Here is a 72089-nt window from a genome sequence, read left to right as displayed (position 1 = left end):
GCCAAACTGTTATCCAAAGTGGTTGTACCAGTTACCAGCAATAGACAAGACCACCAGCTCCTCCACGTCTCACCAACACCTGGCAGTTCTTTTAATCTTATCCATTCTGGTGAGTATGTAGTGGTATCATATTGTGTTTTAATTTACATTTTTATGACAGTTAATGATGTTGAGTGTTTTTTCATATGCTTACTGGTCATTCAGATGTTCTTTTGGTGATGTTTCTGCCTCGTCATTTTTTTCACCATTTTTCCATTAGGTTGTCTATTTTTTCTTATTGGTTGAGGATGATATAGCATATAGACTCCTGTTGATATATGTATTGAAACTAGGAAAAGACCTTCTCCAAATCTGTGTCCTACTTTCTCACTCATTTTGTGTTGCATTTTTGTTTTTTTTTTAATTGAAAGCATTTGCATAGATGACACCCAGTTCTTCAGTGTATAATTAAATGAGCCTTTGTAAACATAAATATTCATATAACCACCACTAACCTCAATATTTCTTTTTTTCTTTTCTTTAACTTTTATTTAATGAATATATATTTCCAAAGTACAGCTTATGGATTACAATGGCTCCCCCCCCCCATAACTTCCCTCCCACTTGCACCCCTCCCATCTCCCGCTCCCTCTCCCCTTCCACTCACATCAAGATTCTTTTTTTTTTTTTCTTTTTTTTTTGACAGGCAGAGTGGACAGTGAGAGAGAGAGAGACAGAGAGAAAGGTCTTCCTTTTGCCGTTGGTTCACCCTCCAATGGCCACTGCGGCCGGCGCACCGCGCTGATCTGATGGCAGGAGCCAGATACTTATCCTGGTCTCCCATGGGGTGCAGGGCCCAAGTACTTGGGCCATCCTCCACTGCACTCCTGGGCCACAGCAGAGAGCTGGCCTGGAAGAGGGGCAACCGGGACAGAATCCGGTGCCCCAGCCAGGACTAGAACCCGGTGTGCCGGTGCCGCAAGGCAGAGGATTAGCCTAGTGAGCCGCAGCGCCGGCCCAAGATTCATTTTCAATTCTCTTTATATACAGAAGATCAGTTTAGCATATATTAAGTAAAGCTTTCAACAGTTTGCACCCACATAGAAATACAAAGTGTAAAATACTGTTTGAGTACTAGTTATAGCATTAAATCTCAATGTACAGCACATTTAGGACAGAGATCCTACACGAGGAGTAAGTACACAGTGACTCCTGTTGTTGACTTAACAATTTGACACTCTTGTTTATGGTGTCAGTAATCACTCCAGGCTCTTGTCATGAGTTGCCAAGGCTATGGAGGCCTTTTGAGTTCACCGACTCTGACCATATTTAGACAAGGTCATAGTCAAAGTGGAAGTTCTCTCCTCCTTTCAGAGAAAGGTACCTCCTTCTTTGCTACCTGTTCTTTCCACTGGGATCTCATTCGCAGAGATCTTTCATTTAGGGTTTGTTTTGTTTGTTTGTTTGTTTGTTTTTTGCCACAGCATCTTGGCTTTCCATGCCTGAAATACTCTCATGGGCTCTTCAGCCAGATCCGAATGCCTTAAGGGCTGATTCTGTAAACTCAATATTTCTATCTCTTTAGAGAGCATACCTTTGTTCACTTCTTGTCAATCCTCAACCCCATAGACAATCACTATATTGATTTATAATTCATAGATTAGTTTTACCTGCCAGTTAATAATATCAATTAAAGTTAATGATATCAATTAAAGTATACAGTATAAATTCTATTAAATCTTTCTGGAACTAAATCTAAGTATGTTCTATTGATCTGTTTTTCAGGTCTCTAATCCTGTCTTTTGTTGTGTCCAATTTGCTATCTTACCTATCTAATGAGCTCTTAATTCCAAATATTGGATATTTCAGTTCTAGAATGTTTGATTCTCTTTTGAATAGATTCAAATTTTTCTGCTGAAATCTCTATTTATAACACATTTTTTCAGCATTTCCTCTATTGTCTTTAACACATAGCATAGTTATACCCAAATCCTTATTTGCTAACTGAGGTATCTGAATAATCTGTATAGTGATTTTTTAAAAAGTTATTTGTTATTTTTATTAGAAGGGTAAAGCATCAAAGAGAGATAAGGAGAGAGAGAGAGAGAGAGAGAGAGAGAAAGAGAGAGAGAATGATTATCACTCACTCATCTGCTGGTTTACTCCCCAAATGGCCATACAGCCAGTGCTGAGCCAGGCTGAAGCCAGGAGTCAGGAATTTCATACAGGTCTCCTTCATGGGTGAGAGGGGCCTAAGCATTTGAGCCTCATCTGTTGTTTTCCCTGGCACGTTAGCAGGAGTCTGGATCTGAGGCAGAGCAGCCCAGACTCTAACCAGCACTCCAATATGGGATGCCAGCATTCTAAGCAGCTACTTACCCTGCCCTGCCACAATGCTGGCCCTCTGTGTGTCACTGTTTATTGTACATTTTCCATCTGGATTGCTGATCACATTTTCCTCCCTTTGCATAACTGATCATATTAATTGTGGGCTGAACGTTATTTATAATGTTCATAGAGGACCAAATGATCTCCCTCACCAGAGAGATTTCTCCCTTTTCTCTGTTAGGCAGGCAGAAGAGGTGGCTGATCAACTCAACTCGGATAAGGCTTGAATTAAGTCAAGGATTTATCCTAACTTTGGTTTACTCCTGTTTTTAAGGTTTGACCCGCTTGAGTTTCAGTCTGATCCCCTGGTTGACCTCTGTCTTCTCAGCCCTGAAAGGTGGTGGGCGATACTTCTACGCTCGGGAAGTAGTGGGCTTCGGTCTCTAGCCACCCTCCCTTCCTCTACTCCACTCTCGCTTACACGCATAGCTTCAGATGTCAGGCAGCTGGTAAGAGAAGAAGGCCAGCGATGTTGGTGGAAAACCCTCTCCTAGTCCTTTAAGGATTATTGGAACCTGGGAGATTTCCTTCTGTCTTCTAGAAGCCCTCAGCCTAGCTTTCCAGATTCCTCTGCACAGTCCCAGAATTCAGAAGATACCCTGTGAGGAAAACTTGCCGAGATTTCCAATCTGTCTTGCCATCTCTTTTTAACTGACAAAAGCTTTGTGCTTTCTCTCATACAAATCTTTCTGCCTAGTCCAAGTCCAAACCACATGATGATCCCCAAACCAAATATTCCTGGAGAAGAAAAGAGTTGCTGATTATTAAATCATTTTAGAGGTCCCCACCCCCAAGAGTTTCACTTCATCTCATCCTTTTATATCCCTGTTTCTACAACTTGTTAGAAAGCGTGATTTCCAAAATGTATCTGTATTTTCTGAACTGTTGCAGTGGAGGTCTTGTGCTATTCTGATCTATTACATCCCATGCAGGCGCAGAAGTTCAGATCCATGGCTTAAATGGAGTCAGGAAGAGACACTATTTCAGGCAAACAAGAGAGAAAGAAGCTTCATAAGTATGTGAGCAGCGGTGTGTAGCAGAGAACCTTGGAGAAGACAGCCCTTCCAACACAACACGGTGGAACACTGAGTGAGTGCAAAAGTAGAGACACAAGTTTAAGGACTTGATTTAAGAAAGCTGACCACCCAAACCACACTGCACGTAACCTAAGGTGAGGACCAGAAGTCCTTCCAAAGCATTTCACAGCCATAATCAAACACTCAATTGGATATATATGATTTTTCCTAGAAAATCACTTCAGTGCATGAACACAGCATAAAGACTTTCATTTGGTAGGCAAATTTTGGGTTCACATGGTAGAAGTCTATACCACTGCCTACCACCAGTCCTCAGAGTTGGTTGTAAATAATTGTGTTCATATCATAGAGTAAAACTTACAGAATTATCTTTTCAGAATCCTTTGTTTCTATTGTTTGCAAATGTTCTCAGTGTCCAGATGTTCCAGCTGCCTACCTCCTGGAAATCCAGCTCTGGCTCACTATGGAGGCCACAACTTGTAATGGATCAGGAGATGACTCACCTGTCTTCTACCTGGCAGGCATCCCCTCTCTGCCGGAGCACCTCTTCCTTCCTATCTTCTTTGTCTTCCTCCTCCTCTACCTGCTCATCCTGCTGGGTAATGCCCTGATCCTGGGGGCTGTGGTGGCAGAGCCTAGCCTCCACAAGCCCATGTACTTCTTCCTCATCAACCTCTCAGCCCTGGACATCCTTTTCACCACAACCACCGTCCCCAAGATGCTGTCTCTATTCCTGTTTGGGGACCACTTCCTCAGCTTTCCTTCCTGCCTGCTGCAGATGTACCTCTTTCAAAGCTTCACATGCTCAGAAGCCTTCATCCTGGTGGTCATGGCCTATGACCGCTATGTGGCTATCTGCCGCCCACTGCACTACCCTGTCCACATGACCCCACAGACCAATGCCACACTGGCAGCCAGCGCCTGGCTCACTGCCTTCCTCCTACCCGTCCCAGCAGTAGTAAAGACCTCCCAGATGGCATACAACAGCATTGCCTACATCCACCACTGCTTCTGTGACCACCTGTCTCTGGTCCAGTCCTCCTGCTCCGACACCACCTCCCAGACCCTCATGGGCTTCTGCATCGCCATGGTGGTGTCCTCCCTGCCCCTCCTGCTGGTGCTTCTCTCCTACGCCCACATCTTGGCCTCGGTGCTTCGCATCAAGTCTCGAGAAGGCCGCTCAAAAGCCTTTTCCACCTGCAGTTCCCACCTCCTGGTGGTGGGCACCTACTACTCATCCATCGCCGTAGCCTACGTGGCCTACAGGGCTGACCTGCCCCTCGACTTCCACATCATGGGCAATGTAGCGTATGCCATCCTCACACCAATCCTCAACCCCCTCATCTACACACTGAGGAACAAGGATGTCAAGGCAGCCATCACCAAAGTTGTATGTCCTAAGACTTAGGCTGTGACTTTCAAATACAGCCAGCTGTGCTCCCAGGACACCAAAAAAACAAAAAATAACACAAAGCAGGAACTTAATTTATTAATACTGTTGAATGAATAAACTAATGACTGTGGAATGGTAGAAGAAAACTGAGTTGGGCAGACAGCTTGAACAGCGGTTCTCATACTTCAGTCCAGAGTGCTCCCACTGGTACAATGGAGCAATAGTAATCTTTACTTTGTAGGAATTTCAAGTTATTGAATAAAAATTTCACTACTTATTAATCTGAGATACAGTTAATGGGATAAAAATCCACATGACAAAGAAACTCTTTTAGGCAAAGTCAGAAAGAATAATAATAACATATCACAGGGAAAGCGCAACCATTCATAATGTAGAAGCACTTAAAAACTCAAAAGAAAAATTCTGATATTTCAGTGTAAAAAGGAGCAGTTTATCAAAAAATTCAATCACTTTTCAACAATGAAAAGTTATTCAGTGTACTATATAAAAGGAATATTAACAAAACTATGCTGAGATGGCATTTTCACCTAATCGGATTAGCAAAAATTCAATAATTTGATGACACACACATGGAAAAACCAAATTCTCATAACTTGCCAGCAAGGATGCAAATCAGTCCATGACTACAACAATACTTGCCAAAAATTTGTATGCATTTACCCTTTGACCCAGCAATCTCACTTCTAGAAATCTGTCCCAATGATACACAAGAATCATGCGTTAGGCTCCTCATTTACCAATAGGGGATTGTTAACATGTGTGATACAGCTATGAAAAAGGAAATGAGTTAAACTCTCTATATGCTTATATGACATCATTTGTAGGATATACCATAAAATGACAAAAGCAAGCTGCAGGACATTTTTGTTAGAAGGGAGGTTTTGGGAAAAAAATCTAGAAAAAAAGCCCAAAACTAATAATAATGATTACCCTGTAAGGAGAGGGAGGGAACGGGGTGGAGAGGACAGAAATGGAAGCAACACCAACTTAAATGTACAGCCTGACTTTTGACGTTAAAATGAACACAATTTAGGCCAGCGCTGCGGCTCACTAGGCTAATCCTCTGCCTTGTGGCGCCAGCACACCGGGTTCTAGTCCCGGTCGGGGCGCCGGATTCTGTCCCGGTTGCCCCTCTTCCAGGCCAGCTCTCTGCTGTGGCCAGGGAGTACAGTGGAGGATGGCCCAAGTACTTGGGCCCTGCACCCCAGGGCAGGATAAGTACCTGGCTCCTGCCATCGGATCAGCGCGGTGCGCCGGCCACAGCGCACCGGCCACGGCGGCCATTGGAGGGTGAACCAACCTCAAAGGAAGACCTTTCTCTCTGTCTCTCTCTCTCACTGTCCACTCTGCCTGTCAAAAAAAAAAAAAAATGAACACAATTTGGGGTGAGTGTTGTGGAAGGTTAAGTCACCTCTTGGGATACCTACGTCCCATACAACAGAGTGCCTGGAATCAAGTCTGACCTCCGTCTCTGATCTAGCTTCCAGCTGATGTGCCTGGGAGGCAACAGACGATGGCCCAAGTACTTGGGTTCCTGCCACCCAGGTGGGAGACACAGATAGAGTTCCTGGCTCCTGGTTTTGGCCTGCCCAATCCTGGTCGTTGTAAGCATTTGGAGAGTAAACCAGCAGCTAGATGGTTCAGTCTCTCTGCCACTCTGTTTCCCAAATAAAGAAAAAAATAATAAAATCTTTAAGAAAAAAAATAGGGACAGTGTTGTGGTGTAGCAGGTTAAGCTGCCACCTTCGATGACAGCATCCCATATGTGTTGGGAAATGGTGCAGTCTTATCTATGACGCGATCTACACCCTGACACCATCCTAGGCTCTAGCCCTGCTGCCATTGCTGGAAGCCAGGTGGCCACATGGTCCAATCACCGGTGTCAAGCTCCACCCCCATCCTAATGGGATTCGCTGCTCCTGCTTCCCTGCCCGCCCTCCGGCAAAGTTTTAAAAGGGCCTGTTCCTGATCACGTGGCTCTCTTGGCTCTTCTCTCCTCACTAGCTCCTCTCCTCTCTGTCTCTCTCTCTCTTATATTCTCCTCTCTCTTTTCCTTTGTCCCTTCCCTCCAGCCTGTTGGGTTTTCCCCCAATAAACCCTTTCCCTTACTCTGTTGTTTGGTGTGTTTTGTGATGGCCTAACAATATGGGTGTCAGTTTGAGTTCCAACTGCTCCACTTCTGATCCAGCTCTGTTATTGGCCTTAAAAAAGAAGCAGAGGATGGCCCAAGTGGTTGGGTCCCTGTACCCATGTAGGAGACCCAGAGGAGACTTCTGGCTCCTGGTTTGGGCCTGGCCTAGTCTTGGTCATTGAAGACACTTACAGAGTGAACCAGCAGATGGAAGATATTTTTCTTAGTCTCTCTCTCTCTCTGTCTCTGTAACTCTGCCCTTCAGATGAATAGATAAACCTTTTCAAATACAAAACAGTGCTTTGACAGTGCAAGGATCACAAAATGATAAATTGCATTGAAGAGATTAATATATACTTTTACTTCCTTAATATAGAATAAATTATATATATTTCTATAGACAAAAACATTTAAAGATTTTTATTTGAGAGGGAAAGAGACAGAGAGAAAGAGAGCATGCGCTTCCATCCTCTGGTTCACTCCCTATATGCCCACGTGACCAAGGCTGGACTGGGGCTGAAGCTGGGGGTTAGGAATGCAATTTGGTCTCCCATGTGAGTGGCAGGAACCCATGTACTTGATCCACAACTGCTGCCTCTTAGGGTGGGCATTGGCAGGAAGCTGGAGCTGGAATTTGAATCCAGGTACTCTGATAAGGGATGGGGGCATCTTAACCCCAGGCTAAACACCACCCCTCCCCAAAGTCATCGTGAACATTTTATTATGACAAGGTTTTATACTGACGGTTTCAGAGATAGTACAGCCCTTTCCCATATATTCCTCACCTGACTTCCACTGGCGCCAACACCTTGCATGACTATGGTGCATTTATCAAAAGAAACTTTGGTAAAATACTACTGATTAAACTACAGACTTCATTCAAATTTATCCTGCTTTTCTCCCGTGCCTTTTTTCTATTTCAGGATCCATACAGGATATCACACTGCATTTAATTGTTATGTCTTCTTAGATGCCTGACAATTTTTGTTTTTTTTTCCCCCCGTCTTTCATGACCTTGTCACTTTTGAATAGAAAACTTAAACTCATAATAAGTGAAAGAAGGCATTCTGAAAACACTACTATGCTGTCTAATTCCAACAAAAGACATTTTGAAAGACAAAACTATGGAAAGAGTAAACATACCAGTGGCTGTCAGGAGTTAGGAGGAACAGGGGCAGTAGAACTATTCTGTATGCTGCTGCTGTGGCGGATGTGTGCCATTATATATTTGCCAAAACCTAAAGAATGTGCAAGGCCAAGAGCAGACCTTAATGTAACTATGAATGCTGGATTATAAGGATGTGTCGTCAGCACAGGTTTGGCTGCAACAAATGTACCACTGTGGTGTGGGATGTCTGTCATGGGGATGGCAACGACTGTGGAGGCAGGAATACATGGGAACTCTCAGCCCCTCCCATTCAGTTTTCTTGTGAATCTAAAGCTTCCATAAAAACAAAAAATCTATTCATTAAAAAAAAAGAGTAACAGCCAGTATTTTGTAGAATATTCCTGGATTTGGAATTTTCTCCTGCATAGATTAAGGTTATGGATTTGGAGAAGAGCACTGCAGAGGTGAAGGGTCCTCTCATTGCATCATATCAGTGGGAAAATGATACCAATGCAACTTAATAAGTAGGACTCATATCACTGAGCATATTGTTAGTGTGTGTTTTGCTTCGTTAGAAACTGATCCACTATTTTCCAAAATGGCCAAAGCATATTTCATTCCCACTAGCAGTGAGAGTCCCCACCGCCCTGCATTCTCACCAGTGTTTAGCATTCATCCACTTGTTCATTTTAGCCATTCAAATACCTATGTAGAAGTATTTCTTTGTGATTTAATGTAATTACAGTTCCCTACTAATGATGTTGAATATCTTTCATGTGCTTCTTTTCCATCTGCATGTCTTCTTTGATGAGATCTGTTAAGATCTTCTGACCACTTTTCTATTGGGCTGTTTGCGAGTTCTTGCTATATATTCCAGGTATAAGTCCTATATCAGATATGCTACACACATATGTGTCTTTCCCAGTCAGTGGCAGTTCTTCACATTCTTTTACAGTGTCTTTTGTAGAGCAGAGGTTTTTAATTTTTATAAAGTCTGACTTACCAATTTTCCCTTATAGACTGTTGTTTGATGCCATCAATACTCATCACCAGGCCAGCACTGCGGCTCACTAGGCTAATCCTCTGCCTTGCGGTGCCGGCACACCGGGTTCTAGTCCCGGTTGGGGCACCGGATTCTGTCCCGGTTGCCCCTCTTCCAGGCCAGCTCTCTGCTGTGGCCCGGGAAGGCAGTGGAGGATGGCCCAAGTGCTTGGGCCCTGCACCCCATGGGAGACCAGGATAAGTACCTGGCTCCTGCCATCGGATCAGCGTGGTGTGCCAGCTGCAGCGCGCTGGCCACGGTGGCCAATGGAGGGTGAACCAACCTCAAAGGAAGACCTTTCTCTCTGTCTCTCTCTCTCACTGTCCACTCTGCCTGTCAAAAAAAAAAAAAATACTCATCACCAAACAAAAGATTACATAGAATCTATAAAGAAAATAGGAAGTTTACACAGGTTTTCTTCCAGAAGTTTAGTAGTTTTATTTTTCATTTCAGTCTATGAATAATTTTAAGTTAACTTTTTTTTAAAGATTTTATTTATTTATCTGAAAGGTCGAGTTACAGACAGAGAGAGTGAGAGAGAAAGGTCTTCCATTTGCTGGCTCACTTCCCAGTTGGCCACAATGACAAGAGCTGGGCTGTTCAAAAGCCAGAAGCCAGGAGCATCTTCCAGGTCTCCCACATGAGTGCAGGAGCCAAGCACTTGGGCCATCTTCTACTGCTTTCCCAGGCCACAGCAGAGAGCTGGATTGGAAGAGGAGCAGCCAAGACTAGAACCAGAACCCACATGGGTTGCTGGCACTGCAGGGGGAAGCTTAGCCCACACCAGCCTCTGAAATTATTTTTTGATAAAGTGTGTGATGTTTAGGCTGAGAGTCTTTTGTGTGTGTACATATGGACATTCAACTGTTTCACCACTATTTGTTACAAATCCTGTTCTTTATTAAATTGCCTTTACAGGACATTTCATAAAGTTTATGGAAAAAGCAATTAAAAAGTTTATTTTTATGCAATTAAAAAATCCATGCATAGCTTTTTTCACAGTACTCATTTTCTATGAACTTTCTGAAGTCCTATTTGTATGTGTCTATTTATGGGCTCTCCATTCTGTGTCACTAGCATTTTTGGCATGTATCCTTTCACCAATACCACAATGTCTTGACTACTATAGCATTATAATTAATGTTGAAATTGGGTAATATGGATCTTCCAGTTTTGTTATTCTTTTAAAGTATCACCTGTTTGTTCTAGTTCCTTTGCCATTTGATATAAAATTTGGAACTAACTTTCTGAGATTTTGACTGGGATTATGTTGAATAAATACATCAAATTTGGAATGACTGATATTTTAAAAATATTGAGTTTTTATATCCATGAACATGGTACATATCTCCATTTACTTAGTTCTTATTTGATTTTTTAAATATTTATTTGTTTATTTATTTGAAAATCAGAGTTACTCAGAGAGAGAAGAAGAGGCACAGAAAGAGAAGTCTTCCATCTACTGGTTCACTCCACAGCCGGAGCTGTGCCAATCCAAAACCAGGAGCCAAGAGTTTCTTCGGGTTTCCCACATGGGTACAGGTGCCCAAAGGACTTGGGCCATCTTCTACTGCTTTCTCAGGCCATAGCAGAGAGCTGGATTGGAAGTGGAGCAGCCGGGACTCAAACCAGCACCCATACGGGATGCCGGCACTGCAGGTGGTGGCTTTACTTGCTACATCACAGTGCTGGCCCCTCTTATTTGATTTTGTTCATCAGTGTTTTGTATCTTTAAGGTTTCAGGGTCGTGTATTTATTTTGTCATATTTATATCTAAGTACACCTTTTTTTACTGTCATTTATGATGGCAAGTTAAACTTTTTAAAGATTTACTTATTTGTAAGGCAGACAGATAAAGAGAGCTCTCATCTGCTGGTTCACTTCCCAAATACCTCATAATAGCCAGGGCTGGGAACTGGGAGGCCAAAGCTGGGAGTTGGGAACTCAATTCAGGTCTCCCACATAAGTAGCAAAAATCCAACTACTCTAGCCATCTGATAGTTTTTTAAAAATTTTATTTATTTTATTTGAGATGGAGAGACAGTGAGAGAGAGAGCACTCATCCACTAGCTCAATCCTCAAATGCCTGTAACAGCTTTGACTGGCCCAGGCCAAAACCAGGAGCTGGGAACCCAGTCCAGGACTCCTAAGTGGATAGCAGGCCCTGACTACTTGAGCCAACACCTGCTGCCTCCCAGGGTACACATTAGCAGAAAGCTGGGATTGAGAGTGTATTCACAATTCAAATCCACACACTCCGATATGTGATGTGCATGTCTTAAACTGCTGTGCAAAATGCCCACCTTAGATGGTGAGTTCTTAATTGATTGATATTTTAACACTGAATAGGGGCTGGCGCCGTGGCTCACTTGGTTAATCCTCCATCTGCGGCGCCAGCATCCCATATGGGCACCAGTTCTAGTCCCGGCCACTCCTCTTCCAGTCCAGCTCTCTGCTGTGGCCCGGAAGGGCAGTGGAGGATAGCCCAAGTGATTGGGCCCCTGCACCTTCATGGGAGACCAGGAAGAAGCACCTGGCTCCTGGCTTTGGATTGGCACAGCACCAGCTGTGGCGGCCATTTGGGGAGTGAACTAACGGAAGGAAGACCTTTTTGTCTCTCTCTCTCTCACTGTCTACAACTCTAACTGTCAAAAAAAAAAAACAAAAACAAAAACAAAAAAAACCACTGAATAAAGTGCATTCTTGGGATGAATCCTATTTTGTTGTGATGTATTATGCTTTTTTATGTTAGAGGCTTAAATCTGTGATTATTTTGTTTAGGATCTTTGAATTGATGTTTATAAGAAATTCTATTCTGTAATTTTCTTATAATTTCTCCATCTGGCTTGGTATTGTCAATGCTGTCCTCATAAAATTAGTTAGGAATATTTTTCTCCTCATCTGTATTCTATAAAGCATTGGGTAGAATTGGTACTATTCCTTCAATATTTGTTTGAATTTTCCTGTGAAATGATCAGGCTACTGCATTTTCTTTCAGGCAAGTTTTTAAATTACAGAATCAGATTATTTAATATTTACATGAGTTTTCAGCTATCTATTTCTTCTTGAGTAAGTTTTAGTAGTTTCTGCCTATCAAGAAATTTGTCTATTTCATTCAAATGATAGAATATATGGGCATGTTGTTGGTTGTAGTATCTGTTTAATGTCTATGATGTCCTTTTTTCACTTTTAATATTAATCATTTCTGTCCCCTGTTTTTAACTTGGTCCATCTGGCATAGATTTTTCAATTTTATTGAATTTTCCAAGAAGATTTCAAAGAATTGGCATTTAATTTCATAGACAGTTATTTCTGTTTTAAATTTTATTGATTCTCCACAAAGAGATCCAGAAACTCCACAACAACAAAACAAACAATCCACTTAAGAGATGGGCTAAGGACCTCAATCGACATTTTTCAAAAGAGGAAATCCAAATGGCCAACAGGCACATGAAAAAATGTTCAGGATCACTAGCTATCAGGGAAATGCAAATCAAAACCACAATGAGGTTTCACCTCACCCCGGTTAGAATGCCTCACACACAGAAATCTACCAACAACAAATGCTGGCGAGGATGTGGGGGAAAAGGGATACTAACCCACTGTTGGTGGGAATGCAAACTGGTAAAGCCACTATGGAAGTCAGTCTGGAGATTCCTCAGAAACCTGAATATAACCCTACCATACAACCCAGCCATCCCACTCCTTGGAATTTACCCAAAGGAAATTAAATTTGCAAATAAAAGAGCTGTCTGCACCTCAATGTTTATTGCAGCTCAGTTCACAATAGCTAAGACATGGAATAAACCTAAATGCCCATCAACAGTAGATTGGATAAAGAAATTATGGGACATGTACTCCATAGAATACTATACAGCAGTAAAAAAAGTGAAATCTGGTCATTTGCAACAAAATGGAGGAATCTAGAAAACATCATGCTGAGTGAAATAAGCCAGTCCCAAAGGGACAAATATCATATGTTCTCCCTGATCGGTGACAACTAGCTGAGCACCTAAAAGGAAACCTGTTGAAGTGAAATGGACACTATGAGAAACAATGACTTGATCAGCCCTTGTCCTGTCAAGGAACAACTTAATACTTTATCCCTTTTAGTATTTCTTTTTGTTCTACTTAATACCATTGGTTTAACTCTTTAATTAACACACAATTATTCTTAGGTGTTTAAATTTAACCGAAAAGTGGGAATAAGAGAAGGAGGAGATGTACAGTTTGGCACATGCTCAATTGGACTTACCCCTAATGGTAGAGTTAGAAATGTGCCAGGGGATTCCAATTCAATCCCATCAAGGTGGCATGTACCAATGCCATCTCACTAGTCAAAGTGATCAGTTTCAGTTTATAATTGAGCATAATGATAGGATTAAGAGTCAAAGGAATCACATAAACAAGACTAGCGTCTTCTAATACTAACTGATGGAATTCAAAAGGAGAGAATAATCCAATATGGGAAGCAGGATACACAGCAGACTCATAGAATGGCAGATGTCCTAAATAGCGCTCTGGCATCAGAATCATTCCTTAAGGAATTCAGATCTGGCTAAAAAGCCCATGAGAGTATTTCAGGCATGGAAAGCCAAGACATAGTGGCAAAATAAAATAAAATAAATAAATAAAAATGACCTAAATGAAAGATCTCTGTGAGAACAGGCCATCAAAGAAGGAGGTACCTTTCTCTGAAGGGAGGAGAGAACTTTCACTTTGAATATGGCCTTGTCTAAATAAGATCAAAGTAGGCGAGCTCAGGGGCCTTACATAGCCTTGGCAGCTCATGACAAGCACCTCGGATGATTACTGATGTCATAAATAAGAGTGTCAATTGTTAAATCAACAACAGGAGTCATTGTGCACTTATTCCCCATGTAGGATCTCTGTCCTTAATGTGTTGAACTATGTGAATTTACAGTATAACTAGTACTCAAACAGTACTTTATACTTTGTGTTTCTGTGTGGGTGCAAAGTGTTGAAATCTTTACTTAGTATATGCTAAATTGATCTTCTGTATATAAAGATAATTGAAAATGAATCTTGATGTGAATGGGATGGGAGAGGGTGTGGGAGATGGGATGGTTGCGGGTGGGAAGGAGGTTATGGGGGGAAAAGCCAATATAATCCAGAAGTTGTACTTTGGAAATTTATATTTATTAAATAAAAGTTAAAAAAAATTTATTGATTCTGGATCTAATATTTCTATTTTTTTCTTTTGCATACTTGGCATTTAATTTGATTTTCTTCTCTTAGTTTCTTAATGTGGACAGCTAGATTGTTGATATGAGACATTTCAGTTCCAAGTATTGGTGTAACCAAACCTACTACACTGTCAGTTGTATAACAGTATAGCACATACACTAATGAATGGTGCATAACACTTCATAATGATAAATTACTGTTACTGGTTTGTGTATTTATTATACTATGCTTATTACTATTTTAGACTGTACTACTAATTAAGAAATACTGTAGAACAGTACAGCTTGCTATGCCAACAGCAGCTATGCTTACCATGCTTCTTAGTTGCATCACGTTCTCTTGTGTTTGGTTTAATCTCATGTTGATTTACCCATCATGGCTCTAGAAGCAATAAGCTATAATATATGTGTGAGCTCGTTTGTGTATGTGTATATATATTCACACCCTCATATCTCATATAGCCTAGGTGTGCCATAGGGTATACCATCTAGGCTTGCATAATGCCTCTCTGTGATGTCTGCACAATGAAATTCCTTAATGACTGATTTTCTGGATGTATGTAGAGCTGCGCTTTCAATTCTTATGGGAAATACTTAGCAGTGGAATTTATGGGTCATATGTAAGTGTTTAACTTAAAAGAAATTCTGGAGCTCCCTTCCAACATGTTTCATCCCCACCAGCAATGCGTTACTCTTGCCGTTGGCTCCATACTCTCCCCATCATTCGGTACTGTAGTCTTTAATTTTAGCTCTTGTAACTAGAGCTTAGGGCAGCTCATGTGGTTTTATTTTGCATTTCCATGACTAATGATATTGGCAATTTTCATGTACCCTTGGCTGTTCATATATCTTGATTTTACAGGGTCTGTTCAAATCTTTTTGCCTACTTAAAGCTGGGTTATGTATTTTTGGTTAATGCGTTATAAAAGTTTTCTATATATTTTGCATTTTTTTTTATTTTTGACAGGCAGAGTGGACAGTGAGAGAGACAGAGAGAAAGGTCTTCCTTTGAGGTTGGTTCACCCTCCAATGGCAGCCACGGCCGGTGTACCGCGCTGATCCGATGGCAGGAGCCAGGTACTTATCCTGGTCTCCCATGGGGTGCAGGGCCCAAGCACTTGGGCCATCCTCCACTGCATTCCCGGGCCACAGCAGAGAGCTGGCCTGGAAGAGGGGCAACCCGGACAGAATCCGGTGCCCCGACCGGGACTAGAACCTGGTGTGCCAGCGCCGCAAGGCGGAGGATTAGCCTGTTGAGCCGGATTTTTTTTTTTTTTTTTTTTTTTTTTTTTGACAGGCAGAGTGGACAGTGAGAGAGAGAGACAGAGAGAAAGGTCTTCCTTTTGCCGTTGGTTCACCCTCCAATGGCCGCCGCAGCTGGTGCGCTGTGGGCGGTGCACCGCGCTGATCGGATGGCAGGAGCTAGGTACTTATCCTGCCCTGGGGTGCAGGGCCCAAGTACTTGGGCCATCCTCCACTGCACTCCCTGGCCACAGCAGAGAGCTGGCCTGGAAGAGGGGCAACCGGGACAGAATCCGGCGCCCCAACCGGGACTAGAACCTGGTGCGCAGGCGCCGCTAGGCAGAGGATTAGCCCATTGAGCCACGTGTACCCTTGGCTGTTCATATATATTGATTTTATAGGGTCTGTTCAAATCTTTTTGCCTACTTAAAGCTGGATTATGTATTTTTGGTTAATGAGTTATAAAAGTTTTCTATATATTTTGAATATAAGTCTAAGGTTACAATTAAACTATTTTTTCCAGTTTGGGGCCTCCCTTTCCATTCTCTCAGCAATGTTATTTGAAGAGCCAAAGTTTTCCATTTTGATGAAGTCTAATTTATTATTTTTTCTTAGGTCTCAGGCTTCATGTACCCTATTTAACATTTAGGTTCACGATCCATCTTGAGTTGATTTTGTAAATGAGAGGAGATAGAGTTTCACCTTTTTCCACACGGGTTTTCCATAAACCACATAAATTATATCTTTTTTTTCTTTTTTTTGACAGGCAGAGTGGACAGTGAGAGAGAGACAGAGAGAAAGGTCTTCCTTTGAGGTTGGTTCACCCTCCAATGGCCGCCACGGCTGGTGCACCACGCTGATCCGATGGCAGGAGCCAGGTGCTTCTCCTGGTCTCCCATGGGGTGCAGGGCCCAAGCACTTGGGCCATCCTCCACTGCACTCCCTGGCCACAGCAGAGAGCTGGCCTGGAAGAGGGGCAACCGGGACAGAATCCGGCACCCCGACCGGGACTAGAACCCAGTGTGCCGGCACCGCTAGGTGGAAGATTAGCCTATTGAGCCGCAGCAACGATAAATTATATCTTTTTAATTTGTTCTTTTTCCAAATAATTTTGTTCTTCCAGGTCCTTTGTATTTCCAAATAAACTTTAGAATCAATGCCTCAATTTCTACAAAAATGTCTACTTGAATTTGATGGGGGTTGCATTGATTCTGTAAAAGAATTTTGGCATATTTGAGATCTGAAAAATGCTGGATTCCCTTGCTCCATAATCATGGTTCATCTCTCCATTTATTTAGTTCTTTAATTTTTTTCAATAGTGCTTTGTAATTCTGAGTACAATCTTGCAAATATTTTGTTAAATTTATATTTAATGTTAATATTTATTTTATGACTTTTGATGGCATTATATGTGACATTTTTAATTGACACTTAATAAACATACATTTTAAAAAAGATTTTATTAATTTATTTGAGAGGTAGAGTTACAGATAGACAGAGGGAGAGACAGAGATCTTCCATCCATTGGTTTACTTCCCAAATAACCACAATGGACAGGGGTGGGCCGATGTGAAACCAGGAGCTGGAAACTTCTCCCGGGTCTTCCACAAGGGTGCAGGGGCCCAAGCACTTGGGCCATCTTCTATTGCTTCCCCAGGCCATAGCAGAGAGCTGGTTCAGAAGAGGAGCAGTTGGGACACAAAGTGATGTCCATATGGGATGCCAGTGCTTGCAGGCTGAGGCTTAGCTCTCTACATCACAGCGCCCGCCCCAATTATACATATTTAAAAGTTTCTACTTCCAATTGTTTATTTTGTCTATAGAAATAAAGTGTCTTGTACAGTGACTCTGCCTTTGGTCATCTTGATAAATTCACTTGTTAATTCTAGTAGCTATTTTAGACTCAGCAGACTTTTCAACATATTTAATCATGTCATTTATGAACAATGAATTCTATTTGTTCTTTCCCAATATTTATGTTTTCTATTATCTTTTTTCTTGCCTTTTTGCACTGGTCAGGACCTCCAGCATAAAGCTGAATGAACACAGTACAAGAAGACATATTATCTTTATTCCTGATTTAATAGGGCAAAAGGCATTCAGTATCACTCCATTAAATGTGACGTTAGCTATGGGGTTTTCATGGATGGATGGATGCCCTTGATCAGGCTGAGGGTGTTCTTTTCTAGCCCACACTTTGTTGAGAGGTTTTATTAGGAATTCTATTTTTATAGCATGTTTTCAGTGAGTATAGAATTCTAGGCTGGAAGAGTTTTCCTTTTAGCACTGTGAAGATGCCATCCCATAGTCAGTTGGTTTCCATAGTTTCTATTGAAAGACAGCTATTGGCCTTATTGTCACTACATTAAAAGCAATGTATCTTCCAATACACTGGAGTGAAAATATAGGGTGTCTGGATAATGGGTAGCACTACCACAGTCAGGAGTTATATGTCGTAGGGTTCCATAGCACAGTGGGATGCCTGCGGTTCACAATAAGGTATTATATTCTGTATAAAGAACTAGGAGAGGAGCTGGTAGGCTCCAAACATGAAGTTAAGGCTACAGAAAGGATAGTTGCTGGGTAAGATTGGTTTATGTTTTATATATATATATATATGTGTGTGTGTGTGTGTGTGTGTGTTGAAATATTATACAGTACCCCATAAAATGCCTAAGTACTACATGTTAATCAGAATAATTTTTAGTAGCTTTTAATTTTTAAAATTTTAAATGTTATTTATTTGAGAGGGAGAGAAAATGAGAGGAGAGAGAGAAAGAGGGAGTAGGAGAGGAGAAAAGGGGAGGCATCCACTGGTTCATTCCACAAATATCCACAATGGCTGGCCTGGTTGAATCCAGGAGCCAGGAATTTAGTCCAGATCTCCCACATAGATGGTCAGGGATCCAATTTTTTGACCCATCACCGCCTCCTTCCAGAATCTACATTAGCAGGAAGCTGGAATCATGAGCCAGAGTGGGGTATTCACACAGGCACTCCAATCTGGGAATGTGTGGATCCTAACAGCCAGGCCAAATAATAACTTTAAAATAATGTTTTTAAAAAGAAATTTAATTTACTTCTTCTGGCCACTTTTTTGTTTTTCCCTTATCTTTAGTTAAGTTTAGCAATTAACCATGATGTATGGTTCCCTGTTGTCTTTATTGTTTTGGTTGAAATCTGCTGTGTTCCTTAAAAACTGATTTTTTAAAATCAGTTTTAGAAATTTCTCAGGCATTATCTCTGTATAAATTGTTTCTGTATTTTCCTCTATTGCTGGAAGTTGAATTGTATGCTTGTTAGAACTTTTGACTAGGTCCTACAATCTTTTGTGTTTTTTTTTTTTCAATTCCTTTTCCCTCCATGACTCAGCTTGCATATTTTCTAGCAATGTTTCTTTTAATTAATTCATTCTTTCTCATTTATATCCATCCAAGAAGTGCTTATGTTCATATACTTCTTAGAGATGAGATGTTCATTAAATTTTTTATAGATCCCAATTCTCTCTTTAAATTCTCCATTAACATATTTTGACTATCTTTTCCTCTTTTAAATAATTTTTTGTTTTTAATTGACTCACAAAATTCAACATATTTATGGGCTAGCATGTGATGTTTTGATACATGTATGCATACTATAATATTCAAATCAAGTAAGCATCTCTATTTCCCCATTTATCATTAGTTTGTGGTTAAAACATTCAAAATTATTTCATCTAGCTTTTAAAATATATAGTACACCAGCATTATCTATCGTCACTCCACTGTGCAATAGAGCACGAGAACTTCTTTCTGCTCTCAAAACTGTAATTTAGTACCGAAAACCAGCCTTTGCCCATCTCTCCCTTCCACTGTATTCATCGCAGCTTCTGGTAGCTATTTGCTCAACTTCAATGAGGTCAATATTTTTGAGATTTCACATATAAGTGAGATCATGTAGTACTTGTCTTTCTGGACTGGTTTATTTGTAATTTCATGATCTCCAAGTCCATCCATGTCATTGCAAATGACAGGAATTCATTCTTCATAAGGCTGAATAGTATTCCATTGTGTTATGTACCACGATTCCTTTATCCATTCAGGGTTTATGGACACCTAGGTTGATTCCACATCTTGGCTATTGTGAATAGTGCTGCAGCAAACGTGCGGCTTTAGATATCTCTTCAACATACTTATTTAATTTCCTTTGGATATTTTTTTTTTTGAGCGGAGTTAGACAGTGAGAGAGAGAGACAGAGAGAGACAGAGAGAAAGGTCTTCCTTTTGTTGGCTCACCCCCAAATGGTTGCTACGGCTGGTGCGCTGCGCCGATCTGAAGCCAGGAGCCAGGTGCTTCCTCCTGGTCTCCAATGTGGGTGCAGGGCCCAAGCACTTGGGCCATCCTCTACTGCCTTCCTGGGCCATATCAGAGAGCTGGACTGGAAGAGGAGCAACCAGGACAGAATCCGGCACCCCAACCGGGACTAGAACTCAGGGTGCCAGTGCCACAGGCTGAGGATTAGCCTAGTGAGCCGCGGCGCCGGCCTGGATAAATATTGAGTAGTGGGATTGCTGGATCACACAGTAGATGTATTTTTAAGTTTTTGAAGAACATCTGTCCAATAACCACACTTACTAATCTACATTCCCACCAGCAGACTTTGCTGCAGTGCATATTAGTATTTCTATATACAATGGTAAAAGCTAGTGGAAAACCAGCACACCAATACAGAAATATCTTTAATATCTAATAGTTCCAAATCCCATCTTCTTAATTATTACACAACTGTGGTAGTGGTCAAAGCACTGGGCAAGGAATAGAGCTTTGCATCCCAATTCTAGCTCTGCCTCTAGCCCCACCGTGTGAAAGGGGGTGGGTTATTTCTCTTCCTTCTCTTGTATTCTCTGTATACCTTGTGGTTGCTTCCTGCCTCCTCTGCTGCTATGAGTGTGAGGTGGGATCATGGGAATGAAGGCTACACCATTAGTGTAGAACTCCGGGCCCTTGAGGGCTGTTAGTGGTGTTCCTCTCATTATCATGAAGCCCAGTGCCAAGGCCCACACCCTCCTACACATGCCCTAGGAGATGCCAGGAATTGGTCCCTGAGGGATGGTAGCACAGTGCCCACAGGAGCACTGTCCTGAGGGAAAATACCCTGAGAGGCCTGCCTGAAAGGAGGAGCACAAGGGTTTAAGGTCCATGGCCCACAACCCCAGCCTGCTAACTTCCCCCAAGGCCTCATGCGGAGAACCACAGAGACAACTGTGGAACCAGGCTCAGCAGGTGACCTTTGCTGGACATGTTGTGCCCACAGATAGGCAGGACTGGTATGCAGACAGGGATGGGGGATGAGCATGGAGGATCAAGGACCATAATTCTGGGCCAGAGGTCAGGAAGATAGATTGGATGTGCACAGAAGCAGGCACCCAAGATCCACTGTATGCCTATGCACGGTGGGCGACTTGGACCAGGCATCCTGATGGGTCCGATAAGGGTAAGGAGGAATGCTCACAGCTGGGAGGCAAATCACTGTGGTGGCATCTTTTCCCAGGAACCAATGAAACTGTAGAAAACTTTGGCTTTTTTTTTTTAAGATTTATTTATGTATTTGAAATGAAGAGTCTTACAGAGAAGTAGAGATAGAGGTAGGGGTAGGGGAAGGGGAAGGGGCAGGGGCAGGGGCAGGAGGCAGGAGGCAGAGAAAGAGAGAGAGGTCTTTCATCCGTTGGTTCACTCCCCGAATGGCCGCAACAGAAGGAGCTGCGCTGATCCGAAGGCAGGAGCCAGGAGCTTCTTTCCAGTCTCCCACGCAGGTGCGGGGACCCAAGGACTTGGGCATCTTCTACTGCTTTCCCAGGCCATAGCAGAGAGCTGGACTGGAAGTGGAGCAGCTGGGACACAAACCAGCACCCACATGGGCTGCCAGCACTGTAGGTGGTAGCTTTACCAGCTACACCACAGTGCTGGCCCTGAAACTCTAGAAAACTTTGAATTCACATGTCCTGGGCTTGTAGAAAGCATTTTCTGAGTTCTCTCCATGAATGAAACCCTATGTGGTTTCAGATGATGGGATGTGACATGATGCTCAAGGGTCACACAGCTGGAAGTGGGAGCAGGGATTGGAAACCAGTCCTTTCTGACTCTCAAGTATGTACCCTTAACCAAGAGGCAAAGGACTTGACCTTAAGCAGGTGACCTGAGCAGGGCAGCCCTTGCCCTCTCCCTTATGGGCATGGACCATCCTGCCAAATATATGGGGACACTGAGAACATGGCTCAGTGAATTGGAACCCCTCAGAGACCTGGTCTTCAAACCTCTCACTGTACAGGGAGGAAAACTTAGGCTGTGGGGAAGAAGGATGGTTACAGCCAGCAAATGGCAGGGCTGGTCTGGGAGCCAGGATTCTTGGCTGCCAGGAAGGCAGGACAGCCTCACAGCAGGCTGATTCCAGGAATACCCTCTGCTCTCGCCCCTTGCCAGCAGTGGCCTTGGAAGCGAGCCCATCTTCCTCTGACCCCCAGGTTCTTGTGTGTTGATGGCACATCACCACACCCTGTCAGGGCTGTGTGTTGAGAGATGATGGCTGTGGAGTGTCATGCAAGGCTGGACATCCAGGTGATGGGGTTTCCTGTCTTTTCTTGCCAGCTCTGGGTCATAGACCACTCCCACAGGGAAGACAACTGGGGCAAGTTCAGTGTCCTGGGAAATGTCCTTTTGGCCCTAAGCCTGTGACTGCATCACTGGGAGGTAACATATAATTCAAAATAAAGTAAGAACTATAAGAAAGTCCAGCCAAATTCTGGTATTTCTGGTGGTGGCTTAGGTGATTGGTGCTATGAAACAGCCCATGTTAAATTCCTACCACATTTGTGGAGCCCTGCTTTGCTGGTGGCCTGCACCTGGGCTGCTTCTTAAATAGTCCAGCACCGCCTGGCATGGAAAAGCCATGGACCATCTGCACAAAACTGGACAAAGAAAGAAAGAGCAGAGCAGCTGGGCTTGATGGCCTGTTAGAGCCCAAGTGGTTTTGACCTGAGATTTTATCTCTCCAACCCCCACATCACCCTAACCCACGGATCAGCCCATGACTGCTTCTCTGAATGCAGGATTGTCCAGGGCCATGTAGCTTTCATTCCTCTGGGTTTGAGAAAAATCTGGCCACCAAAATCTGTTGGGAAAGGGTTCTGGTTAACTGAAGGCTGACTCTCTGTTTGAAACAGGTTCACTCTTCTGCCAGATCCTGGGGTGTTATTTCAAAGGATCCTTTGTGTTGCCAGACACCAATTTAGGGCCTACCATACAGAGACGCAGAGAAAAATCCGAACTCTAATTTTGTATGATGCCATCAATGGCAAAATCAAAAAGGCAAAAACTGTTCCACATTGGAAACTTGGACTTCAAGATTCTCCAGGAGATACATACAAGGCAAGTGCTTTGCTCTGGAAAGCAAAGACCAGCACAGAGGTGGGCATTTGGCTTAGTGATTAATACGCTGCTTAGGATGCTTGCAACCAGTATCAGAGAGCCCAAGTTTGAGTCCCAGCTCTGCTACCAATTCCTGCTTTTTGCTACTGTTCACCCTGGAAGACAGCAGGTCATGGCTTCAGTAGGAACCTGGACTGAGTTCTGCTCCTGTCTTTAGCCTGGCCCAACCTTAGCTACTCTGAGTGTTTGAAAAATGATCCAGGAGATGGGAGATCTCTCTATGTGTCTATCTCTTTCTCTGCCTCTCAAATAAATAAATAATTTGATTTAAAAAAAAAAGAATTCCAGCTCCTTTAACAAAAACAAAAAACAGCAGTCCAGGCACCTGGGAAGCCCCCCTTTCCTTGTACACAGTCTCTAGTCTATGGTTGGGACATTTTCCCAGTTTCTATATTAGTGGTTGCATTCATGAAGATGATTTGTTAGAAAAGTGGGAAATCAGAAGTGGCTCAGGACAATAAGGGGAACCACTGGGATTAAAGAGGCAATGATGCTGTTGCTCATGTGGACTTGCCCTGGGGGGTGCTCCATCCAAGTGGCACACCTAGAGCAGAGGGTGAGTCAGTGCTTTCCTTCAACCCAAAATGCCTGGGCTGGGAGCTGAAATGTTCATTTCTGAGCCTCTGGGGTTCTTCTGCCTTGGAGCAGCTGCTGCCAACATATTTTGGGTTTTTTTCTCTTTCAACAACACCTCCCAAGGCCTCCCAGGTCACCAGGACCCTTTCCAACCAGGGACCGGGGGAGCCTGCTGCGTAGCGGGCATGCCGAGGCCAAACAGGAGCAGTTGCTGAGTGGCAGCAGCCAAGATGGAGGGAAATTCATTGGATGACAGAGAGAGGTATGGGCTCTCCAGGGCTGCCTGGGGTGGGAGAAACCATTGTCAGGACCCTAGTCAGGGATAACTTCTCACCACACTTGCAGTTTTGGAACATGACAACGAGCTCTGCCCCCAGAGAGGGGACACAGAACTCCAGAGAGACAGTAGAAGCCCTGCAGCAAACCAGCGGGAGAACAGGGAGACAGGCCCTTTAGTGATTATGGTGGAAGATACTTGCTGCTGTGAACCTTGGATAAATCAGGGCTCATGAGCGACTGGGGACAATGATGTCCTTTTGTAAAACTTGAAGCAAAGGTTGAAAGAGAAAGGAACTCGGGGGCCAGATGAGAGATCTTAATCCGCCAAGAAGACCATATGGGAAATGGAATAGGACACCAGGAGGAGTTCTGCCAAGCAACTGCAATGAAATTATTATTAAATTTTAAAATTATTAAATAATTATTGCTTAGTATCTTTACCCCTGGAATTTCAGTCCCATCAATTTGTCACCTATACCTCACACAGAGTGTATGGTTTGTGTAGTGTAGACAATTTCTCATGGTTGATTTTTAAAAGGGAAGAGGCAATTCTAGAAAGGGCTGAAGAAATTTGATATGGGACACAACCCATCCCCTGTGCTCTAGACTGCAAATTACATAAATACAGTCGTGTTCATGACCTTTCTGGAATTCTCACCCCGGAACCTCTGGTTGTTCTGTTTGCAGAGGAGCCTGGTTTACAGATGTCTCACTACCCACCTCCTGAGCATCCAGCTTTAGCCCCCATGGAGACCACAGCCTGTAATGGATCAGGAGATGACTCACCTGTCTTCTACCTGGCAGGCATCCCCTCTCTGCCGGAGCACCTCTTCCTTCCCATCTTCTTTGTCTTCCTCCTCCTCTACCTGCTCATCCTGCTGGGTAATGCCCTGATCCTGGGGGCTGTGCTGGCAGAGCCTAGCCTCCACAAGCCCATGTACTTCTTCCTCATCAACCTCTCAGCCCTGGACATCCTTTTCACCACAACCACCGTCCCCAAGATGCTGTCTCTATTCCTGTTTGGGGACCACTTCCTCAGTTTCCCTGCCTGCTTCCTGCAGATGTACCTCTTCCATAGCTTCTCCTGTTCAGAAGCCTTCATCCTGGTGGTCATGGCCTATGACCGCTATGTGGCTATCTGCCGCCCACTGCACTACCCTGTCCACATGACCCCACAGACCAATGCCGCACTGGCAGCCAGCGCCTGGCTCACTGCCTTCCTCCTGCCCATCCCAGCAGTAGTAAAGACCTCCCAGATGGCATACAACAGCATTGCCTACATCCACCACTGCTTCTGTGACCACCTGTCTCTGGTCCAGTCCTCCTGCTCCGACACCACCTCCCAGACCCTCATGGGCTTCTGCATCGCCATGGTGGTGTCCTCCCTGCCCCTCCTGCTGGTGCTTCTCTCCTACGCCCACATCCTGGCCTCGGTGCTTCGCATCAAGTCTCGAGAAGGCCGCTCAAAAGCCTTTTCCACCTGCAGTTCCCACCTCCTGGTGGTGGGCACCTACTACTCATCCATCGCCGTAGCCTACGTGGCCTACAGGGCTGACCTGCCCCTCGACTTCCACATCATGGGCAATGTTGTGTATGCCATTCTCACTCCTGTTCTCAACCCCCTCATCTACACACTGAGGAACAAGGATGTCAAGGCAGCCATCACCAAAATGACCTGTCCCTAGGCACCAAAGAATGGTAGGAAACCCTGATTTAAAAAGGTAACTAGATCTTTTCTCATGGAAAACTACAAAATCTAAGCAGCAAGGTAGCTAGAACAATAACTCCCAAAATATACTCCCAGGTATTCCTCTATTATAATCAAACTATGACTTTTGTTTCTTAATTCACAGACCAAATGGATAGCAATTTCATATTCAGCCTTTAATCTGTGAACCTCAGATTTCACAAGACTGAATAAAACTGAAGGCCATTTTAAAAAATATTTATTTTATATATTTGAAAGACAGAATGACAGAGAGAGGGAGAGACACAGAGAGATCTCCATCTGCTGGTTTACTCCCCAGATACCCACGAGGTTCAGAGATAGGCCATTTGCTCTTTTATTGTGATTTTCCCTAAACATTCATCATGAGTAGACATGAAATAATAGCAATGGCAATAATAAGAATGTTTCTAACCAGTAATCACACCTGCTAATTGGCAAAGTCTCTCTGCATTTCCCTATTTAAAAATATTTCCAGCTTTGTGCATCACAAGACCCTGCCAAAAGAGTGAAAAGACAACCCACAGAATGGGAGAAAATATTGCCAATCACATAGCCAATAAAGAATTAATATCCAGAACTTATAAATAACCCTCATAACTCTTCATCATCAACAACAAAAAACAGACATCTCAATTCAAAGATGAGCAGAGTAGATAGATAAGCACATGAAAAGATACTCAGCATCATTAATCACTAGAGTTACCCCACATGTCCATTAGCATAGCTATTATAAAAACAGAAAATAGCAAGTGTTGGTAAAGAGGTGAAGAAACCAGAACCTTTGTGTGCTGTTAATGGGAATGTAAAATGCTTCAACTGCTAAGGAAAACAGTTTGGTGATTCTTCAAAAATTTGAATATAGAATTACCACAGGATACAGCAATTCCACAATTGGGTAAATACTCAAAAGAATTGAAAGCCAGTCCTGAAGAAATATTTGTATACGTCATTTTTAGTAGCACTATTCTCAACAGTTAAGAGGTAGAAATTATCTAAATGTTAATTGAACAGATGAATGGGAAAACAAAATGTCACACACACACATACACACACGCACACAAATACAGTATTATTAACTCTCAAAACGGAATGAAATTCTGTTACATGGTATGACATGGATGAGCTTTAAAGGTGTTATGCTAAGTGAAATAAGCTGGGGGTCACGCACTGTGCAGTGAGTTAAGCTGCTGCTTGGGACCCCCATATCCCATATCAGAGTGCCAATTCAAATCCTGGCTACTTCACTTTTAAAAAAAAGATTTATTTATTTATTTGAGAGGCAGAGTTAAAGACAGAGAAAGGGAGAGACGAGAGAAAGGTCATCCATCCACTGGTTCACTCCCCAAATAGCTACAATGGCCAGAGCTGCTCCAATCCAAAGCCAGGAGCCAGGAGCTTCTTTCGGGTCTCCCACTTGGGAGCATTTGGACCATCTTCCACTGCTTTCCCAGGCCCTAAGCAGAGAGCTGGATGGGAAGTGGAGCAGCCAGGACGTGAACCAGTGCCCATTTGGGATGCCAACTTTGCAGGCAGACTTACCCTACTATACTATAACATGGCCCCAGTTAGTCCACTTCTGATTCAACTTCCCAGCTTCCTGCTAATGTGCCTGGGCCAATTGTTCTTTTCTTTCTTTTTTTTTTAAAGTGGGGTTTATCTACATTTGTTAAGTTCTATGCCTTTTTTTAAGATTTATTTTAGGGGTCGGTGCTTTGGCATAGCGGGTAAAGCCTCCACCTGCAGTGCTGCCATCCCACATGAGTGCTGGTTTGAGTCCCGGGTGCTCCACTTCCAATCCAGCTCTTTGTTATGGCCTGGGAAAGCAGTAGAAGATGGCTCTAGTCCTTGAGCCCCCGCCCGCTGCTGGAGACCCGGAAGAAGCTTCTGGCTCTGGCTTTGGATTGGAGCAGCTCTGGCCATTGCAGCCATTCTGGGGAGTGAACCAGAGGATGGAAGACTCTTTCTCTCTCTCTCTGTCTCGCCTTCTCTCTCTTTCTCTCCTTCTCTCTCTCTCCTTCTCTCTCTGTAACTCTGCCTTTCAATAAATAAAATGTTAAAGAAAAAGATTTTATTTATTTTGAAAGAGTTACAGAGAGAAGTAGACACACACACACACACACACACACACACATCTTCTATCTACTCCCCAAATAGCTGCAATGGCTGGAGCTGAGCTGATCTGAAGCCAGGTGCCAGGAGTTCCTTCTGGGTCTTTCACAGGAGTGCAGGAGACCAAGGACTTGGGTCATCTTCTACTGCTTCCCCAGGTCACAGAAGAAAGCTGAATCGTAAGCAGAGCAGCTGGGACTCAAACTGGTGCCCATATGGGATGCTGGCACTGCAGACAGCGGCTTTACCAGCTATGCCACAGCACCAGCCTTGGGCCATATGTTGTTTAACAGAAACCAGAAGTGCATTACACCAACAAAGGAAAGGAATTGTCCTACTTATAGGAATTTCCCACTCAGTTTCTCATTGAAGTCCACTTATACAAATGAAGCATTTATGCTTGTTCAGTTCTGAGAGGCTTATGCAAATGAGGTATTGTGAGTTATTCAGTTTCAATTGTTGACCATAGGTTGCAGTCCATTGGTCAAGTCCACATGATGAAGTTGAGAATTTTTTAGAAATGATCATCTCTCAAACAGAAACATACCTAGGCAAGAGCCACAAAGCAGATTTTTTGTTACGTTTTCGGAATACAGAGCAACAGAATATATATGCAATCTCTAGTCAGCAAATGCCTGGCTGGCTCCATTTTAAATGTTAGGCACATTTTGCCACTCAAAATTCATCTTGAAGGTTCAGCTTTTCCCAAGGTTTACACTTCTCCCTTTTGAGGTTGGACATGTTCAGGGGCATGGCCGTAGACACGTTTCCCCCCCTCTGATTAAAACCTATCAGCAGGCAGTACTGATGATCAATTATGTCGCTCATGTTCCATTATGATGCTAGAGTGGTTGATTACCTGCTCAGATCCATTCAGTTTCATGTTGGGATCTTCACAGCAGGCAGTGGTCAACTGAGCAACTAAATCCATTTACTTACAAGATTCACCCAGGTACCTGTCAGATCTGAATCAGTCTCTTGGGTGTATGGGGCCAGCACTGTGGCACAGTGAGTTAAATTGTTGCTTGTGGTGCTAGCATCCCATATTAGACTACTGGTTTGAGTCCCAGTTGCTCCACTTCTGATTCAGCTTCCTGCTAATGCACCTGGGAAGGCAGCAGAAGATGGCTCAAGTGCCTGGGCCCCTGCCACCCATGTGGGAGACCATGATGTAGTTCCTGACTCCTGGCTTCAGCCTGGCCCAAACTCAGCTGGTGCAGCCATTTGGGAGTGAACCAGTGGATGCAAGATCTCTCTCTCTCTCTCTCTCTCTCTCTCTCTCTCTCTCTCCCCCTTTCTCTATCATTCTGTCTTTCAAAGAAATAAATAACTTTCAAAAATAGTATTTCGGGTAAGACTGGTTACAATTTCTAATTGGAGTGAGTCTAGAGTCTTAAAGTGTTGGATTAGCATGATTCTGGTGGGCTGTCTTGCAGGCATCTGTAGAAACAGGCTAGAATAATCTTAAAGAGAAGCATATGCTTAGTCCTATGATGAGAATTTTTCAAAACTGTAAGGTGGGGCCAGTGTTGTGGTGCAGTGGCTTAAACCACCCATCACCATGATACTTGCATACCATATAGGGGTGCTGGTTCAAATCCCAGCTGCTCCACTTCTGATGCAGTTCCTTAAGATGCCTGGGAAAGCAGTAGAAGATGGTCCAAATGCTTGGGCCCCTGCCACCTACATGGGAGACCAGATGGTGTTCCAGGCTCCCGAGTTTGACCTGGTTTAATGCCAGCCATTGTGCTGAGCCAGCAGATGAAGATCTCAATCTCAATCTCAATCTCTCTCTCTTCCCACTTTTCAAATAAATAAATGAGATCTCTAAAAAAATTGCAGGGCAGGTGTGTCTGTTTAGTAAGATACTGTTTAGGATGTCTGCATACTGTATCAGAGTGCTTGGGTTCAAGTCCTGACTCCACTCTAATTTAAACTTCCTTCTAACATGCATGCACTTGGGAGGTAGTAGGTGATGGCTTTAGTGGTTGGGTCCCTGCTTTCAATGTAGGGCATCTGGATTGAGTGCCTGGCTCTTGGGCATTTGGGGAGTGAACCAGCCTGGGTGTTCTGACCCTCTTTCTGTCTCCCTACCTCTCAAAACAGAAAACAAAAGGCAAACAAACCCGTGGGGCAGAATGCAACATGGAATCAATATCAGAGTGTAGCCAGCTGAAAACATCTGAGAATTAGAAATTGAACCAGCTGAGAGGATTCTTTAAGGGCACTCCTTTTAGGAACTTAGTCAATTTTAAGACTTCGGAAGTTTCCAACTCAATCTGGCTAAAAGCAATTATCCAAGTACAGCATGAAGCACTCATCACAGCACAGACCCCACCCTGTGTGGCTCAAGGTAATCCAGTACAGTGCAGTTATCCAGGACTACGTGACCAAGGACATCTAAAGAGCCCCTCTGGGCTCTAACAGCCAGAGTGGTGGAGTGGGCAGTTCTACCAATGCGGTAGGAAACGTTTTGGGTCATGTCCCTGTTTATGTAACTCCAACATTACGAATAAGAAAACAAAGTATACTTTTCCCTAGACCATACTGATAAACTGTCAGCATGTACCTCTTCTCTCTGTTGGATGGAGTCTGAATTTTTGTGTAGAAAAAGTAATAATTTAATGTCCTCAGAGGCTTTAAAAGGCATTGTCTGCCTGTTTGCCAGGCATCTAATAGCAGTAAGCCCTTTCTTGCTGAGGTGAGTGACTATCTAGACTAAAAACAAATATATATCTTTTTTTTAGATTTATTTTATTTATTTGAAAGACAGAGTTACAGAGAGAGGTAGAGACACAGAGAGGTCTTCCATCTGTTGGTTCACTCCCCAATTGGCCGCAATGGCCAGAGCTCCACCGATCCGAAGCCAGGAGCCAGGAGCTTCTTCTGGGTCTCCCACATGGGTGTAGGGGCCCAAGGACTCGGGCCATCTTCTACTGCTTTCCCAGGCCATAGAAAAGAGCTGGATTGGAAGAGGAGCAGCCGGGACTAGAAGCGGTGTCCATATGGGATGCTGGCACTTGAGGCCAGGGCTTTAACCTGCTGCGCACAGCGTCGGCCCCTATCTTTTTTTTTTTCTTAAGTATTTATTTATTTATTTATTTGAAAGGCAGAGTTAGAGAGGGGAGAGAGAGAGAGAGAGAGAGAGAGAGAGAGATCTTCCATCTGCTGATTCACTACTCAAATAGCTGCAACAGTCAGGGCTGGGCTAAAGCCAGGAGCTTCTTGCAGGGTTCCCATGTGGATGCAAGGACCCAAGGACTTGAGCCATCTTCTGCTGCTTTCCCAAGCATATTAGCAGGGAGCTGGATTGGAAATGGAGCAGCCAGGACTCAAACCAGTGCCCATATGGGATGCCAACAGTGCAGGCAGCAGCTTTACCTGCCACAGCACAATGTCAGCCCCACAAATATATATCTTTAAATTGATGATCTAAAACAAAAAATTGACTAGCTTGGTTCAGCACAATCAAAATGAACAGCATTCCTAAGAACAAAATTATTATAATAACTACAAAATAAGCATAAGAACCAGGCATAGCAAGATTCAGTATTTAAGGTTTATACACGCCTGGACCAAACTCCTGGGTAGAAGCAGTCAAACTTTGACCTGCCAGTGACTTCTCTTCCTGGCCAGATGAAGCTCAAGGCCAGTAATAGGAAACTGGACTGCTCAAGTAGACCAGAAGTTCGTAAGTTGGGGAACAAGAATCCAGGAGTCAGCTCCCTCAAGTTTGGCTGCAGAGGGCTTCACAGGAAGTACCTGGAAAAGACCTACCCATTGGGGCTGGAAGAAATTTTTGTGGAGATGTCTTTTTTAGTTCACAAGCTCACTGAGATAGCCTATGAGATGGAAGGTCCCTCCCTTTGTTAATATAAAAAGATTGTTGAACCTGAGTAACTTTATCATTATAATTAGTAGTAGTAGTATTAGTATTAGTATTATTCTGGTACCCTCTGAACATGTTTTCTTTTTTAAATTTTTTTTTTAGTTTTTTAAGATTTATTTTAGGGGCTGGCACTGTGGCATTGTGGGTAAAGCCACTGCCTTCAGTGCCGGCAACCCATATGGGCACCAATGCAAATACCAGCTGTTCCACTTCCAATCCAGCTCTCTGTTGTGGCCTGGGAAAGCAATAGAAGATGGCCTAAGTCCTTAGACCCCTGCACCTGTGTGGGAGACCTGGAAGAAGCTCCTGGCTCCTGGCTTCGGAACAGTACATCTCCAGCTGTTACAGCCAATTGGGGAGTGAACCAGCGGATAGAAATCCTCTCTCTTTCGGCTTCTCCTTCTCTGTGTAACTCTGACTTTCAAATAAATAATTTATTTGAAAAGCATAATCACAGAGAAAGAGAGATCTTCCATTTCTGGCTCACTCCCCAAATGGCTGCAAAGCCTGGGGTTGGGCCAGGCTGAAGCCATGAACCAGGAGCTCCACTTGGATTTCCCATATGGGTGCAGAGGCACAAGCACTTGGGCTACCCTCCGCTGCCTTCCCAGGCACACCAGCAGGGAGCTGGATTGGAAGTGGAGCAGCCGGGACACAAACTGGTGTCCATATGGGATGCTGGCACTATAGGCAGCAGCCTAACCTGCTATACCACAGTGCCTACCCCTGGACTAACTTTTATTATTTTATTTCTTCTTCTTCTTCTTCTTTTTTCTTAAAGATTTACTTATTTATTTGTAAGGCAGAGTTATAAAGAGATAGAGGTAGAGAGAGAGAGGTCTTCCATCTAATGGTTCACTCCCCAAATGGCCACAATGGTAGGAGCTGCGCCAATCCGAAGCCAGGAGCCAAGAGCTTCTTCTGGGTATCCCACGTGGGTGCAGGGGCTCAAGGACTTGGGCCATCCTCCACTGCTTTGCCAGGCCATAGCAGAGAGCTGGATTGGAAGTGGAGCAGCTGGGTCTCAAACCAGCACCCACATGGGATGCCTGCACTGCAGGCGGCAGCTCTACCCACTACACCACAGCGCTAGCCCCAACTCTTTTTTTTTTTTTTAAGATGTATGTATTTATTTATTTGAAAGTCAGAATTAAAGAGGGAGACACAGAGGGAGAGGGAGAGAGAAAGGCCTTCCATCTGCTGGTTTACTCCCCAAATGGTCGCAATGGCAGGACTGAGCCAGGCTGAAGCCAGGAGCCCATAGCTTCATCTGAGTCTCCCACATGGGTGCCGGTGCCAAGGACTTGAGTCATCTTCCACTGTTTTCCCAAGGGCATTATCAGGGGGCTGGGTCAGGCGTGGAGCAACCAGGACTCCAACTGGTGCCCATATGGGATGCTGGCACTGCAGGCAGTGGCTTAACGCACTCCATCACAGTGCAAGCCCCTTTTATTAACATTCTTAATGAGCTCCTGACAGCATGCAAGAAACCTCCCACTTATGGCTAAAGATTCTAGAGCTACACGGGAAAGATGCGTAATTAATTTTTGTTCTGTTTGATGTTGGTCAGCCATTTTATAAGCCCAGTGTTTATGTTCTAGAATTCTTACTCATTCCAATAATTGAGTCTCAAAGTTACCTGAAACCTATATCTAACAAAGACACTTTAGGATGATGGTTACTTACAAAGACCTTTCAGAAGAAACATCAGAATAAAGCACTTTAACCGTGGACAATGAAACTTAAATGGCCATGGTTACAAATCTGGTAAGAATTCACTATAGTCAGCAACTGACAAAGAAATTTGGTTATTTCTGTGGTATTTAACCTATCCAGTATTATTATAAGTGTTAACTTGTACCAATACATATCAGCCTTCTAGGAATCCCATATAATTTTGGAACAGATGTAGTTAACATATTTACATCAATATACACAAAGAAGGTTAAATATAACTTCTCATCTGATACTATATTCCATATAATTTAGCATATCAAATGATTCTAATTATTTTAATATCACTACAAGATGAGAGACATAGCCTTGAGGCTCTCCAGGGGCCAACTGGAAAAATCCTAATGTCAATTCTAGGTCAAAGAATGTAATTTAGAGTTTGATTTGGGAGAGTTTAAGACTACAAAAAGATTTAAAACAATTAAAACAAGATCATAGGTCACTGTGAAACAATACTTAGCTGAGTATGACACAATCCCAAGAAAAGCCAGATTGAGCTTTTGTTTGGGTTAAAGATTGCAGAGTACAGTAAGCTGATGAAGCTGTACGGATCTAAGCAAGACTGCAGACAAGCAGAGCTAAGGTGATGCAGGGTTTCCTAGTGCCATGTCAGCAGCAGTTTAATGTGGAGCCCATGCAAACAAGTAAATGGTTAAATTTGCTGCCAACTTAAAACCATACAGGGGCCGGTGCTATGGGTACAGCCGCCACCAGCAGTGGTGGCATCCCTATGGGTGCTGTTTTGAGTCCCAGGGTGCTCCACTTCTTTTTTTTTTTTTTTTTTTTTTTTTTTTTTTTTTTTTTTTTGACAGCTAGAGTTAGTGAGATAGAGAGAGAGAGAGACACAGAGAGAAAGGTCCTCCCTCCGTTGGCTCACCCCCAAATGGCTGCCACGGCCAGAACTACGCTGATCTGAAGCCAGGAGCCAGGAGCCCTCTCCTAGTCTCCCACATGGGTGGCTCCACAGGCAGAGGATCAACCAAGTGAGCCATGGCACCGGCCCCCAAGATGCTCCACTTTCAATCCAGTTCTCTGGCAGTGGAGGATGGCCCAAGTCCTTGAGCCCCTGCTCCTCATGGGAGACCCCAAGGAAGCTCCTGGCTCCTGGCTCCAGATTGGCACAGCTCCAGTAGGCTGGTGCGGCCATTTGGAGAGTGAACTAGCAGATAGAAGATTTCTCTCTCTCTCTGTTTTTGCCTCTACCTCTCTGTAACTGTAACTCTGCTTTTCAAATAAATAAATAAATCTTAAAAAAAGAAAATACAAACTCTGCCATTTCTCATCCCTCCCTGACAAGGAGCAGTCTGGATTGGAGGTAATTCTTCACAGTACCCCAAGAGGACTTGCCAAGTCAATGCCTCACCCTGGGACCCAGCAGTAAGAGACAGATGAACTACTTCTCTCCCAGAATTATTTCTTCACCACTTATTGCAAGGTAGATGAGAGTTGTGTGCTGTCCGATATATTTTCACTTATTTCCTTCACCAGTGCCTTCCAAATCATCTACTCCAACAACAGCTCTTTCCTAGTGTTTCCAGTTCTCGTTCTTCACCCCAGTGGTCTCCAAAATTATCTGCTCAGCCAGCACCATGGCTCACTAGGCTAATCCTCCACCTGCGGCGCCGGCACCCTGGGTTCTAGTCCCAGTTGGGGCACCAAATTCTGTCCCGGTTGCTCCTCTTCCAGTCCAGCTCTCTATTGTGGCCCAGGAAGGCAGTGGAGGATGGCCCAAGTGCTTGGGCCCCTGCACCCGCATGGGAGACCAGGAGGAAGCACCTGACCCTGGCTTTGGATCCACGCAGCATGCCAGCCGTGGCAGCCATTTGGGGGATGAACCAATGGAAGGAAGACCTTTCTCTCTGTTTCTCTCTCTCTTTCACTGTCTAACTCTGCCTGTCAAAAAAAAAAAAAAAAAAAAAAAAAAAAAAAAAAGCAAAATTATCTGCTCAACATTACCCATTCCCATTCAGGGAAGGAAAATAATTAACCAGCCTCCCTTCCTTTTATCCTTTCTTCCTGCCTTTCTTTTTTGATCTAAAAGTTTTTCTAGTAGTTAATTTATAGGCAGAGCCAGGGTCCATCCCTTGGACTGCCTCTCAGGTCACCTGTCACCTACAGCAAGTGAGGTTTGTGATTGAAGCTTGTGGGAATTCCAGTAATGAGAAGGAGCTGACAATGGTGCCCTCTCTGGTTCAGAATCAGTGTGTTGTAACCAGTTTCCATTTATTGTATCTAATAGTTTGGGGGGATTATATTATTTTACTAAACTGGCCCTCAGAAAGACATGTGGCTTAAAAATGATTTCTACAAGGAAACCATAAATTGAAGATAAAGGTAAAATAATGTAAGCACAAACAAGAAAATGTTCATGTTGAGACTTCTACACACAGGGTAAGATCTTTCTACTAGCTATATTACGAGGTTTTAAAAACCAACACTGAAAGCTGAAGCATCACCACAGCATTATTGTGACAGCCATGAACCCACTGCCCATGACCCCTCCACCCTTGGTCACCCTGACCTCTGGCCTTCAGCCTGGTTCTGACCAAATCCTGATGATGAGTATTTGGGGGTGGGGGGTGGGGTTTGAAGAAATCAACTTCTGTATTTTGTATTGTATGTTTTCTTTAACATGCTACCAATCAGTACCTTGTCAATGTAGTAAGCAGATCGATCAACCTAAAAAAAATCTTTTATCTTATTTGGAAATAACCTGGATATTTAACAAATACCTAACATTTTAGTTAGCTTAGTAAACTATAAGGATGTAGTTACCAAGGAGATAAATCTTTTTAAACCTATTAGAAAATATAATTATTGTCTATCATCTTAACATTTTGATTTACTTGTTCTTTATATTGAATATCTAATAGAAATAAAATTGTGGGGCCAGCACTGTGGCATAATGGGTAAAGCTGCCACCTGCAAAGCTGGCATCCCATATGGATGCCAGTTCGAGTCCCAGCTGCTCCACTTCCAATCCAGCTCTCTTCTATGGCCTGGGAAAGCAGCAGAAGATGGCCCAAGTCCTTAGGTCCCTGCACCCACATGGGAGACCCAAAGGAAGCTCCTGGCTCCTGGCTTTGGATCAGCCCAGCCCCGGCCGTTGCAGCCAACTGGGGAGTGAACCAGTGAATGAAAGAATTCTCTCTCTCTCTCTGCCTCTCTTTCTCTCTCTGTGTAACTCTGACTTTTGAATAATAAATCTTAAAAGAAAGAAAGAAAGGCCAGCGCCATGGCTCAACAGGCTAATCTTCTGCCTTGTGGCGCCGGCACACCGGGTTCTAGTCCCAGTCAGGGCACGGGATTCTGTCCCGGTTGCCCCTCTTCCAGGCCAGCTCTCTGCTGTGGCCAGGGAGTGCAGTGGAGGATGGCCCAAGTGCTTGGGCCCTGCACCCCATGGGAGACCAGGAGAAGCACCTGGCTCCTGCCATCGGATCAGCGTGGTGCGCCGGCCGCGGTGGCCATTGGAGGGTGAACCAACGGCAAAGGAAGACCTTTCTCTCTGTCTCTCTCTCTCTCTCACTGTCCACTCTGCCTGTCAAAAAAAAAAAAAAATTTGTATTCTGTGTATATGCAATGGTGATAGACAATTCTATTTGAATTACACCAATAATATTTTTATTTACCAAAGATTGCTAAAGTCATGTGAACTTGAAAAAAATTTAAGTTAGTTATCTAGTTTATGAGTATGCTCTAAGCCAATTAGTACCATGCAGACAATGTACAAACACATACATGCAAACATACCACATATGTACACATTTACATATAAAAAGTACAAATAAAAACAAAGATCTTAAAGTTTTCATTTAAAAATTTGAGTTATGAGGTAGGTACAAAAATTTACTGATTTATTAATGAAGACAGTTGGACCCAAGAGAGAAAAACAAGAGGCCTCCAAAACACACATATAGCCTGAATATTGGCTTCATTAGTGCAAGACTGACCACAGAGCTCTTCAAAAAATTATTTTAAATACTCATTGTCAGATTTTATCTGCCACAGCCAACAAATGCTTTTTATTTTCCATGAATTACTCCCCTTGGAGTTTGCATTTCAAAAGCAATAGGAAGTGGAGCTTTGGCATGCAATTAAGATATCTCCTGAGATGCCTGCATTTCGTATCAGAGTGCAGGTTTGAGTTCAGACTCTACTTCCAGTTTCAGGTTTCTGCTAAGGTACTCCCTGGGATACAGCAGGTAATGGGACACTGTCACCCCTGTGAGAGACCCTGTTACTGCCTTTTCAGGGGTGAGGCACCCCAACACTGAATTCTTTGTGTGTTTGTGTCCAGAAACCAATAGTGACACCAAAGCTGAGCATCAACAGCCCAGGCTTTCTTCAGTGGCCAAAGAATGAAGACTGAGGAGTCTTGCTCACAGTTCATCTTCTCCATCTGCTGGGGGCTGAAGAGTCAGAGATCTAGGGAACAGACATGAGGGGGAGGAATATGGTAATCAGTGGAAGGGATAGTCATAGATTTTCTGCAAAACAGGTGGTAGAATTCTCAGAATTGGAGAAGTCACCTTCTTTTGTCCTTTTATGGCCTCTTCTGATGGCTGTCATGATGATTTTTAGTTGTCACAGCTTGAGGTCATGTTGGCAGCCATCTTGAATCACATCAATTCAAACCAGTTGGCCTGGGGAACTTTTGCCTTTACGATATCTTGTTCTTAGGTCAGTGCTGTTGCATAGTAGGTAAAGCAACCACCTGCAGTTCCAGCATCCCATATGGGTGCCAGTTCAAGTCCCAGCTGCTCCACTTCCAATCCAGCTACCTGCTGATGGCCTGGAAAAGCAGTAGAAGATTGACTAAGTGCTTGGGCCCCTCCTGTACCCATGTGGGAGACCGGGAAGAAGCTCTTGGTTTCTGGCCTTGGATTCGCCCAGCTCTAGCCATTGTAGCCATTTGGGGAACGAACCAGTGGATGGAAGACCTTTCTCTCTGTCTCTACCTCTCTGTCTTAACTCTGCCTATCAAGTAAATAAATAAATATCTCTCTCTCTCTCTCCTGTTCTCAGAGGGACACAATGTTAGGGTAGGGGAAGAAACTTAACTAGGCTGGTGCAAGCACTGCCCTTGGTAAGAACCCGAACTGAGTTCCAGGCTCCTGGTTTAGGCCTGGCTCAGCCTCAATTGTTGAGTGCTCAGGGAGTGAACCAGCAAACAAAAGATCTCTCTCATTCTGTCTCCATTTCTTGTCTCTCTGCCTTTTAAATAAATAAATAATAAAAGTCATCATTTCTCAGGTGTGACTGGTATTTACATCTTAATGACCAAGGGAATTACTGTTAAATTTTCACCAAGAAAGAGTTTTGGGAAATATACTGACGTAGGCCGGGAGGTAGTGAGGAACTGAGGATTTCCAGCAACACCCGTGACTGCAGCTGGCACCACCAAAACCTGTCCCCTTCCATGCAAACCGCAGCTGCTGAGGTTTTACTGCTTAACAGCTGGCACCTGCTAGAAATCTCCAGCATGGCTGCAGGTTTGACACACTCAATCCCCATGATGGACCGTCAGCATACCCTCTCCCAACATGCACCAGATGCCATGACACAGATTTCAAAAACAAAAGGGAGGGTGGACATGGAAATAAGTGATCCTCGAACCCCACTCCAAACCCTGCCCAAATCTTATAAATGGCAGCTCATTTTATCCAGAGCTTGTCTGCACTTGTTTCTTGAGTGTACTATCCCTTTAAAGAAATCTTGCTCTCTTGTTCACCTCTATCTACATTTCTTCCTTCTTTTGTTTCAAGAATGGCATCAAGAACTTGGAACAAGTCTAGTTGGGGAGGGGAGGCATGTGTGGCAAGGTCTCCCCATATAATACTTGCCTATCAATGACTCAACTTGTAAGAAAAAGACAGTCTTAATTTCCTTATTAACTGGGTTGCAACCTGAATAACATCTCTTTAGATTATCTTTCACTTATTTCTCTGTGTCAAGGGGATTTTTAGCAAAGATAGAAACCAAAAGCTTTCTGTTTGGATTCAGAGTGGTTTGTCTTTGGAACATCTTAACGAATGTTTTCTTTCTTTCGGAGCATACAATTCCATTTTAGCTTCAGAGAGAAAGTGAAGCAAACAAAAGGTTATTATCATGCTCTAAATATAAAACCAAGCTTTAAATCAAAGGCACACCTAACCAAATGGCTTGAAATAACGAATATTTACACATGAGACCAGAACAGACAAGGCACCTCCCCCTCCCTTATTTTTGGCTTTTAACCAAAGTTTCTATACAGGGAACAAAAATGTTTTTCTATAAAAATCCAAGCCATTCCCAATGCTAGCTTAAAGAGAACAATTTGGGGCTGGTGCTATGGAACATTGGGTTAAAGTCCCAGTCTGCAGCACTGTTAGGTAGGAAGTCAGAAATGAGCTTATGTGTGTGTGACAAAGGCCTAAGGAGCTGACATCTAGGTCCAGCATCCGCATCTCAAAGTCATCCCAATAACCTTCCAGGTGCAGCCCAGTATCTGCACTTCAAACGCCCTGCCCCTTCTACCGGATAACCATCCTTCCTCCCTGGTGGGGTGATGCCAGCCAGGCGTCTGTCTGATAACTTCAGGGGGAAAACTCAGAAAGGAATTTTTCATATATATATCCAAAAAGTCCTTTGTTCCAGGAGGAGAAGAGGTGGGAAGGCAAGGCCCATCCCCTTAAAAAACCCCGGCCTCAACTGAACTGTGCGCTCAGCCATCTGCCTCTTTGCTGAGCTGCCAGCTTGGCCTGCCCAGGTGTATTCTCTCCACTCAACCATGTAACCTTGCTCTACCCTAGTCAGAGCGACTGGGCACTCTCTCTCAGGTTCTGTCTGGAGAGGTGCCCAACCATTCTTACAGATGTCCCTACCCTAATAAACCTTGCTATTTTGCTTTCCACTATTCTCTGTCTCACGCCTGAATTCTTTCTTGCACGAAAACAAGAACCCCTGCACTGGCATCCCATGTGGGCACTGGTTAGAGTCCTGGCTGCTCTACTTCCAATCCAGCTCCCTGCTAATGCTCCTGGGAGTAAACCAGTGGATGGAAGTTCACACACACTCTCTTTCTTTCTACCTCCCTCCATAACTCTTATTTATTTTTTAATCTTTATTTTATTTATTTGAAAGTCAGAGTTACAAAGAAAGATAGGGAGAGGCAGAGAGAGAGAGGTCTTTCATCCGCTGGTTCACTCCCCAATTGGCTGCAAAGGCCAGAGCTGCACGGATCCGAAGCCAGGAGCCAGTAGCTTCCTCCAGGTCTTCCCATGCAGGTGCAGGGGCCCAAGGACTTGAGTCATTTTCTACTGTTTTCCCAGGCCAAAGCAGAGAGCTGGATCAGAAGTGGAGGAGCCGGGACTCGAACTGGTGCCCACACAGGATGCCGGCACTGAAGGCAGCGGCTTTACCATTATGCCACCGTGCTGGACCCTGTAACTCTTTCAAATAAAAATAAAATAAATCTTTAAAAAAAGATTTATAAAGAGAACAATTCACTAACTGCAAATGGGGTTGTAACTCACATTTTCTGTCTACAAAATTTCAGAATCCCAACCTTCTGACTGGATGTCTACACACAAAGGCCCAGGAACTCACTGGTCCCCCTTGGAGACAGAAAGTCAAAAACAGCTGGTGAGATAAAATACAACATCAAAAGCCTTCACAGAGAATAAAGGATTATAAGTGGGTACCACAAATTCAAGTCATACAAGTAATTCAGAACAAATAACTTAAATTAATTTTTTTCTTCTGAGCCAAAAATAAATTTACTGTGAAAGGAATATATGATGAGTTTTTAAAATATGTTTTAAAGATGTGATAAGATTTGTCCAAGAAGAAGCTGAAGTATATGCCCATTTTAGTATATGTGCTGCTGAAGCGAGCACAGCATATGCTCATTTTAAGGGGGGGGGTATAGAGAAAGGACCAGGAAGTCAGTAGTGATGATAGGAGCAGGAATGTCCAGAGAGCTAAGAGTACGGAGGAAGCAGAAGGGAGGGTGAGGTAGAAGAGGAAGCTGCAGGACAGCACAGGTGAGGAACAAGTGGAAACAGTGTTGACCACATTTGCCAAAGGAACACCACACATTGAGAGTTTTAAGGCACAACTGCAAGCATCAGCATTTTCCTTTTCTAACTTTGCCAGGCATTCATTTCATTTTATTTTCCCTTAAGGATGCAACAGAGGTTTTTGGATTTCTTTTGCAGAGTTCAAAATACCAATTAAATAGGCTTCCCACTGACTCTGAAAGGTATGGAAACCTCTTCATGCTGACGAGTTTGGGGACCTCAAGAGAGCCCCAGGTTGGCCCGCACAGTTTTAGGTCATCTCTGGTGATCTTAGTCCAGAGGGATAGCCATTTAAGAGTCTCTGAGCCCTAATTCTTAGACATAAAGCTATCTGGATGCCTGAAGGTGGCTGATTAGTCCCAGAAACCTTAGAACAAAAGTTCTTTGCTTCCTTTACTGGTATGCACCTTCTCTTAAAGAAATTGCTCTGAATTTATGGAGCTCACACACAGACAACTCCTTATTAGGTCCCTCTAAGTGTCAATAAAGCATGAGACGTTTGGGATGCAAGAGGACTTACCTGACTCTTCCGGGCATCTCCAGGGAGACAACCAAACTCAAGGGGCTCGTGTTGGGAATGATATGTTCGTCCTCAGTGCTGTCAAAGAAAGGGTTGGGGGTCACTCATCCCACTTCTGACACCAAGAAATGTCAACGAAAATCTGCAAGAAGCAAACTCTCTGTTAAAAAGGATCTTTACTAATCACACGGTTTGCAAATGGGGGCAGAAACAGAAAATACAGCTTTTGAGCCAAAGAAAGGAATTGTCCATTGTAGAGGAATTTCCCACCCAGGTTCTCATCCAGGTTCCCTTATGCAAATGAAGGATTCAATCTGCTGTGTTCTGATCAGTTTATGCAAATAAGGTGTTGTGAGTTTTTCAGTTTGATTGGCTGACCGCAGGCTACATACAGTTCACTGATCAGGTCCAGATGGAGAAATAGGACTTTTTCAAAGGCTGTCTCGAAGTTGAAGAAATATACCTAGCCAAGGGCCACAAAAGTAGAGTTCTGGGGAGATTTTTTTTGTTTGTTTTCTTGTTTTTTTTTTTCTAAGGGGGTGAGAGACAAAGATCAACAGAGCAAATGGCTACCTGGTTCCATTTTGAATGTTGGGCATATCTTGCTACTAAGGATTCATCTGCAACATTCAGCTTTTCCCAGGGTTTACAATGATCAAGGTATTTCATAAAATTTTCTTTCATTAGCTTCCTAAGCTATTTTCTACATTTATATCTTGGATCCATATACAGTTCTTCTCAGGTTAAGGGATAGGAAGGACTTCCTCTTTTCCTCCCCTTCATATCAGAAGCCATTTTTCTCAAATCCATCTTTTAAAAGTCTGCCCTTCCTCATTATTTTATAGTGCCATTTTTTATCAATATCTAATTCTTATATACCTTGTCTACTTCTGAGCTATCTATTTTGTTCTATTATTAATATCTATTGCTATGCCAGAACCTTGCTATTTTATTATTATAGCTTTCAAATATATCTTCTTTCCTATCTGATACAGGAAGCCTCTTCAATCCTTTCACATTTTTCAAAGTTGACTCAGCTATTTACTTGTTCTTATTCTTCTATTTAAATTTTAGGAATAGTTTGAAAGCTCCTTTAAAACTTGAGAAATAATTTTGGTAGAGTTGTATTATGCTACCCTTACCACTTATTTGATTTCTTATTCTTTCATTCAAGTTTTCAATTTTTTCAACAAATATGGTAGTATTTTTGGGAGAATAAACTTCATTATTTATGGTACCATTGTGAAAAACATTTAAACTTTTTCTATTTGTTATGCTAGAAAATAATTTTCTAGCCAGAATAGAGTCCCCATCTAGTTCTTATCACACTGAACTGTAACTACCTGTCATCACTTGGATGTATTCTTCATTAGAAGAATGAAGCCATCTGAAGATAGGAACTGGGTCTGTCTTTTCATCTCTGTATCCACAGTATCTTTCAGAGTGGCTTAAAAAATAGTACTGGCTGGATAAATAATTTATCCTTTGACATATAGTGTTATTCAATGTTAGTTCCCACTCACTTTGAACAATCATCTCATCAGTACCTACGTTGCATAGATGGATACACTCACATCCAAAGAGAGAGAAAGGATGCATTGCCTAAGGATTTGGGGTAAATTAAAGAAAATCTGGAGCTACAGCTCAGGTCTGCTGGCTGAGGTCCACCTCATTTCCATTAAGCTGCCTCTGTTCATTAAGTGCCCTCCCTTTTAATGATGAATAGTTGGAAGATTCTCACTCAGTGAACAGAAAACAAAGTCAAAGGTTAGTCTTCCTCTAGAAGCCCAAGGGGATCTGAAGAGTGACTCATGGTGATGCAGAATTCCCACCTGCATTCTCCAATCTTCTACCATTGGTTGTCAGACTCAGTGGCATCAAAATCATAATGAAGGGTTGTTGAAACACAGGTTTCTGGGATCCATCCTGGTTTTTTGATGTGGTAAACCTTGGGTGGGGCCCAAGGATTTGTATTTCTAACACCAGAAAACACACAGTAAACATTTAGCATTAAAGGTTGGGGTTGTGGCATAGTGGGTTAAGCCTCTGCCCGATGCCGACAGCCCATATGGGCACCGGTTGGAGTATTAGCTGCTCCACTTCTGATCCAGCTCCATGCTACTGTGCCTGGGAAAACAGCAGAAAACAGCACAGAAGAAGTGCTTGGACCCCTACCACTCATGTAAGAGACCTGGAAGAAACTCCTGGCTCCTGGCTTTGGCTGGACCCAGCCCTAGCTGTCGCGGCCATTTGGGGAGTGAACCAGTGGATGGAAGATTTCTCTCTCTCTCTCTCTCCATATATAGATAGAGTTATATATATAATTGCCTTTCAAGTAAATTTTTTTAAACTTTAGTATTTAGTTCTTAATATTATTGTGCAGAACCATAAATGCAGTACTTTTATTTTAGAAAGCACGCCACTGTAACTTTGTTCTTAAATGCAGTGGAGTAAGAGTTTTATCTAAAAGGAAACTACTGTTTCTTCTGCAGGGTAATGAAATGCTTTGTACCCACCCAGATTTTTTGCTTTGTGAATCAGCCAGCTTTTCCATTACTATAGCAAAACACCTGAGTCAGTCTAACTTTATAAAGGCTTAATTTAGCTCACAGTTGTGGATGCTGAAAGTCCAAATGACATGGCACAGGCTCTGGTGAGGGCCTGCCTTTGATTTGGACACTTCATGGTCAAAGGCAATAGTACAGTGGGAAGCATGTCTGGGAGTAAGTGATCAAATCACCAAGTAGGAAGCCAGAGAGAGAGTGGGTAGGGCCAGGTGCAGGCTTTTATAACAAGCCATTCATGAGAACTAACCAGTCTCATGAAAAATACCTGAAAACCTCCCACAAGGCTCCATCTCTCAAAGGTTTCATTCTCTCCCAGTACCACCAGCCTGAGAACCAAGCTCCCAACACATGAATCTTTGAGGAGACAAACAGCATCCAACCCACAGCATGGTGGCTGACTGTGGTGGAATGAGAAGGCCATGCCAAGATGGCCGCTGGCAAGCCAGCATCAGTTACAGAAATGGCTTCAAAACCCACCTGGCAATGGAGCCTGCCTGGCAACAGGCTGTGATTGGATGGCTTTGAAAACCACATGGCAAGGGAGCCTGCCTGGCAACAGGCTGTGATTGGTTAGGGCAGAAACTGTGCCCCTTGACCAGATTGGCTGCCTTGGCTATTTAAGCTGCTGTACCAACTGAAATAAATGAGTCTGCGGGCTGCTTGCCTCTGCCTGCTTTCACCCGACTCCCGGGGTCTGTGTGGTGACTCCACGCCTCTTGCCCACACCGTGCTCCTCCTCTCAGAACAAATCCACAGCAACAGCTGACAAGAACTCAGAGCCTTGTTCTCATCTTTTACACTCTTATTTACATACCTAAAAATATCTGTTGCCCTTCTCTGTTTACTTTTGTTATGTTTTGTCCCATTTCAAATTGTATTCTCTAAAGCTGTCATAAATATAAACATATATAGTATACATAATTGCATAGATATAATTATGTAGAAATCTGCTTAAAATATGACCACCAGAAAAATTAAGGACTAGATATTATTTTGTTACCTTTTATTCTCAGTAGGTTGTCATGGATAATCTCTAGTTTCAGAGAATTTCCCTATCCCTCAACTAGCATAATAGTCTCATTAGACAGAGGTGGCTATCAAGACTCAAACAATATGAAGGAAGTACTAGGGTGATACTGACTATCAGGCCCTGCACAAAGCCAGCAGCTGCTCTCATGGCATGCTACAAGAGCCTTTTGGGAGTTCATCGATATTGATTTTTCTCTTATTGGGGACCTCCTCCTGTACTGGGATCCCCTCCATTCCCATTTCTTCTTTTTAGGAACAGCAATTCCTCTTCTCCAATATTCAGAGAAGCCTTCCTTGCCTCCACAAGGCTCAGAAGGGGCCTGTTGCTTTCTCTTTCTGACTCACCTGCCCAGTTTTGGATCCTATTCATGTGTCATGGGCATCCTAGTTCCCAAAGAGGAGAAAAAGCTCCAAGGAGATGGGGTGGCATGGGCTAAGGGCATGGCAGATACATGTTCTAGGCTCTGGGGGATAGTAGGAGGCAATGGGCAGGGCAGGCCCAGGATAGGATGAAACTGAAACTTACCCCTGGGGCTCTGCATCACTGCCTGCCTCAGTGCCTCATTTTAAAACTCGCTAAGTTCCTAACAGCTCAGAGGTCCTAGGGTCAGGGACCAGGGGATTGAGCCCAAGCTTCTCTGATTCTGAAGACTCAGGATTCCCAAGGCAAGATTCTGAGGATGAGTTCAAATATTCCAATATCCTCTTATCTTAAGCCATTCTTAGAGTATAAGACTTCCTTGTTCTCCAATTTGGTGACAATGGTTTAAGATTTTAACATTTTACAATTTAGAAAAGATTTGCAAAGCAAACAAGTAAAATCTAAAATTCCTTCATTTTCATTATTTGAAAATAAAGCTCTAAGATCTTTAGAATGTAACTTTCAATGCCTCCAAATTCTTCAAAAAATATCCCAAGAGTCTTAAAATCTAGTGTCTTTAGTTCCATGAGTTTATAGCTAATTACTGGTGGTACCCAAACAAATACATCCACTTTCCAGCCCACCTGCCAGCAAGTGCTTTGCACTTTCCCAGTCGGAGCTCAGAGGCAAATCTAGGTAAAGGTCATGGCTGCCAACTGGCTCAGTCACTTCCTGGTAAGACCAGATCACACATGACACTGAGCCTTTTCTCCACCTGCAATACCATCATGGCCATTCTGCAGTGGACAGCTAGTATCTCTTCTATGTGCCTAGCATCTCTTCTTTTTAGGAACAGCAATTCCTCTTCTCCATATGCTTCCAGTGGAGTTGTCAACCAGACAACACCTCCCTCTCTACCTCAAGAGCAGGCACAGGACCCAGGGTAACTAGAAAGTTACGTATTTTGAACAGAGCCTTCCCCAACAAGTGAGCAGAGGGGCTTTTCACACAACCGTAAATACAATGTGGGAGAGAGCACTGATCACTCTCCTTCCGTGAGACTGTGAAGAGATACAAGCTCTAGTTGTCAACATTAGGTACTGACCAACTTCTCCATCAGGTGGAAAGGGCCAGAGATGCCTTATTCATGAGGCAGGGTAGGCACAGAGCCTAGAGTGCACCACACTCTTAGGTGTATTATCAAGCATCCTTTTAATATTTTTGTATGGAGGAAGGGGCCAGCACTGAGGACTCATGGAAGTTACAAAGTGACTGCGGAAAGGACTTGTCTGAGAATGATACCTATCTTGGGGAAAGATCTTTAGGAGAGGGATGTGGAGGAGGCATCAGCCGTATCGGAAGCGAAACTATCCCCTGCATTTCCTGGTCAAGTGAGCCTTTAAATGCCCCACTTCCTCAAGCTGCTGTGCAGGACCTCCGTCATTATGCCGGCTGCCCAGAACCTTCCCATGTGGAAGGAGTTTCCCATCTTCTCCTCGCTCTAAACAAGCCATCATTGACTTTCCAGCCTCTCTTGCAGATACTGTCCAGGCATGAGAGCTAGATTCTCTTGTCTCAAAGAAATTTTGTGAGCTATCTAATGTCCTTTAGTAAAACTTTTTGCTGACTCAGTCAACAGGAGTTGTTTTCTGCTATTTACCCAAGACTGTGACTGAAACAGTCTGAGCTCAGCTTCTGTCATCTGCAGCCAAAAGTGTTTTGACTCATGTATAGCAGAGCCCTCTTCTGACCCTGCCTCTTTCCTAGGGTTTACACCAGTCCAGTCATATCTTCCCTACAGACTAGCTCCTGTATTGCCGGAGACATGATGGGTCTGGCTGAGTACCATCCAGGGCAGGATCACAGGACCAGGCTAGCTGTAGGGCTCTACTCTTCAAGGCCTTTGTACTTTTTCTGACTTTTTACCCAGAACCTTCCATCTGGTGCTATCCTTAAGACGTGGAGTAAAAAAAAAAAAGTGATTTTGTTTCTTTCTCCCTCACACATGCACTTTAGACATTTTCCCATAGGGAAGGATAAGAAAGGTGCTTCCAGGATGGCCTGCATTCATGGACCAGGAGGCAAAATCAGGACCAGCTGCAAGGGCAAGGCTACCAGAACAAGGAGCAGATGGAAGAAAAGCTGGTGAGGAAGAAATTCCGCCCACGAGGGATGTGCAGGGAGCGTGAGGGAAGGGGCTCAGTAGACCCAGACCTCCAGTTCCGTCTCATTGTCACACAATCAGTACCATCACCTCATTCACAGCCACCATCCCGCTGCCTTCTCCCAATCAGCCATCCACCACCCCAAGCTCCTAGTATCCTGAAGATACTAACTCCTCCTTTTATTTCCAAATGATAATCTTGTATTCCTCCTACATATTTTGGGCACTTTAGGACTGTATCAACTTTGTTACTTGCCTATGGCTCCTGTTATCCTTCTAGACTACCTGCTTCTCTCCAGCCTGCCAGTGCCTGTGTCCTCTCCTCATCCTGCAAGGCCTGGCGGTGGAGACCAGGTGTGAGTCATTTCGGTCCTTGGGCTCGGCACAGTGTGACACAGAACAAGGGCTAAATCTTGTGACTGAATAAATTGTGGGTGGATAGTCGGTCGTCAGTGGATGTGGATTGATTGGTTTTCCAACTCTTCATTTAATAAAGGTGTTTCTTAGATTAATTTACTGCTGACTTCCAGGTTAAAAAATGAGACTCTCACTCCTCTTCCCAATACCTAATTGGGGGGAAGATAATAAATATGGAAGAAAAATGTTTATCACAAGGCTGTTTGGTGTCCTTGAAGTCAAGATCCCAGTGAATACAATGGGAAGAGTATTCAAAGATAAATAGCAGGAAAGTTCCATGAAATAAAGAACTAATCCTGCAGCATTAAAGGGTACAGCTTATTTCAAGAAAAATTGGTGCAGGAAGATCAGTACATATACATACCTTAAGTTATCAGCCTTCAAGGATAAGGAAAGAATATTTCAAGCACTTAAGAAGAAAAGTCTTCCCAGCATCATTCAGTGTCACAACGTGATGGCTCTGAAGTCATTTGAGTCTGATGGTAACCGGCAAATATTCCCAAACATGAAGGAACTCGGGAAGCACAGCATCTGGAGCTCGTCATTAAAAACCTGCTTTATAAAGAAATTCAGACAATTTACAGATTAGTCAAAATAAAGAATTACAGAATTGAGAAGGACAATTATGAGCACTAAATAACCCACTTGAGTATGGAACTGAGACCAGAGAATTTGGAAATTATATCAGCATGAATAGAAACTAATGTTCTAAACTTTGACAAAGTAAAATTAATGATATAACTAATATTTTTGCTAAGAAAATTAAGAATTCTAAGAATATTAAGAACAAGTGTACAAAACTTAAATGAGAAATTTAGAAACAATGATTCTAATCTCTTAATGTTTTTCATAACTTTTTTTTCTTATGCTTCTTCTAGAAGTGAATATCTCAGGCCGGCGCCATGGCTCAATAGGCGAATCCTCCGCCTTGCGGCGCCGGCACACTGGGTTCTAGTCCCGGTCGGGGCGCCGGATTCTGTCCCGGTTGCTCCTCTTCCAGGCCAGCTCTCTGCTGTGGCCCAGGAAGGCAGTGGAGGATGGCCCAAGTGCTTGGGCCCTGTACCCACATGGGAGACCAGGAAAAGCACCTGGCTCCTGGCTTCAGATCAGCGCGATGCGCCGGCTGCAGCGCGCCAGCCGCAGCAGCCATTGGAGGGTGAACCAACGGCAAAAGGAAGATCTTTCTCTCTGTCTCTCTCTCTCACTGTCCACTCTGCCTGTCAAAAATAAAAAATTAAAAAAAAAAGAAGTGAATATCTCAAACTGAAAATACTTTTCTTTAAAATTCATAGGTTTCTTCAGTTCCACCTCAGTTCCTTTCTTTGCTATTACATTTATATAAAACAAAATTTGGGGCCAGCGCCGTGACACACTAGGTTAATCCTCTGCCTGTGGTGCCGGCATCCAATATGGGCTCTGGGTTCTAGTCCCAGTTGCTCCTCTTCCAGTCCAGCTCTCTACTGTGGCCCAGGAAAGCAGTGGAACATGGCCCAAGTGCTTGGGCCCCTGCATCCGCATGGGAGACCATGAAGAGGCACCTGGCTCCTGGCTTCAGATTGGCATAGCTCTGGCTGTTGCAGCCATTTGGGGAGTGAACCATTGGATAGAAGACCTTTCTCTCTGTCTTTCTCTCTTACTGTCTGTAACTCTACCTGTCAAATAAACAAATAAAAAATCTTTAAAAAGAACAAAATTTAACTATTTATACTTTTATGGGACGTCTTTGTGTATTACCCAAAATCAATAAATAGAGAAGTTCTGCCCCAGTCACTGAACTAGCAAAACTGACAAAAACCTCTTGCCCTGTCAAGCTAATGGAGCCACAGAGGGGAGTCCCCAGATGCTGAGAAGGTTCCTGAGGTGACAGCAGCCTGTCTGGGATGGGTGCGCCACAGGGGTATAGTACTGGCTGTGGGCAGGAGGCAAACCTGAAGGGCTGTCAGAGGACAAAGTAAGAGGGGTGCTACTGGAGCTCTGCTTTGACTTCTACGTCCCCTCCACTGTCTTAGGACAAGCAATGGCCACCTCTATACCAGGAGCAGCTCAGAGCTCGACTCCAGGTGACTTCAGGAGCCAAATTCCAGTGACACAGAAGTACTCCTGAGAAACAGAGGTGTGGAAAGCAGAGTACAGGCATTTGCTCCCTCCCCACCAAAATCCTAGAACTGGGTAATTACAGTTTAATTACAGTCTGGTCCTAATGCTGCTTCTCCCTGTCTGGCAACGGGGGAGGATTAACCTCCTGGGGAGTTCTGCTGTGGGCAAAGGAGTGATTGATTATGGCTTTCTCCCACCTGGAGGTTCATCTGCTTTCCACATCCTCAGCTAATTAATACCAACACAGTTTGGATCTGACCTTCCTTTATATGCAGTGCCTGATAGTACTAAACCAATGCCTCCAGAAGAAAATTAATCAGTAGGCTAAAATAATAGGATGTTTGAGAAACACTATTCTTAAAGAAAAACAATATACCAGATTCCAACAATATACAGATTTCAATATAATTTCAACAATAGCATAAATAGTGAAAAAGTCCTAGAACTAAAGTTAGATTATTAAATATACTTACAATGATGAAGAAAGATCACATTAATATGTGACACAAAGAATCAGAAAAAAAATACAAGTAGAACCATCAAAGGTAAAAAAAACCTACTAACTAAAATAATTCAATCTGTGAAATTCGCAATAGCACAGATACAACTAACAAATTGGAAAATCACACTGAAAACAGCATCTACAATTCAGAGGGAGAATATCTTAGACATATACACTGAGATATGGAGAGTTTCAACAGGAAACTACGATGACAAACCAAATAGTAACTCTAAAATTGAAAAACACAATAATTGATTTCACCTTATTTGAAAGACAGAAAGGCAAACACAAAAACAGAGACACAGGGAGAGCTTCCCTCCACGGGTTCATTTCCCAAATGCCTAAAGCAATTAGGGCTGGGCCAGGCCAAAGTTAGGAACCCAGAACTCAATCCTGGTCTCCCACATGGGTGACAGGGACACAAGCATTAAACTGTCATCTGCTGCCTTTCAGTGTGCTCAACAGCAGGAAGCTGGATCTGAAGCAGAGTGGTGGAGACTCAACCAGGCACTACATATAGAATGTGGGGGTCCCCTACATTCTTAACTGCTGTACCACATGCCGGCCCCTAAGAACAAAGTAATTGCTGAAGTAAAATAAGTGAATTGGAACCTATGTCAAAATAGAATACCCAGAAGTAATCAACAAAAGCGTGACACACATAGAGGAGGGTCTAAGAACTACATGGAATGAAGAACAAAGGTCTAACATGGAGCCCTGACAGCTGCAGAACAAGGCAGTAAGGAAAAGCAAGATTTGAAGAGCTCATGAGTAACAATTTTTCAAAAGTAACTAAAGATATCAATCCACATATTCAAGTGATCTTATAAGCCATGATCAGGAATATCTCAGTAAAGTTGCTAGAAACCATAGACCAACAAAACCTCTTAAAATAGCTGGAGGGAAAAAAAAGACAAATTCTCACTGAGCAACCTTTACACACTGACTGCAGATTTTTCAACAGAAACCATGGAACAGAAAAATGTTTTGTTTTCAAAACTATGAAAGAAAATGTTTGTCAACCAAAAATTCTATATTTGATAAAAATCCTCTCTAAAAAATAGATAAAACAATTTTCTGACAAAGAGTATACCTACACCAAAGGGTATTGCAGGCAAGAGGAAACTAAATTCAGATGGAAGCCCATAGGTGCAGGCAAAAATAAGTATTGGTGAAAGGGGTAAATATGTAGGAAAATCAAATATATCTAGTTATATAAAATTCCTGCTGTGCTGCCTGATACAGTAATTCTATTAAGCACGCCTCTAATAGTGCTGCTGCCTGCCTGATTCCAGAATCCTATCATCCTAAATAACATTAGGGAACTAGTTCTACAATAGCTGCTGTCAACCATGATATACAGAAGGTCATTCTCAGGGAGCTTTTCAATGACACAAGGACCCCCTTCACTAATATCTTTCTCTTTATCTTAAAAAGAGTGGCTTCTGGGCCATCTCAGGAAATAGTCATCTTTTGGATTCTTCAGTCCATACTGGCTTGTCCAGTTGTCTGAGCCTTTTGAGTCTCTTCTCCAGCAGTCTGGAACAGTGGATGTGTCATCTCTACCTCATTAAAAATGGGTCATCATTACCCTGGACTTCCAGGAGTCATTTAGAAAGAATGCTAAGTCCAGTAAATCCCAGGTCATAGAAAGTTCTCCCAAACTGATGAACCCTCCACTAGTCTAGTAGCATTAAGATCCACTCTTGGAAATGTGTCTATATTATCCAAACATATATTATCCAAGTAGCAACTTTGTATCCACACTGACACCTGATCATGACTATTGGCAAAGCAGCCAGAAGGGGAATTAGGGGTAGGTCTTCAGGTGGGAATATATCTTTTTTTTTTTTTTTTTTTTTTTGATAGGCAGAGTTAGATAGAGAGAGACAGAGAGAAAGGTCTTCCTTTTCCGTTGGTTCACCCCCCAAATGGCCGCTATGGCCAGCGCACTGCGGCCAATGTGGTGCACCGATCTGGAGCCAGGAGCCAGATGCTTCCTCCTGGTCTCCCATGCAGGTACAGGGCCCAAGCACTTGGGCCATCCTCCACTGCCTTCCCGGGCCACAGCAGAGAGCTGGACTGGAAAAGGAGCAACCGGGACAGAATCCGGTGCCCCAACCGGGACTAGAACTCCGGGTGCCGGCGCCACAGGCGGAGGATCAGCCAAGTGAGCCGCAGCGCCAGCCCAAGGGAATATATCATCTTACAAGATTTCAACCTCAGTCTTCCCTATAGACGTCAATAAACAGAACATTTCCATCCTCCAGCAAGGGAAAATGGGCCACTCTTATAGAACTACATGGATTCAATATTCTCACATGAAACCACCTAAATATCTCCACCCCAGGTCTGGGACCTCAGTCCTTCATATCAGGGTCTTGACTTTAGTAAAAAAGATCTGCCAAGGGGTCGGCACTGTGGTGTGGAGGGTAAAGATACCACCCGCAGTGATGACATCTCATATGGGTACTGGTTCAAGTTCCGGCTGCTCCACTTCCGATCCAGCTCTCTGCTATGGCCTGGGAAAGCACTGGAAGATGGCCCAAGTCCTTGGGCCCCTGCATCTGCATGGAAGACCTTTCTCTCTCTCTCTGCTCTGTCTCTGTCTCTGCCTCTCTGTAACTCTGTCTTACAAATAAATAAATAGATATTTATTTAAAAAAAAAAAACACAACAAATAAAAGATTTGCCAAGGGGCTGGCGCTGTGGTGCAGCAGGTTAATGCCCTGGCCTGAAGCGCTGGCATCCCATTTGGGTGCCAGTTCTAGTCCCGGCTTCTCCTCTTCCAGTCCAGCTCTCTGCTGTGGCCTGGGAAAGCAGTAGAAGATGGGCCAAGTGCTTGGGCCCCTACACCCACATGGCAGACCCAGAAGAAGCTCCTGGCTCCTGGCTTTGGATTGGCACAGCTCCGGCCATTGTGGCCATCTGGGGAGTGAACAAGCGGATGAAGACCTCTCTCTCTGTGTCTCTACCTCTCTCTGTAACTCTTTCAAATAAATAAAATAAATCTTTAAAAAAAAGATTTTCCAAGTTGTACTACTTTGTGGTTCTCATACTCTTAAAAATCAACCTGAGAAGAATAAAAAAAAAATCTGTAGTACCTGAGGACCTCCTTACATGCTACTACGGACACTTCTCATTCTCATTCCCTGCCTTGTTGGTGTTAGATGATCTAAAACCACTTCCACTACCATCTTAGCTGTGATTTTCCAGAAGCATCTCTCCCATGACAGATGAGCAGAAATAGGCAGACTGAGATCTCTCTCTCCCTCTCTCTCTCACACACACACACACACAAACACACAAAATCCTACTTCCATAGTCCTTGTAACTATCACTTCTCTTAGAGATATTAAAGAAGCCAATGTTTAGTTAATATTCCATTTCAATTCATTTTGGGTATAAAACCTCTACAAAGACACTATAAAACATTATTGAGAGAAATTAAACAAGACCTAAATAAATAAAAAGATACACCATGATGATGTACAGGCTACTTCAAACAGTGCATAGAAAAATAGAATTTAAAAAGTTTATTTTGGTGCAAAATTTTTTTGAAACTTATGCATATGTGTACTAGAAGACTCAATGTTGTAAAAAATGTTGATTTTTTTTACCAAATTGATATAATTGGATAATGAAATTCCAATCAACATCCAAGCCAAGTTGCGTGTGTGCGTTTGTGAGGAAATTAACGTGGATATACAGAAAACTCAAAATAAATATGGCAATCTTGATCAGAAAGAGGAAGGGGGGAGGAGGAAGGAGAAGGGGAGAACAGGAGAAAGAAGAGTGATAAAGGAAGAAGAACAGAGAGAAGGCACTGAGGAGAGGCAGGAGGAAGAAGAGAAGTTAGTGGGAAAAGAAGAGAAGAAATTAGAGGAGAGGAAAGGAAGAAAGAAAGGTGAAGGATTCGAGCAGAGCGAAGACAATTTCAAATAGTCAACAGTGCCATGTAGACTGGAAGAGACAGCTGACAGACCTCTGGGCGACACGAAGATGCAGTTAAAACAGGTGAGGATTGGGGGTTAAGCGAGCTCACATTTGCTGAAGGATTCTTCAGACATACAAGCAGTGATTTATCTGATCTTTTACCACATGGCTGTAAGATGATCAAGGGAGAAATTATCCTCCCCGTTTTATGAGTGAAGCCCAGGAGGAAGTGATCAGCCCACATCACACTGTAAGTCAGTGACAGATCCCCAGTCACAGAGCCTTTGTCAGCCTAGGTCTGAGCTGGTGACTTTGAGAAGGGGACCAGAATCCACTCACCTGGGATTTCTTCTGCAGGAGACTGGGCAGCTGAGCCAGCATGGGGAACTCCCTGTGGACCTCACTTCTGTGATCTTAGGCCCTCAAATCCCTATCTGTACTGAGAGGATTGAGATCTATAGGCCTATGATTCTGCAACCTCATCTTCAGTCCATCCACATACCATCCAGGCACCACTGGGAGAGAGGCATGGATCTCTGCCCTGCATTCCAGGCAGTGGGGAGGTCCCCCCAAAGAGCACAGGAGCAGCTACTGACTTAGGACAGGAAAGCACTGTGTGAGCAAACTTTTCCTTGAAGTAAACATCCCTAAGTAAACAACCTGAAGTAAACATCCCTGAAGTAAACAACCTGCCCCCTGGGGGACAGAATTCAGCCAAGGCTGGGCAGCAGGAGCTCAGGATTCCAGTTGGCCCTAGCCTTGTTATGTGTCCCTTATCAGCTGAGAGTGTAGGGGACACACCCACAACCTGGATGAGGAGAGCTGTTGCAGGTTTGGAAACTGGAGAGGAGAGGAACCAATAATCTATGGAAGACAGCACATGCCATGCACTGAATCAGGGACTTCAGGTAACTAAGTCTCATCCAAACTAGCCATGTGGGCATTGCTGTCCCCATTTTTCAGAGGAGGAATTTGGGACTGCGAGAAGTGAAAAGACAAAATAGCAGAAACTGGCTCCAACATCACTTTTCAGTGACTACAAATCTGGTGCTGATTCAGATGTTAGAAAAAAAATCTAAAGAGATAAGAATAAGTATAATGCGGAGGCCCTGGAATCCATGGGAAGGGAAGGAAGAAATATGCAAGGGCTGGAAAGCAAGCAAATTTTCCTGGAAGAAGTGGATTTTCAGCTGGACTGCTGAGAGGGAGTGGGTTTGAGACCATAAAGTGAAAGAGAAGTGAAGAACATGGGGCATTAGACTAAGAGTTGACCATTGGCTCAAGTAAGGTGTACATAAAGCAGACTCAGGGAAGACAGCACTAGAAATGTGGACTGGCCTCAATAAAGGGCCTGGAGAGTCTAATTGAGAGTATGGTCTTCGCCCCTGGCATTCAGGAATTTTAGGAGGTGTGTAAACTAAGGAAGGACAAAACACAGGAGACCAGATTTGGATCAAAAGACCTAGGGTAGAGTCATGGCTTTCCCAATTATCAGATATATGACCCTAAGCAGCTCATTTCGTTTTTCTGACTCTCATCTACAACATGCCTGACACAAAGTTGTGTTCATCATTGTATCCTCAGCACTTGAATCGAGATCCATCATTTAGTTACTTCTCAATAAATGCTCATTAAATGAACTAAGATTAAGCACTTTCAAAGACTTAACATAAAAACTAAATAATAAACATTTTCAAATTAGACTTGGCAATAATTTCTTGAATATGACAACAAAAGTATAGGCAACAAAATAAAAAAGAGACAAATTGGACTTCATCAAAGTTTACAGCTTTGTTGCATTAAAGTACACCATCATCTGGGCAAAAAGGCAATCCATGGGATGGGAGAAAATATTTAAAAATAAAATATTTGAGAAATGATTAATGTCCAAAATATATGAAGAACTTTTAAATCTCAAAAACAAACAACAACAAAATGCAAACAACTGAATGAAAACATGAGCATAGGACTTAAAGAGACACTTCTCAAAAGGAATATATACTTCCAATAACATATGAAACATCCAACATCATTAATCATTAGGGAAACACATATCAAAATTATAATGAGATATCATTTCCTAACCTGTAAGATGGTTAATATAAAAAATTAGATCGGCGCCATGGCTCACTAGGCTAATCCTCTGCCTGTGGCACCAGTACCCCAGGTTCTAGTCCTGGTTGGGGCACCAGATTCTGTCCCGGTTGCTCCTCTTCCAGTCCAGCTCTCTGCTGTGGCCCACGAAGGCAGTGGAGGATGGCCCAAGTGCTTGGGCCCTGTACCTGCATGGGAGACCAGGAGGAAGCACCTGGCACCTGACCCTGGCTGTAGCGGCCATTTGGGGGGTAAACCAATGGAAGGAAGACCTTTCTCTCTGTCTCTGTCTCTCTCACTGACTAACTCTGCCTGTCAAAAAAAAAATTAAACATAAAAAAATTAAAGGTGTAAAGAAGTTGGAACCCTTTGCATTGCTGCAGGAACACAAAACAGTGTAGTTGCTGTGGAAAATAGCATATCAATTCCTCAAAACATTAAACATAAAACTACCATATAATACAGTAATTCCACTTTAGAATGTATACCCCTCAAATTCCAAGTTGAGACTCAAAAATAAACACCCATGTTCATAACAGCATTATTCACAATAGCAAAAAGATGGAAACAACCCATGTATCTACCAATAGGCAAAAAAGAGAAACCAAATGTGTTATACACCTACAGTGGAATATTATTCAACCACCAAAAGTAAGATATCTCTCTCTCTCTCTCTCTCTCAGCTTTTCAAATGAAGAGAAAGTCAATTTAAAATCTTTAAAGAAAAATTAAAATAAGAAAGGAATACAAGTGCTAGTCAGGATGTGGAAAAATTAGAACCCTGATACACTGCTGATATGAATATAAAAGATAAAGCTATTAGGGGAAAAAATTGGCAGTTCCTTGATAAGTTAAGCACAGAATAATCACATAATCCAACACTTTCACCCCTGGATCTATATCTAACATGTTGAAAGCCAATGTGCATACAAAAACTTGAACACTAATGTTTACTGCAGCATTTACAACATCCAAAATGTGCATCAACTGAGGAAAGGATAAATAAAACATGAACTATAAACACAATGGAATATTACTCAGCCATAAAAAGGAATGAAACTCTTATATATGCTACAACATGGATGAACCCTAAAGGCATTATGCCAAGTGAGATAATCCAGACAAGAAGGTCAAATATTGTAAGGATATGACTTACATAAGATACCTACAATAAGCAAATCCATAAGACAGAAAATAGATGAGGAATTACCAGGGATTGGGGAAAGGGAAGATGGAGAATTATTGCTTAATGGTTATAGAGCTCTTCTTTGAAGTAATGAAAAGGGTTTTGGAAATTAATAGTAGTGATAGCCACATAATATTGTGAATGCAATTAATGCTATGGAATTGTACAGTTAAAACAGTTAAAAGGATGAATTTTACATTATACCATTTTATCATAGTTTTAAAAGCTAATAATGTGATTTACCATCATTGAGTTGTACACTTTAATTGTACATATGAATTATATCTCAATAAACCTGCTTTTTAAAAAAGGAATGAAGTATACTGAGTAATGTACTGTAACATGGATGAAGCTTGAAAACATTATGCTAAATGAAATGTGTAAATCACAAAAGACCACATATGCAGTGTGTTCAAAAAGTTCATGGAAATGCATATTATGGAAAAATTACATAGGGATTTCAGTGTGGGGGTTTTTTGGCACCAAAAGAAGCTACTTTTAAACTTCATTTTGCACAAAATTTTAAAGTATTCTCATGCTATTTCATTTATGTGAAACACCCAGGGTAGACAACTCTACGGAGACAGAAAGTATATTAATGGCTTCCTAGGACTGGGAGAAGTTGGGGGAGGGGGAAAGGAAGTGACAGCTAATGGATATAGGTATTTTTTGTGGATGATAAATATGTCCTAAAAGTGATTTTGGCAATGGTTGCACAATTCTATGAATATATGACAAACCACTGAACTACATGTACACTTTAAATAGATGAATGGATGAAGTGTATGGTTTGTGAGGTATATCTCAATAAAGCTGTTTGCAAAAAATGAGATCGTGGATGGAAAGGCCAGGCTGGAGCCCGGCCCTGAGGGGTGCTCAGCGTGAGACAGTGCAGAGGCCAGGGGAAGTCTGAGATGTCAGCCACGCACTCGCATGGCGTGCAGTCCTACCCCTGCTGGATGAAAACAATTCCGTGATTGTCTTTGCCCTGATACTTTTGCTGCAAATGGTCCTGAGGTCCCTGAGGCCCACCCCAAGGGACTCTGCAGAGTCTGTCTCAAGTATGCATGCACATATTTGTCTCCCCTTTCCCACTTCCCAAGCTTCCAGTGGCTTTAATTGGCCTCCATAGGAGCAACAGATCTCTTTGAAATGCCCTAATTAATCCCTAGGAACCTAGGTCCCCATGTTCTCCTCTCACCCTAGCCCGACTCCCCAGTTATTTGCTCCAGACAAGAAAAGAACTTTGCAGACTCCCCAAGGAAAGAGAGGCCTGGGGAGAGGGCCACATGTGTGGCTGGTGCTCACCATCCTAACAAGGCCCCACGGGACCCTGCCTCAGCAAGATGGACCCAGCCCTGGGCAAGGGAACAGACTGCCCTTTCTGGCACCTGCAGGAGAACTGCATGCCCACACCCACTTCTGCTCCCGCACAGGCATTTGAGTTTTCCACACTGCCCCCATATCCCCTGCTTCCTCAGGGATGGGTCTGCCCATCCACCTCCTATGCCCCCTGGTTCCTGGAGGCTTGAACCAGTAGGCACCCTGGCAGGGTGTCCCCACTGGGAATCCTGCCCTCACAAGGACCACCTCACATACTGCTTACCCTTCAAGGCCCAAAAGCCTCTCCGTCAAGTGCCAGGCCACTCTGTCCTCCCCAGGGGCACCATGGTGGAGGCTCCTGGCAGAGCTCTTTGCACTGAGGGCCTTGGAACAGAGCTGGCCAGGCCCCAGACACAGACGCAGGCAGAGAAGGCCTGCATCTCAGCTCTGCCCCAACGCCCTCTGTTCTCCAGAGTGTTGCACACTGTGTTTACAGCCATAATTTAATAATGAGGTTGGCAGTCAAATCCAATTACGAAACAAGATGAGGCTTTCCCGACTCCTCAGAGCCTTCACTATGTTAATGTGAACGGATGGAGTCCTTTGTTATCCAAGGGAAATCTGTTCCCAGAACCCCAGTGGATGCCAAAACGGTGTCCAGAGTTCCAGAACATGTATGGCCTCTGTGCAGAACACACGGGGCTTCCCATAGGCAGCCCGCTTTCCTTGGACAGTTGGCAAGGTTCTTTTCTTGTCTGAAACAAATGATTGGGGAGTCAGGCTCAGGAGAGAACTAGAATGCTAGGGATTGATTAGGGTCCTTCAGTGAGATCTGTTTATACATAGGTTCAAATGTTTTTTCTATACACATGAAGGTTCTTTAAAAAGTTCATGGAATCCGTAAGTAGTGGAAAACCTGATAGACCAGCAATTTTAATTCTTTTTGCTTGTCTTTATCAGTACAGCAGTGCAAGATGCTCTGATACTGTTTGTTCATAGGACCAGGAAGACCGGAAAAGGACCAGCCTAATGTGGAAGGTGGCTTTTGGACCAGAGGCTTGACATTTTTATTTTAGCACTTGCCTATACTTTTATTAGTAGAATGATTTCATTTATATGTATGATGAAAACTGATAATGTGAGGATTATATTCATTTAACAGATGCCAAACAATGGACACTTGGCAATTTCAGTGGCAATTCTGTAGCTAGGTACGCAGATGACATGGTTCTAAGCAAGTCTGTAAATTAAAAATGTTCGCTGCAGGGGCCAGAGCCATGGCATAGTGGACTAAGCCTCTGCCTGTGGTGCTAGCATCACATTTGGGTGCTGGTTCATGTCCCGGCTGCTCCTCCTCTGATCCAGCTTGCTCAAGTGCTTGGGTCCCTGGATCCAAGGAGATCTGGAAGAACCCGCTGGCTACTGGCTTTGGATCGGGTCAGTTCCGGCCAATGTGGCTACCACCTGGAGTGTGAACAAGTGGATGGAAAACCATTCTGTCTCTCCCTCTTTCTGGCTCTGCCTCTCAAATAAATAAATAAAATCTTAAAAAAAAATCCATCCCCTCACTATGACCATCTCCCTGATAATCAGTGCAATTAACAAGTCTATTGTCTGAGAGTTGTGAATTAGCTCATGTCCATATAAGACTTTAGTTTATTGTATGGTTTGTAAGGATTAATGAAAATGAATGCCCCAAAATGTCTTCTTAAAAAATCTTTCATTTGTTATGGTAAATAATAACACAGCTGGGTCATTTTATTTTAAATACAAGAGTCAAATAAAAAGATTCCTTAATGATTAAAAAAAGTTCATGGAAAATGAATATTATGATACCTATGAATGAATACGAAAAAATTTTTGCACAAAAACAAACTTGTCTTTTAATTATTTCCTGTGAAATTTCTGGCATACCCTTGTATATCCATGATATATCTTAATTTATAAAATGGGCACAGTAAAGAAAGTAATTGCAATAACTAATCATAGGATAATTATAATGATACTGTAATAAAAGTTGTATAAATGTAGTCTCTTTTTACGGGAAATTAAGACAAATAGTAATATTTTTGGTTGAATTCAGGCAACTGTGACCATGGGAAGAAAAATTTTGTTTAAAAGAGGAACACTGCATACTGTGAATCTCTAGGAAAGTGTAGGTATATGATAGTTCCCAATATTTTTTACTACAAAATGCTTTTTTTGTCACTCTTGATCACTCTACAGGATCTGTATTCTGTAGAATACTCTGGAAAATTCTGGCCTAGATTACAACTCACATGGACTCACATCCATCTCAGATCATATACCAAAATAAACCCAACTGAAGTTAGATAGGTAAATGTGAGAATTAAATTATAGAAAATAAAGAAGGAAAAAGAAGGGAAATGTAGGCAGGGCCCTTGGACTTCCAAACCTGCCTTGAGCCTAGGCCACAGCATTCTCCATAATTATTCATGCGATAAGCTCAAGGTTTACATCACTGATAGACATACTATGGAAGTAATCATCTATTGTGCTTTGGAAGTAGGTTGGTTCAGGCATTAGACAGACATGGTTTCATTTGGTCATTTTCCTCCTATGAAATGACATCCAGAAAATTAATAACCTCAGCCCTGGAAAAGCTCCCTAGTGGTGCCACCTCATGCGGTTGTCACATTGGGCCTGCTCCTCACTACTGAGGCATAAACTAATGCACAGCAGTGAGTTCAGACCTGAGCTGATGGTTCCAATGTTGCCTGTGAGGCAAAGGAGGGCCAAAGGGACACTCAGCAGGCCCCTGGCAGCAGCCAGACTTCCCAACCAGGACTCAGCCTCTAGAAGGGCTCTGTAGACTCTGTGGGGCTGGGCCCCAGAAACAACCCACGAGGTCAGTGGTATCCAGTGCTCATACCTGGCCACCCTTGCCAGTGGTCACCCAGGACACTGGACGCCGCATGTCTCTCACCTAATTGGCTACTAATTCCTGCCAATTCTACCTCTCTGGCATCCTTCCCCTGCCTACTTCCTACCACTGTTACAACAATTTAGCCTCTTCAGTGCTCCTTTCCAGGGTTGCTATGTCCCATCTCCAGGCCTGTGGGCTATAAGAAGGCAAGGATCAAGACTCCCTGACACCCAATCGAAGAAACTGTTTCTGATTGGGTGGTTTCACTTGGCAAGGGCAAATTCTAACCAGAGTGGTTGGGAGACCCAGAAAGGCAGGCCCAAAAAGGGCAACAGGAATCTGAGCTCATTCCTTGTGTCCACTAGCTACCCACACAATATCACAAAGCCATCAATGATTAAGACTTGTAACTTTAATACTGATTTCCAGGGCCGATACTATGGCACAGTGGGTTAAAAGCCCCAACCTGCAGCACCAGTAAACCACTGGGTGCTGGTTCAAGTCCTGGCTGCTCCACTTCCAATCCAGCTCCCTGCTGATGTGTCTGGGAAGGCAGCGGAGCATGGCCCAAGTCCTTGGGCCCCTACACCCACATGGGAGACCTGGAGGAAGCTCCTAGCTCCTGGCTCCTGGCTTTGTATTGGCTCAGCTCTGGCCTCAGATCAGCTCAGCTGTGGCTGTTGTGGCCATTTGGGGAGTGAGCCAGCAGATGGAAGATCTCTTTCCATCTCTGCCTCTTTCTGTAACTCTTTCAAATAAATAAAATAAATCTTAAAAAAAAAAAAAAAAAAAAAAAACCTGAGATCTTTGGTCTGACCCTCAGGGCCCTGTCTAGCCTGGCTTCAAATGACTAACCTCCAGGTGTTCACATGGCCAAAGTCACAGCAGCCTATACCACAGATTTTTTTGTGAATCCTCCTATAACAGACAGATTACCCAGAAGCTCCCCTTCCTGGTGAATTAGTCAGACACAGTGTCCACGAAGGGCAGACATATCCACTGCTTCACAGAGGACTTGCTGAACAGAGCAAGGGCTGCCTCTGCACTTGTAGGATGCTGCCAAGATCCCCAAAGTATGACTGTGAATACAACACTTGCCCTCGATGCCTTGCTTCCTCCGTCCCCCAGTCCAGTACAGGAAGGCTGGAGATGTGGCCAAGGGGTGAAGTGGGCAGACATGGAGCCCTAAATGGGACAGAACCAGCTGGGGCCCAAGGAGGATGGGAGCATGATCAGCAGAAGTCCTTCCCCCTCCCCGAGCCTCTCTTCCTCAGACTCTTACTTCTACTCCCACCACCAAAGGGAGAGCCAGATCCCCCCTCCTATTCAAGCCCCTCAAGTGTTCAATCCACAGCCTTGCTCCACCTCTGAGGCCCTTGGGCTCCTACATTCTCCGTGTCAGCAGCAGGAAGAAGAGGCCCCGGTTAGTTGAGCCTGGAGCTCCAGAAGCCTCTGACGAGGCCAAGCAGCAGTCCAGGCACTGTGGCAACACTGCCCACTGCTGTCTTCAGGGCCCCAGGCCTCCTTGCGGCCAGATTGGAAAGGCCCAGGCCTTGTGTCAGAGCTGGCCAGAGGGCAGGAGGAGGCAGGCCTGAATGGCACAGACAGGAGATATAGAAGAAACAGGATGGCCAGACCATGAGGGATCTTAGATGCCACCCTGAAGGGCTCAGCTGAGGGCTGCGGGTGGAGAGGGAGGCTTGGTATGGGGGAGGGGCACGGTTAGACACATGCTTTAGAAGAGTCTCTGAGGAGCATGGAGCAGAGGAGCAGAGGCTGGAAGGGCAAAGGAGTGGTCCCTGCGGGCCTGGAAGAGACAACTGAGTACTGAGCCGAGGAGCTACCGAATGGGAATGGGGGTAGGGAAGGAGTGGGTTTAGGGGGACACTCAGAGGGAGAGAGGACAGAAACAGCAACTGACTAGCTCTGGCTTGGGGACCCTAACTACATCAAAGAACACATATGCAGATCTTACAGACTGGGAAACTGAGACCTGGAGATGATCCAGGACCTGCCCAAAGTCACAGAGCAAGGGAGAGGAATGAGCGGTCCAGGGCCCAGGCTTCCTGGCTCCCAGCCCTGGACACTTTCCCCGCAGTGGTGCAACGAAAGGAAGGTCTCTGTGGGTTATGCAGAGCCTTGAATGCTTAGCCTAGGAATGTGGAACACTTCCATGAGCAAATGGGAACCATGCAAGTTGTTAATACTTGGCAGCAGGTCCTGTTTCTTCACCTTCCCCCAACAGGGAGCTTTCCAGTGCTGTTGCTAAAATGCACAACCTGGCTGCTTCCAGACCAACCCAACCCCCTCAGTCATCATGCAGAACAGGGAGACATCCTATCCTGTACAAGGAGAAAGCCCAAAGCCCAGAGAGGTGAAGAGATTCACAAAAAGCTGCACAGCAAGTTAGTAGTCCTGATTCTTCCCTCCCAGAGTGGTTCCCCTATTCCTGAGCACTGAAATCCAGAAGCCTAAAGTTAAAGGCCTGGAGAGGGGAGGGTCTGGCAGAACATCTTCCCAAGTGAGTGGCCAAGCAGGACCGTGGACCCAAGGCAGACCAGGGGCCAGTGCCACAGTGCCATGGGGCCAGTGCTCAGTCAGGTCCCTCTCCATCCCCGGCCTCCTCTTCGTGACTGCAGTTCTGTCCTGACTCCCTCATTCAGCAGTCATTGTGCCCCCATCTGTCTTGTCAGGGACCAGTGCTGGGACATCTCCAGGCTGCCTTCAATTATGAGCCAATAAATATGAGATGTGCTGCGCGATGAGCGGCTGCTTGGGCTGCCAGCCCCACTCCCACTCCTGCCAGCCTCTGCACAAGGAAGATTGGATTTTGTGTCGTTCATTTTTTATCTCTAGTCCATGTCGGATGGGGAGATACAGGACGTGGGCAGTGGATAATTTTATCCTTCCCCTGCTTATCGAGCGCAGTGCTAAGATGGAGTGTGTGATAACCTCAGGCCGCCCGCTGCCCTCACATGGGGAGGTCTTCCACCTCAAGCCACCTGCTCTGGGCTCCTGTGCCCCACCAGGGCAAAAGTGTAGAGAAAAGTGTCCTGGATAGGAAGACAAGAGACCTGGGTCGGCCGGCGCCCACAGCTCAGTAGACTAATCCTCTGCCTAGCGGCACCAGCACACCGGGTTCTAGTCCCGGTCGGGGCACCGGATTCTGTCCCGGTTGCCCCTCTTCCAGGCCAGCTCTCTGCTGTGGCCAGGGAGTGCAGTGGAGGATGGCCCAAGTACTTGGGCCCTGCACCCCAGGGGAGACCGGGATAAGCACCTGACTCCTGCCTTCGGATAGGCACAGTGCGCCGGCCATGCCGCGCTGGCCGTGGCGGCCATTGGAGGGTGAACCAATGGCAAAAGGAAGACCTTTCTCTCTGTCTCTCTCTCTCACTGTCCACTCTGCCTGTCGAAAAAAAAAAAAGAGAGAGAGACCTGGGTCAAGCCTTGTCCCTGCTGCTGACACTCTATGTGACCCTGGGCAGTGCGAAGATTCTTTTCCAAGCCAAGCCCTGTGCTTGCAGGCAGGAGGCCACAAAGAAGAATCAGAACTGCTTCCTGCCCTCAAGGAGCTGGCAGTTGGCTCCAAGTAAACAGACATCCCCCTGGAGGGCTGGCGGACACTGGTACTGGGTGTGAAGGATGTGAGGGAGGGAGAGAAGACATGCAAAGGGACATCCTTGAATAAAATGCAGGAGTGGTGACCAATGTGTGCTTGAAGTCCTACAAGGTGGCTGGAGTGTGGGGTAGATACAAAAGAAGAAGAGAGTTTTAAGCAGGTGTCACACACAGATCTGTATTTTAGAAAAAGTCCTCCAATCTGAAAAGAAGAATTGGTGGTGGTAGTGAACAGTGCAGGCAAGGAGTCCAGTGAGGAAGCTGATGCAATGGTCCAAGAGAGAAAAGATGATGTACTAGACTGAATCCAGAAATAGTTATCATTATCACCATTATAATGAATGCTGTCACTCAGAGGGACCTGGGGACGGGCACAATGCTAAGTAGTGGCATCTTTGTTTCTAAGCCTCACAACAACTCTTCAAGGTAGATTATTATCTCCACTTTGTACATGAGGAAATTAAGACTGAGTGAATTAAGAAAGATGCTGGAAGTCATATAGCCAATAAGTGGTAAAGACAGGATTTCAACCCAGGTCTGTCCAATCCTAAAGCCCATCCCTGTTCAACCCAAGTCTCCCTGCTGTGTTCTACTTCCTGGAAAGGAAGGCATAGTTCCCACATCATCTAAGGGGACACAGACTCTATATGACTTTTGTGATTTTTTTTAAATATGGAAAACAAAGGACAAAGAGGTTTGGAGAATGTAACACACAGGTTTCTAACCAGGAAGACAGGGTGGATGCAGAGAAAACAGGAAGAGAATCGGGCCTGGACCAGGTGGATAAATTTGGGTTTGGCCAGTTGAATTAGAGGGCAGTGGAATATTCTGGGTGTGGAGGCAAGACCTAGCTTGGAGCTAGAATCTGGAAATTGTGGACAAACAGGGAGGCATGGTTGTATGAGTAGATGAGGTTATTAGAGGGCACATGTACAGTGAATGAGAGATCAAGGCTAGGACCTCAGAGAAAGACAACCCTTAGACGACAAACACAGAGGAATGGACAGGAAATCAGAGTGGTACAATACAAAGTCAGCCAAGCAGGAGAGGAATTGCTACAGGAAGGCCAAGGAGTGACGGTCCCTGAAACTTTTGAGTGGTAAGGAAAAACAACAAATACAAACTTCACCTGGGTTTAGGGACCAGAAGGCAGAAAGGCTCCATGCAGCTGCCACTGGGAGCCTTGGCAAAGTAGACTTCATGGGCAACTGTGTCACCAGACAGACGGAGGGACCTACACACACCCACTCGTGGTCCTGGATGATCTCCATGCACTAAGCACTGGGGCAGCTTTTGGCCCTGGCACTCTAAGTACTTTATCCCTAGGAGCCCAGACCAAGTGAGGGAGGTAGCAGAAACAGGAAGGGAGATAGAGGAAAAGGTGGTAGGAGGAAGAGAGAAAGGATGAGAACTACATAAAGACTGCTACAGAAGTATGATCACTGGAGACCAGAAAAAGAAAAGACCTATTTTGCTTCTGTTTTCAGATCCTTGTAGTTACCAAAAAAAGAAGTCACAACCCACCATGTGGAGGAAATGTTAAATGAGTGAAGAAGAGTCAGCAGAGCCAGAACTGTGTGTGCTAAGTGAAACAGAACAGTGCAGGTACAGGTCTGCTGCCTTGAGAGGCACACTAGCTGCTGACTTCACACTTGGCTGACACCTTGGCTGGGTATAATATTACAGTGCTGTGAGCTGAAAAACAAAAGTGTCATCATGTGATTTATACCAAAGCATACAATGCTTGTCTTTGCTCATCTTTTCCATTTGATGAAAAATTTGTTGCAAAACCACTAAATATGTTGGAGGCTTTACAAAGCTTATTTCACTTTTGATTGACAATAATTTTAGGTCAATGAAGGAAAAGTAGGGAAATACGGGGATAAAATCTCCATACACTTGATTAGGGCAGTTTAGGTACAGGGGCCAAAGGATGTGGAGGCCAATTTGAAGAGAGATGAAGAGAGGTGAGGAAGTATAGACAGCAAATAGGAAAACTCTTTCAAGAAATTGGGCTGTGATCATGCAGAAAGAGTAGTGACTGTCAAGTTAACACAGAACTGAGGATATATTGAATGCCAAGAAGCCACTAGGGGAGAGAAAACATAAAGAGATGAGGAGGTGTCTGACAAAAGCAGGAGTAAGTAGGCAGAAAGTGGGCTCCAGGGCTTGTGAGCACAGTGGTTAAGAGCACAGGATCTGTAGGTCAACAGTCTGGCTTTGAATCCTGGCTCCACCAGAGCAGCATGACTTCAGGACTTTGGTCAAGTTACTTAACCTAAGACAGAGGTTTGCAAAACAGGGATGCTGAAGGTGCCTATTGTATACAGTTATGAAGGCTAAACAAGTGTGAAATGCTCAGAACAGTGACTGGCACATATTAAATGCTTGATCAGTTAGCTGTTAGTAGTCAATAAAAATTAGTTGTGAGCTGATTTACCTGTAAAGCTAGAGGGGAGGGGGAAATAGTGGTGTGGTCGGGGGAATGGTGGCATGATGGCACAGCTCATCCTGCAGCTTAGCTCTTGGGCCAAGGACTTGGGAGTCAGACAGAGCTGGGTTTGCATCACTTCATTAGGTCAAAACCTCAGTGTTTGCATCTGGATAAAGCTCCATCTCAAGGGACGATGGTACAGGGTGCAAGGGACGATGGTACAGGGTACAAAGCATAAATAGGCAAAGCCCCTAGCACAGGCCAGGCTCAATGAGTGGCAGCCACTTGTGATTATCACCTACTCGCTTCCCACTGAGATAGACAGGAGGTCAGCAAGATGGTGAGAAGAGCTGGTCTGGGTCTATCAAAGGCAAGCTTTGCTGAGGTGCAGGGAAGTGTAGGGTCTGGGAGGAGGGATCATGCCACCCCAAGTCCAGCCTGGCCAGGGAAGGAAGGAAGGCTGCGGAAAGATTCAGAGGAGGCGACACCTAAGGCAGGAGGCCTCTGTGCAGGGAGGAGGGAGGGACCAGGATAAATCTCTGAGTCTCAAGTGCCCTGAGCACTACATATGTCAGCACCACCTGCAGCACTTTCCATGCATGAGCTGATCCAGCTCCTACCGCTTACCTGGTCAGAGGCAATGTCAACCCAAGGGCCTGTCCCTCCCGCAGATCTGTGAGGACTGTGTGATCCCCTGCTCAGGTGAAGGCCACAAATCCGTTCTCAATCTCTGATAAGGTTGCGCAAGAGAACTCAGCAGGTCCAGTCAGATTCATGTTTATGCACTGGGAAAAGGGGGGGAGGGATGGTAGCTGGGAATACAAAGTGGAAGACTACAGGGGGCCAAAGGAAGCAACCATGGAATTGAGTTGCAGACCGAGCAGTATTAGCAAAAATGGTGCTCAAGCAGAGATCCTGAGAAAGTGGAAACTGTGAGACAGAGAAGAGAGGCACAGGGCAGAGAGAAGTGGGAGGTGAGCAGATAGCAACAGAGACATTCCCAAGCTGGCCTCTGCTCCCCACAATGTTCAAGCTCTGGTTCCAGTTGCCATGGCTGGCTCCTTCACAATTTTAATCAGTCCTAAATGATCAGTCCAGTGATTTTCTGTTATTTGCAACTACAGATAAGGGCTATTCCCATTTTGCAAATGGGGAAAACTAAGGCTGAGAGGGAAAACAATTGGTGTAGTCATACAGTAAGCTAAGCAGCAACACTGGATTTAGAATCCAAGAGCTTCTTTGTCCAGAGCCCGCTCCTCCTCCTTCCTTAGCCCCAGGTGAGCCAGGGCCCCTTTTCCTAATCCTCAGCTCCCTCAGACTCTGTTGGCCCTGAGAGGGGGATGACAAACCCTTAAAAACCCAGCACGCGCCCTGCCAAGAGGGAAGAAAGTAAGATGCCAGCAAGACTCTCCTTGTCTTTTAGCAGGGTGGCTGGATTCGGATGACTCTGGTCCCCAGATCTTCTTCACTTCAACATTTCTTGGGACTCCCCAACTCCTAGTCCCTTTCAGGTTTCCCTGCAGGGGTGGGGAACATCCGGCCTGCAGGCCATCTAAGGCCTGCAGAATCATTGGGTCTGGCCCTGCCAAGGCAACCGCAGGCAGGACTCGAAATCCAATAAATCTATGGCAGGCTAATTTTTAAGTTGATAATTGTGTACGGCCTGCAAATGATGTTATAAATATCCAAAGGGCCCTTGGCAGGAAAAAAGGTTCCCCACTCCTGTTGGGGAGCTGCAACACTCACTCAGAAAGTGCCCACAGTGGTGCAGAGCAAAGTTTGGGTCTCTAAAGAGGGCACAAGTAGTTTGCAGGACTCAGGTATGGGGGAGAAGTGCCAGACCTGAGCAGGGTGGGTGACAAGGAACATTTTCTGAGTGAGTCCGACGTCCAAACAGGATCCAGTAATCTCCTTGGAGCCTCACGAGTTCCTAGCTCAGTTAGCACCATTGTTCAGCTGGGGAAACTGAGGCTAAAAGACATGACATCATCTTCAAAAGGCAGTGTGAGAGGAAGCTGGGATTTCCCCTCTAGCACCTCCTGCTGCTGCGGCTGTCCGTCTTTTCTACGAAGTCAGCCTCGCTTGCTAGGGGAACAGCTCTCCTGCTCTGCTGTGACATGGCTGTGACTCTGAGTCTGTTGCCTCCCTCTCTGGGTCTCAGCTGAGTGGAGAGGGGTCCACTTTTCCAATGGGGGGGGCAGCCCCTCCACAGCTGGGCATCATCCAGACCACTCCTCTCCTTCTCCTCCTCCTCCCCTCCCCCTAATAATTAATCTCCAGCAAACAGTTCCAGCTGCAGTGCTTTCATCATCCAATTACCGGAGCTGCTGGTACAATAAATCTTGGTCACACAAATGCAGGCAAATCTGCAGCTATTTTCATGGCCATTACTGTGCATAGGACATTGGGACTCAGGTCATTTGCCTTTCTGACGCGCAGTCTTTTCCCCTGCCCCCCCCCACCTCCTGTCTTCCTGCACTTCTCATTAGCGGCTGCCCTCTCCACCCCATCCTCCTCCGAGCACATGCTCCTCTTCCCCTCTCCTGTCCATAGGCTGTGGGGTCAAGATCAGAAGTCTCTGTGTGACCTTGTCCAAGTCAGTTCACCAATCTGAGTTCAATTTCCTCGCTTGTAAAACAGACATTACATTACTGACTTCGCAGGGTTATGTGAAGATGAAGGAACCAAGGTGTTTATTGGTGGTCTTTGTTACTTTATAAAAACTCCGTGTTTATTTGACTGTATCTTGGAAAAAATACACATAACGAATATATCAAATGTGTGATTTAATGGCTATTATCGCTTAGGAGATTATGGAATTGGTATTTACATAAGTATACCAAAGAAAGATATTAAGAATAAAACACAGATTTACAAAACAACAGCAACAAAAAGCCATGGAGGACACGTGTGGGCGGGAAAAGACTGAGAACCCCTGAGAAGACGGCCATGCAAGGCTCGCCTTCGTACATATTTGTCCTGTTCGCCACATGCCCACGCTCCCTGGAGAGGCGAACGTGGAGCCCCGCGGAGGCGTGGGGATCTGTCCTGCCAAGGGGCCCACGTACGCTACCACAGGCCCCGCACTCGGGGGAAACAGCCTCCAGGGCCTGTCCCATGCATCCTGCCTCCTGCTTTTGCTGGGGCCACAGAGCTCAAGGGCGGCCTCCGCCCTCAGGCCGTCACACCCTGTCGCCTCGGCTGCTGGAAGGCGGCTGTTCTCACCTTTACCTCACGGTATGTACAGCAGGACCTTCACTGAGATCTGACGTGTGAAACTGTAGAGAAAGCCGACACTGAAGGCAGCAGGCAGAACGTCCGCTTGTGGAGGGTGTGCGCATGTGCGAGCGCGTGCGCACTCAGACTTGGCGGGAAAGCAGCAAAGTGCCAGCGGACGCGGTGCGGTGGCCGTTTGTGTGGCGGAGGATGGGAGCTGAGGGCGGCTCCAGCTCTTCAGAGAAACTGGGCACACTTCTGGAAGGGGCACTTCGCCCGCCCCGGGAGCCGCGTGGAAAGCTGGCCGAGCCCGGGGCCCACAGGCACAGGCCATCATCAGGGCTCTGGAA

At 44.3% G+C, this 72089-nt stretch overlaps 2 protein-coding genes and 1 long non-coding RNA gene across 3 annotated transcripts; 2 read left to right on the top strand and 1 right to left on the bottom strand.

Annotated features, from left to right (window-relative positions):
- Nucleotides 1-3867: 3867 nt before the first annotated feature.
- On the top strand, nucleotides 3868-4812 carry LOC100354084 (olfactory receptor 2AT4). The gene has a single exon (XM_002708503.4). The coding sequence runs from the start codon at nucleotides 3868-3870 to the stop codon at nucleotides 4810-4812; it is 945 nt and encodes a 314-aa protein (XP_002708549.3).
- A 19801-nt stretch (nucleotides 4813-24613) lies between these two features.
- OR2AT4 (olfactory receptor family 2 subfamily AT member 4) lies at nucleotides 24614-25552 on the top strand. The gene has a single exon (XM_008267736.3). It carries the CDS (start codon nucleotides 24614-24616, stop codon nucleotides 25550-25552), a length of 939 nt encoding a protein of 312 aa, XP_008265958.3.
- A 9785-nt stretch (nucleotides 25553-35337) lies between these two features.
- Nucleotides 35338-71860, bottom strand: LOC138849965 (uncharacterized). Its single transcript, XR_011389298.1, has 5 exons — nucleotides 71749-71860; nucleotides 48811-48998; nucleotides 41909-42050; nucleotides 37858-38120; nucleotides 35338-37753 (listed from the first exon to the last, which is right to left on the bottom strand). It is a non-coding gene; the product is annotated as an uncharacterized lncRNA (long non-coding RNA).
- Nucleotides 71861-72089: the final 229 nt, after the last annotated feature.

Source organism: Oryctolagus cuniculus, chromosome 1, assembly GCF_964237555.1.
Source record: "Oryctolagus cuniculus chromosome 1, mOryCun1.1, whole genome shotgun sequence".
NCBI lineage: Eukaryota > Metazoa > Chordata > Mammalia > Lagomorpha > Leporidae > Oryctolagus > Oryctolagus cuniculus.
Note: the sequence above shows the minus strand (reverse complement) of the source record. Positions and strands in the feature narration are given on the sequence as shown.

What these genes read in the sequence shown, in the direction of transcription:
- LOC100354084 (XM_002708503.4), top strand. Translation starts at nt 3,868, where the DNA reads ATGGAGGCCACAACTTGTAATGGATCAGGAGATGACTCACCTGTCTTC.
- OR2AT4 (XM_008267736.3), top strand. Translation starts at nt 24,614, where the DNA reads ATGGAGACCACAGCCTGTAATGGATCAGGAGATGACTCACCTGTCTTC.